We start from the raw sequence: 61,166 nt of genomic DNA on the forward strand, positions 1-61,166 counted from the left end.
TATGTGGATAAGCGCACAAGTTGTAATGTCTCCCATGAATTGCCATCGGACCGAGAATAGGCAAGTTTGATATTGGCCATAACCGTCCCCCTCCATGGCCAGGATGACGGTTTAAGCAGTGGCGCTGTCAGGATGCTGAAGCGACCGTATGCAAGTTTCTCTCTTTAACCTCTCGTCAAACGGTACTCGGGACGCTGGGTATCATAGGGCATCACTGGTATATAGTGTGGTGCGTCAAATATTTTTCAGATATAAATTTCAAATTCCAAAGTTTTAAAGTTGTATTTAAATTAAATATTTAATTTGTTTTATCACCTATTTCCAATTAGTATTTTCTAAAAGATATTTATTCATATTTTATGTCAATTATTTTAAATCAATGTTTTTAAAATGCATCTTGCCATATTTTTATTATATAGATTGATTGAATATTTCAAAATGAATTTTATAATATTTTTACCACTTATTTTACATGGTTTATTTGTAATTATTTAAATTCTGTTATTGACTCTATTTATATTGAATTATTAAATCAAATTTTATGAATTATATATTGAATTTCACTTTTATGTTACATTTCTCTAATGCAAGTATTTTAAATTTATTTTATTGTATTTTATTTGTATTTGGATTATTTAATTATTTATTTAATTAATTATTCCATGATTTTTGGGGCATAAAATATTCAGTTTTGTGAAAATGTTTTAAAAGGGAAATCTTTCCAACAAAGTGAATGGTGAGAGTTTTGAGGGAAAATATTATTTTCAATTATTTATTTATTTATTTATTCTTAACTAATCAAGTGTACTATAATTATTATTACTATTATAATTGTATAATAGATAGGGCCACTCACTGAGATGATTAGCATATCATATTTTTAAATATGTTCCCCTAGGTACAAGGATTGCTAGACGTTCGTCCGGAACGAGCTTGACTTTCGTTGCTGTCGTGTTTCGAGGAGTTCTCTTTCTTTTCATTTATTTCTATTTGTAATATTTCTTTCCATCCTTTGTTGTATAACTTTCATATTTAATCGTATCATGGTAAAGCTCTGTATACTGTCTTGGATGTTTATTATTAATTACGCACTGATTTCTTGTTATTCAATTGAAGTGCTACAAATTTGTGGAATTAAATTGTAGTAAGGTGGGAGGAATAAGGTAGTGTATATAGAAGTGTGTTTTCAGTACAGAGAATTTGTAGTAAGTCCAACCCTTAGGGGAGATTTTACTGGATTTTCCGTTAGAGGGTCTAATAGGGTTTCTCTGGGATTAGGATTTGTCTAGGGTTCCAACGAAGGATCTTAGACGGGTCCTGACATTAATTTTTATAGATAGTTCAGAAATCTTTGTACCTTCTTTGCAATCTTTTTTGCTTTTTAGTTAACTGTTGGACTTGAGAGTTTAGCCATAACTTCACAGGAGATGTACTATTTTAAGTTAAAAAAGAAAGGAAAAGAAAACCTTTCCTCGTTCTCTGTAATCCAATAAAAACCTTTACTTGAAGTAAAAACCTTTACTTGAAATGGATTAAGGTTGGCACTTGGCATAAAAAATTTACTATGTAACTTTGCCTTATTTATTTATATCCACAAGGTACTATGAAAGAAACCTGCTTCTGTTTACAAGAGAGAAACCTACTACGATCTAAAAAACTATAATATATAGTAAAAAATCATCAATAACTCATAAGCTCCAGTTTAAATTTTTTAAAATGGAATATGGAAATAAATTGAACGACCTCACATTAAATGGATTACAACTATAGGTAATGTTTCAGAGAACCACAATTTTCTGTCTCAAAATATCTAACATGAAAATAACCCACATGGTGGCTTTTATTTGACAATAAAGTTTTGCATTGCAAGTAGAAACGGGTAATGCAAAAACTTGGAACTTCCATGACCTTGTAATCTCTTATCCTTTACTAGTCCACCTACCAGACCTCCTAACTGTCGATATTCAGAATGGTCAACCAAATTAATTTTGCTGATAATAAAAGCTAAACATTAGTTTCTTCACCAAAAATAAATAAATAAATAGAGAAAAGGCTAGCCATTAGTTTGATACTTACGGCTGCAACAGAAATTAAGTTCCAAGTCTTGAATGATTCCTGATTCAGCAGTCGAGAAATATCCTACCTGCATTTAGCACAATTACAATGTACTTGTTCATAATCTCTGAACCTTTTCTTGGTATTGAACTTAATATGATATATCCGCATACTTCCATTAATCTTTATTAGTTAATTATGTGATCCAAGGTAAGAGTAAAGTGTACTTGGTCCTAGTAACACTAACAAGAATAACAACGATAATAAAGTCTTATGACATATAATACCCTGTGTGTAGATTAGAAACAATATAATTCAAATATTTGTTACAGGTAAAAGATTAAAGGCTTACACAATCATTTTCCAATTTTACTACGTCTAATACCAAAGAATTGACTAAAAAGATTGTCATACTCATACCTTTGATTTTCTGCTAATAGTTTTGACTGGAGTAGATGAGATTCAACCTTGGTTGTTCAGCCATAGCTTTCTTGTGGCAGCATTAATGTCACCCTCTACTAACTGTTGCATTGGGTAAGAAATGAATTCTTCATCGTCAAAATGCAATTCTCTATCATCAATGTCACCCTTCATAAGTTCATCATAAAAATCTTCATAGCCTTCATCTTCATCTCCATCTTCCTTTATAGATAGTATTAATTTCTTCAGTTTTGGAGTGCTAATATTTCCTTCACAAAAACTGACCATCTGAGGGCAATTTTTGAAAATTAACCGTTTCAAATTTGGAAATCTCCTTACACAATTCCCTGAATAGAAACTCCTGAGATTCTGTAGATTACCAAGTATCAACTCTTCCAGCCGATCAAAAACAATTTCAGTACGCTCCTCTGTTTCACTTCCATTATAAGCTGCTATTATTTGAATCATCCTTTCACATTTTTCTATCACCATCTTTCTCAGCTGAGTCAGACTTTTAGCTGCCGATGGTGTTAAACAAATATTCCATTCCATGGCATTTTGGCCGACACCACACCAGCGCCCCAAAAGCCATCATGCATGGTATTTAGTTTTTTTTTTTTTTTTTTTTATAATTTTTTAATTTTTTTTATTTATTTGTAAGCTTCATAAAGTTCATCAATAGTGAAGGAGAATGCGTGATTTTTTATTATTGATTTTTGCACCAACATATATATATATATATATAACATATAAATGCAATATTATTTTGTTTTATTTTAGATAGTTAATTAAAGTACATACCAAGTTATTCCCCAAAAAAAAAAAAAAAATGTTAGAGTAGCCACAAAACCAAGCAAGTAGGTTAAAAGTATTTTTAATTTTTCTACAAAAAATGGAAAAATATGGTTTTATATTCACAATAAATTAAGTACAAATTGTTTTTTTAAAAAAAAAAAAAAAACTCTTTGACGCAAAAGAGAAAATTGTATATATTTTGTTTTTAGTTAGGAATTAATCACCACAAGAATTTAAAATTTACAAAAAAAAATATTAAATGTATTGATGTTTAAGTTATATTTTTTTTTTCTTTTGCTATTAACCAATTGTCCTAATATTATAGATGTAGATAAATATATGTTAAAAAATAACAATTAATTAACTATTTTATTACTTTGGATTTTTAGATAAGTGTTATATTTATATAAAATAATTTTAATTGGAGATAAGTGGTAGATAAATCAATATATATATATATATATATAGATGAGTCGAAAAAAAAAAGTATTAAAATCAACAAAAGAAACGAAAAGGGGAAAAAAAATAATTCAAAATTGGGGTGGGGGGCACAATTGTAGATTTCTGTTCTACTCCATCAAGGTCAAAAAGCATAATTCAACCAGAAAAAGAAAAGTCAAAAAGCAAAAAAATACGACATAGAATATTAATAAAAGAAATGGGAGGGCACTTCGCCCTCCAGTGGGCCCGCTGGTGCGCTTTTCCATTACGTGGAGCCGATAGTTTTACGATTAAGAGTTGTTTTTATTAAGATTTGTTTTTTCAACGTTTACAGATTGAAATTAAAAAATTTATCTTATTTAAAAATAATTTTAATATACTATTAAATTTATGATATTTAATAATTAATTTTTAATTTTTTAATATGATTTAATAGTTAATTATAAAAAATTTGATAAGATAGTTAATTGAAATAAAAGCATCAGTTGAAATATTGGTTGCCATATTAATATAATTAAGATAATTTTTTAATTTTAGTTTTATAAATGACTCATAAAGTTAATACAGAAATCATGCAACCACCAACCCTCAAGTTATTTTATTAATCATTGTCCTTTTGGTACAACCTAAATGGCTATAATTTCAGACTAACCTAAATTTTAGCTGTTGATCATATTTAATAGGTGCTAATATTCTCCTTCCTTCCAAAAAGTTATTAATCATGCAACCCTTAGCCAACCCACTAAGGTGAGCTATTAATTTCCTTTATTCAAAAAGCAGGAAAAAAAAAGAAAAAAAAAAATATATATATATATATAGATATCAAATGTAGTTGGCAAAATTCTATAAATTGATATAAACTAAGTACAAATAAATAAACCTTAAAAGAATAAAAATATATATTCAAATACAAACGCATAAAATAACCACATCATCTCACAGGATTAATAAATACAAAGTTATATATATATATATATTTTTTTTTGGGGGGGGGGGGGGGGGATGATAAATAGAAAGTTGGTCAAACAACTTTGTTCTTGAAGAACATCAATTTCAAATTTTAATTACTTTGCTGTCATGCGAGTGTTAAGGACAAAAGTGATAATTACATAATACTTCCTGAACTTTCACCCAAATTTCAATTTCCTCGCCAAACTTTTTTTTTTTTTTTTTTCAGCAATGCCCTCCTCCATTTTGACATAATATCAATTTGCTCCATGTTTTAATTTTATTAGAATCTAACCAAATTCATTGGCTAATATTGAAATTGCATGTTTATATTAATAAAAGTTGTCTAAACAAAATTTCTTTTGAACAAAGTTTCTTTAAAAAAAAAAAAAAAAAAAAAAAAAAAAAAAAAAAAAACCAAAACCAAAACCAATATGCTCCGAGTATTATCTTCTTCTTTTTTTTTCTTTTTTATCAAATTTAATCAAAATAAAATTTTATTTAGACATATTTTATTTATCAAATCTTGCAATTTCAACATTATCCAATCAATTTTACCGAATTCTAACTAAAAAAAAGGGAACAAATTGACATTCTATCAATATTTGCACCAAAAAATAAATAAATAAATAAATAAAATTCAGGGAATAAATTCAAACTTTAGTCAAAGTTTAGGGTGGTGTTATGTATTTTTCCCAAGGCAAAATCCACCAATTCCAGATCTTGTTGTGCACCGCACAATCTGAACAACCAAAAGAAAGTAATTGATGATAATCCTAGCCTATACAGTATATTACTAATTCCAGGCTCACCAAAACCATGGGGAATACATGCTAATTTTCTGTAAAAGCCAATAAAAATTATAGAACGAAAACCAAATCATGACAGCATAGCAAATGAAAAACATGTACAAGAAAGGGAATTGATTAAGTACCTGAACAGATATTGGTTGTGACTTGTGAATAGAAATGAAGCTAAGAAGTACTACTTCTAGTAGCTAGCTTCGTGTGCAGTTTCTATACTCTATAAATATATATATATATATATATATGGGGGGGATTTTTGTTTGGAATACTTTGGGAAGTAGAAGACGAAATTAACCAAAAGCGATATGCAGACAGGTTTAAATCAAACAAAGGAAACGGAGGAAAACCAGGAAGTATCAAAGTAAATAGAGTATTGACTAGCTCCAAATCAGAATGACAAAAAGGAAACAATAGGAAATGAAAGTGCAGGAATATCAAACATAACAACCTCAGGGTTAAAGAAAGGCTAGGTATACGTACTCAGCAAGAAAGGCACAAAATGATATATTACAAGGCAGAAGATGAAACTAAACAAAAAAATATTTGAGATAATGTCAAATAAAATAAGGGAACAAAGAGAAGCCAGAAAATATCAAACTGAAGGGGGGATTGAATAGCTCCAAATCAGAATGACAGATATTGGTAACAAGAAAATGGAAGTGCAAGCATGAATATCAAACAACAACCTTAAGGTTGTGAAGAGGTGTGTATGACCATTAGATATTGAGTATGAGAATGTGCAAAGCTATACATCTATGGAAGAAAAACACAAATGGCTATTTTTATTGTTTACCGTAAAGAAAAAGGGCATTTGTTTGTTTAAATTTACATACATATGCTTTACCATTGTCATAATCCAACTGTGCTTTTGGCTATTTAACTATAAAAACACTGATAAAGTCTGCTGCTTTATTTATTGTAATACATATTTGCTTTATTTATTGTAATATATACTTGCTAATCAAGTCCTCGAGGATGCCCCCACAGAAACAAAGCAAAGAATTGAGTATGAACAACTACTATTAACTAATACTAAATTAATTAAAGCATTAAAGGGTAATTTGAAATGAAAAAATCATCCCAGAAGCGCTTTGTTCCTTGCTTACAAGATTCAGTTACAAAAACCGACTAGAAGAGGTAATGGGGTTCTCTTATGGAAAAGGTTTCCAGGTTAAGCACCTATTGTGGTCCTCCTCAAACAATCATTGAATATGTGATTTTTGGAAAACAAAATCAGAAAAAGTAGTTCCATCTTAACCAAAAAGTACCATAAGCGTTTATATCATCTTTGGACACTTTAGAATTACTTCCAAACAAGCACCAAAGTGAGTGTCATAAGAAGAAGAAAACTAGAAATTTTGGTGATTATGGGGGGAAAAAAATGAAAATGCTTATACATACAAAGACTAAAAAATTTAGGAACAGAAATACACCCACAAGCCGCATGAATTGTTTTTTTTTTTTTTTTTTGTTTCCTTTTTTGAAGTGTAAAATCAGTAAGTGATATTCAAATCTAATTGTATTTGAAAAGTTGATCGAATTCAATCCAAAACTAAAATGGATTAGATTGATATGGATATTATCAATTTCATTACTTTAATTAAAACTTTGAATACCCTGGACCAAATGGTATAGGTATATTTAAATTTTTTTACATTGATTTTTGTAATGACAGTAAAAGAAAGTTTGATACAGAAAGCATGCAATCAAGGTAAGTCGTTAATCACAGAAAAAGGGAAAGTCTAATACACAAATCATGCCACCCATTAAGGTAAGTAAATAATCTCGTGAATTCGAAGAGCAGAACAAAATTTAAAAAACTAAATTCACTCTACCCCCACATTTTTGCTTCCTGTTAAAAGACCAAAAAAAGTAATTTGAGAATGGGGTTGAGAATAAGCATCAGTGCCTGGTTGGCTGCTCAAGTTTGGATGGTTCTAGGTGAATGGCTTTCAGTGTGTTTTTTTCTGGCTTATGATATTGCCTTGTCTTTGAGGAGTGAAGATTTTAATTTTGATTGATTTTTTATTTAATTTTCCCACAGCTTCCTTCAACGTTTGAATTGGTTTTTACTTCTTTTTTTTTTTTTTTTTTCCCTGTTAACTTCCATGTATGTTTTTTTTTTTTTTTCTTTTTTTCTTTTTTTTTGGGTTATGGTGGAATCAATATGTTTTTGAGTAAGATATTATAGCATTTGTCATTCAGATTGATTTACATATTGACGAACAAATACGATTGCTTCTTTTTTTTTTTCTTTTTCTTTTTTTCAATAGAAGAATTTTAAATTCAGATTGTAATTACAACCTATATTATGTTATGGAAAACATTATTTAACATTAAAAAAATTCTTTTCTAAATTTTACCACATTGGGCTGTATTTTTCAGCATTTAGGCTTCACTGACATGGATCTTCTCCATTTCTCTATCATTTTTGGAATGGAGGACTAAAGTTTGGATTAACCAATATTCATCTCTTTTTTTTTTTTTTTTTTTACCTTTTTATCAATATTAAATTTATGACAATTTAGGAGGAGAAAGTTCCATCCAAATAAAAGTTCGGACCTAAAATTTGAAGATATATTCTTCTTGATTTTTACCATTGAGCTAAATCCAAAAGCTACAACAGTGTTCATGTCATCATTATTAAATTGGAAATATTTCTATTAGCCATTAACGAGGATTAATTTGTTTTTTATGATTTTAGAATTAAAAATAAATTAATAAAAATATGATATGAGAGAATAAAATATTAGAATAAATTAATAAAATACGATTGCTAAGTGAATTATATAATTTAGATAAAATAAAATAAAATAAATGAAGCGTTTGACCATGAGATATTTAAGGATTAAAAAAACAAAAAAAGAACATTGGATAGATTAATTTAATGGCCGACATTATGTCATGAAAAAATCACACACATAAGATATCTAAAGGTTTCTTGGGGAAAAAAAATATAAATATATATATATATATATATATATATCTGCCCCATTGGATTAGATTAATTTAATGGCCTAGAAGTTATAAAACGCCACACTTCTAAAACGTAACAGATAACACTATACACTGTTGGGGTGAGAAAGTTATGATCAAGAGCAAGCTAACTTGAAGTGTTAGCAACAAGCAAGCTTTTGGTGATGCTCTTGGAAATAGTTGTGTGTGAGTTGTGTTTTTAGGTTTTGGTTATAGTGTTTTCTGGTTTTTAGGGTTTCTAAAGTGTTCTAAGGTGTTGAAGAAGAGATAAGAAGAAGGGGACCACGTTGGCTTTTGAAAATAAGGCTTAGATGTGTAGCCATTTCATTCATTTTACAATATAAGCTTGAAATTACAACTAGTTCACACATGCCAAGCATGTGAGCTTACAAAATGAGTAAAGTATTTGAAATTTAAAAAGTAAAATGGTCAACACCTAACTTTTCATACACAAAAGAGGTAAAAACCAGCTGCAACATGTCTATTCCAAATATAGTAAAAAGTGGCACATGGTTTGAACTAAGTTCCTATTGTTTAACTAGTTTGTGTAAACAACCAAACTAGCTTCACCTACTTAGTTTCCCTTTGTATCTGCTTATGAAACTTGGTTTGAAGCATCCTTGGTCATCAATAAATATTGTTCCAAGAGCTAGGAAAGTTCTGGAATCGGATCATGGGCCAAACAGCTCCAAAACTGACCCATACTCTGCATACTGGGCCTATCAGATACAGCAACCTGTTTGGAATAGAAAATGGACTTTCCCATGTCATTTTAACCTGAAATTTGAACCATAGTCTTTTATATATGTTTTTAGACATCCATTAAAATTTCAGCCCAAAAATCCATTTGCAACCTGAGATATAAGATAAATAGTGGAACTATGTTGCTGGAAATTATGAATCCAGTACCATAGGCATTTCAAGCATAACATTCCTACTCTTTTGTGCATAATTTTGCCTATACTTTTGCATACATAACTTAGGCACAAAACATTATCAAAATATACCTTGCATCAATTAAAAACATACAAAAAATATAAACTCATAAAAGGAAAGGATTTGATACCAAGGTGTGCATGCTAGCCGATGACATGCACCATCAAGTGGCAAAATTGCCACACTTCAACACTCCTCCTTGGCAATTTTGTATGAGACATTGAGAAGTACTCTCAATATCTCAAATCTCTTCTTTCCCAATGGCTTGGTGAAAATATCCACCAAGTTCTCCTCGGAAGTCACATACTCCAACTTCACTTCACCACTTGCTTCAAATTCCCTTAAGGAATGATACTTGACCGGTATGTGCTTGGTCCTCCCATGTTGGACTGGATTTTGTGCAATTGCTATTGCTGAAGTATTGTCACACAATATTACCATGGCTTCCTCTTGCTTCAAGCTCAAGTCCTCCAATAATTTTCTAAGCCAAATACCTTGATTAGCACAACTTGAGCAAGCAATATAATCGACTTCCACGGTGCTTTGTGCAACGGTTTGTTGCTTCTTGGAATTCCATGAGAAAGTACCATTTCCAAGAGTATAAATGTAGCTCGATGTGCTCTTGCTATCATCCAAAGAACCAGCCCAATTACTATCACTATAACTAAGCAAAGCTTCATTCATGCCATCCTTGTACAATATACCCAAATCACTAGTACGTTTCAAATACCTTAGGATTCGTTTTGCATAACTAAGATGATTTTGTGATGGACTATGCATAAATCTTGACAAAACAACCACACTAAATATGATATCCGGTCTAGTAGAGTATACATATAAAAGGCTACCAATTAAACTTGTATAGATGGAAGGATTTACCTTTGGAGAATCATCATCCTTCACCAACTTGGTGCCTTCATTCATAGGTGTGGCAACGCTATTACAATCCTCCATGTCAAACTTCTTGAGTAACTCCTTCACATAGCTTTACAACTTCAATTCCAAGAAAGTATTTCATCTTTCCAAGGCTAGACATCTCAAAATTCAATTCTAGCTCACTTTTGAAATTGCTCACTTCTTTCTCATTACCACCGGTCACTAAGAGGTCATCAACATAAAGAGATACCAACACCATGCAACCATGAATCCTAATATACAATGTAGGCTCATTAGGACTCCTGCTAAATTCATGCTTTGTCAAAAAACCATCTATCTTGGCATACCATGCCCTATGAGCTTGTTTAAGGCCATACAAGGCCTTGTGTAGCTTGTATACCTTCTCTTCACTTTCTTTCTTCACAAAACCTTCAAGTTGCATAATATAGACCTCCTCCTTCAATATTCCATTCAAGAAGGCTGACTTCACATCAAGGTGATATACTTTCCAATACTTTTGTGCCGAAATTGCAAAAAGAAATCTTATGGTTTCCATCCTTGCAACCGGTGCAAAAGTCTCTCCATAATCCACACCGACTTGTTGTGTATATCCTTTGACAACAAGCCTTGTCTTGTGCTTATTTATGGACCCATCCGGATTGTACTTGGTCCTAAAGATCCACTTCACCCCAATAGCATTCTTTCCCTTCGGTTTTGTTACCAAGCTCCAAGTGTCATTCTTGTTTATCACATCGATTTCATCTTGCATGGCTTGTCTCCACTATTTTCTTGCCACAGCCTCATGGATATTGATTGGATCACTCAATGCCACATTACACCTTTCATAAATCTCATTAAGAGGTCTTGTGCCTCTCACATCATCACCAATCTCCAAATCAACCCCTATGGAGATTTCTAGCTCATTCTCATCATATTCATCATCATGGGCAGCACTTTCATCATTTCCTTGTTCCTCATCGTTATCATGAGCTTCAAGCCGATTGTCTTCGTCCATACTAGCCAACTCCTCCTTACTACAAACCCATTTAGCTTCCTCATCAACTTTCACATCTCTACTTATCACAAGTTTCTTGGTTTCCAAGTTATACACTCTATATCCCTTGGTTACATCACTATAGCCAACCAAGACACCAACTTGTGACCTTTCATCAAGCTTTCCTCTTTTCTCTTGTGGTACTAGGATGTAACAAATGCTTCCAAATACCCTTAGATGATCAAGAGAAGGCTTATATCCAAACCAAAGCTCAAATGGGGTTTTACTCCTCAAAGACCTGGAGTAAAGCCTATTTTGGATGTAGATGGATGTATTAACTCCTTCGGCCCAAAACTTCTTTGGCAAGCCACTTTCAAACAATAAACATCTAGCCATCCCCATGATGGTACGGTTCTTCCTTTCACATACACCATTTTGTTGTGGTGTGTATGGTGTAGTGAATTGATGAACTATACCATGATCCTTACAAAGTTGTTTGAAAGCCTCACTTGTGTATTCCCCACCATTGTCCGTCCTTAACACCTTTATAGTGCAACCAGATTGATTTTACACTAACTTCATAAATTCTACAAACTTCTCCAAAGCTTGTGATTTTCTTTCAAGGAAATACACCCAACACATTCTTGAGTAATCATCAATGAAAATTATGAAATACTTGCTGCCATTTAAGGATGGAACACTCATAGGATCACAAATATCCAAATGTATAAGTCCTAGCTTCTCCTTTGATCTCTAAGAACAAGATTGAAATGCTAGCCTAGTATACTTTCCCTTTTGACACACTTCACACACATGTTCTTACTTCTCCACCAATGGCATGTCTCTAACAAGTTCATATGTGCCTACCAATGACTTAAAGCTAGCATGGCCTAGTCTTTTATGCCAAAGTTGAGAGGTGTTCTCCACTTTGGTGTTCAATGCAACCGATGCACCATTTTCATCCATATTCAACCTAAAATTCTTGTTCTTCATTCCAACACACATTAATTCATTTCCATGTGGATCAACTATAGTGCATGTCATGTTTGAGAAGTGTAATGCATATTTGTTCTCAAGCATTTGACCTACACTAAGTAAGTTCTCACATAAAGAAGGTACATAGAGAACATCATGGATAGTTTTGATACCTTTGGTGGTGTGTATCACCACATCTCCTTTGCCTTTCACTTCCATCAAGGCTCCATTTCCAATTTTAACTTTGTTATGGCTGCTCCTATTCAAGTTTGTGAACCACTCATGCTTGTGAGACATATGGTGTGTTGCTCCACTATCAATGATCCATCCTTCATCATTCTTCATGCTAGTAAAACAAGTAGCAACAAACAACTCTTCGGATTCATTATCACTTGCATTATCTTTAGCACAAATGTAGCCTCTATTGATTCTTCATGTCTACTCTTCATCCTTTGCTCCGTAGCTTGCAAGGCATTCACCAACTCGGTCAAGGAAATTTCATTTAGGTTCCTTGACTCCTCCAATGAAGATATCTTAGCTTCAAACCTCTCGGGCAAGGAGACCAACACCTTCTCCACAATCCTTTGGTCACTTAATCTTTCACCTAGCACCCTAATTTGATTCACCACATTAAGAAGCCTTGTGGTGAACTCTTTAACCGTTTCTTTGTCTTTCATCTTGATAGTCTCAAACTCCCTCCTTAGGTTAAAAATTTGCATTTGCCTTGTCCTTACACTCCTTTAGAACTCATCTTGAAGTTTGTCCCAAGCTTCTTTGGCACTCTCACATGCCATTATCCTTGTGAAAATGGTATCACTAATACAAGAATGAATGGCAGTGAGAGCCTTGAAACCTTTAGCCAATTCCTCCTCATGGTACTTGATTTGGTTGACCGTTGCCCCTTGTCTCAAAGGCTTGGGTTCTTGGGGATTTATGGTGACCTCCCAAAGACCATAAGCCTTCAAGTAGGCTTGCATCTTAATACTCCAAATATTGTAGTTCTCCCCATTGAAGATAGGAGGAGAAGGAGTTGAAAAACTTGAAGAAGCCATGTGAATGTTGCTTTCGAGTATGAAGGAATATGAAAATATATTTGTGCTTTCAAGTATCTCTTCACTCTTAAGGAAAAAACCAACCCAAAAACCTCACAAATCTCACAAAAATGTGCCTTGCTCTGATACCACTTTGTTGGGGTGAGAAGGTTATGACCAAGAGCAAGCTAGCTTGAAGAGTTAGCAAGCTTTTGGTGATGCTCTTGGGAATGGTTGTGTGTGAGTTATGTTTTTAGGTTTTGGTTATAGTGTTTTCTGGTTTTTAGGGTTCCTAAAGTGTTCTAAGGTGTTGAAGAAGAGATAAGAAGAAGGGGACCACGTTGGCTTTTGAAAATAAGGCTTAGATGTGTAGCCATTTCATTCATTTTACAATATAAGCTTGAAATTACATCTAGTTCACACATGCCAAGCATGTGAGCTTACAAAATGAGTAAAGTATTTGAAATTTAAAAAGTAAAATGGTCAACACCTAACTTTTCATACATAAAAGAGGTAAAAACCAGCTGCAACATGTCTATTCCAAATATAGTAAAAAGTGGCACATGGTTTGAACTAAGTTCCTATTGTTTAACTAGTTTGTGTAAACAACCAAACTAGCTTCACCTACTTAGTTTCCCTTTGTATCTGCTTATGAAACTTGGTTTAAAGCATCCTTGGTCATCAATAAATATTTTTCCAAGAGTTAGGAAAGTTCTGGAACCGGATCATGGGCCAAACAGCTCCAAAACTGACCCATACTCTGCATACTGGGCCCATCAAATACAACAATTTGTTTGGAATAGAAAATGGACTTTCCCATGTCATTTTGACCTGAAATTTGAACCATAATCTTATATATGTCTGTAGATATCCATCAAAATTTCAGCCCAAAACTCCATTTGCAACCTGAGATATAAGATAAATAGTGGAACTATGTTGCTGGAAATTATGAATCCAGCACCATAGGCATTTCAAGCATAACATTCCTACTCTTTTGTACATAATTTTGCCTATACTTTTGCATACATAACTTAAGCACAAAACATTATCAAAATATACCTTGCATCAATTAAAAACATACAAAAAATATAAACTCATAAAAGGAAAAGATTTGATACCAAGGTGTGCATGCTAGCCGGTGACATGCACCATCAAGTGGCAAAATTACCACACTTCAACATACACCTAATTCTTTTACAAAGTTATTTTACCAATTAATGTGGCATTATTCCATTAGAGAAAAATGATATAAATTAAATATGAATAATCAAACCTTTAAAATGATAAATGAAAATATGAATAATCAAACCTTAAAAATGATAAAAGAAAATCAATACAAACAAATAAAATAGCATCACGTTATTTGCTAAATCAATTGACATATAATTGTGTACACAGCTTCGTGCTCATTGCAATATAGTTCTTGCATAAATGATTACTTTCAAATTTAAATCTGTTGTTGTCTTAAAACCAAAATTCACCATCTCCAATACTAGTCCCAAGTGACACAACAAAACCAAAAGAACTAAATTGATGATAATCCCTATTTAGAATACAAAATCCTAGACTATACTAATTCCACGCTCACCAAAAGTATACTCAATAAGTCACTATGCCAAATACATACAACTACAGCTAAGTGTAAACAAAAATTTGTAGATGTACATTGATAAAAGTTGCAGATTGAGAAAATTTCCTATTTTGGCCATGGCTGGCAGCCCCTATGATTGCAGTTAATTCTCTATTGAGGTAGCTGACCGTGAGGCGGTCCTGGCGGCGGAGGTTGTGGCATCCCAGATTGATTAGTGGACTACAATAAACAAGAAAACAATGCATGAAATTTTGATGATGTAACAAAGGAAATTAGAGATTTGACTTTTAAAGGCACCCAAATTCCCTCTAAAAAGCAATGCAAGAGCCAAATCAAACTCATGTTAGCAGGCAGCCAACCTTGATTCTGACCCATGTTAAATTTATCATGAGTTGTGTCTCCTGGCCTATATCTGCACCAAAACTTTGTTGTGTGATCATTGCTACCACTGCAGAAGAACCACACAAGATTACCAAATGAAGGGATCAAATTACTTGAACATTGATATAGCAATGATACTCACTTGTAAACATGAAAATATATAATAGCTGTATAGAGTCTTAACATTTTGATATTACCTGGGTTTCTGACAAACCTAAGAGAATGTTTGCATTTACATTAACATTCAAGCTACTTAAAAATCTCTTGCATCAGGTTAAGTTTTGGGATTTTAACTACAAATCTTATTATGAGAGTTGGAAATTTTATTGGAATAGGTCTTATGTAGAATAATTTTGGATGAAATTTCTTGACATCAGACACTCGTATCACTTTTTGAATTGTTTTACTTGGTCACTAATTCACTGTTAGCGGTGTTATTTGCTTTTGCAAACATGCATCTTTTTAAAGCTTTTACCATATTGATATGACTCAAAATTATGTTGATAGAATGATTGATTGTTATTTTGGTTTCTTGTGCTCCATAAATATATATTCTGTTTTTTCTCCTCTATTTGATAAGATTCTAATCATACTCTACCGAAGCAGGCTAATGAGGTCTGCAACTGCTATAGTTATGATGCTAGAAAGATGGATGAAGCAAAGTGTGTATATAAGGATCATGTTTCTGCAGTGTAAGTTGGGAAACCATTATTTATCAAGTATATATATATATATATATTTACATCTTGTAATGTCCATCTGTTTGGAAGTAATATGGAAACTTACTGTGACAAATTTCCTTCATTTTCAGGATGGATATTGATTATTCACCAACTGATCGAACAGTGATTTCCCTGTTGCTAATGAATATAGTCCCTTTCATCATTGAATTGTAGTCTTCAAAAACTAGATAATAGTTTTTGGAAGATGCTAAATTTTAGTCATTGATGATTTCATCCCTTTACTAATTTCTTTAGTTTAAAATCCTTTTTGCTTTTCAAAAGTTGAACCATTTGTTGCATTGCACTACAGCTTCTTCCAAGAGAACAGAAGAGACATGAGTATCATGATTCTGTTAAGAACCGGTACAAGCACTTCCTGAAGTGAAGCGCATTGTGAGGTGAGATAGAGCAAGCAATTGTGCTTCCTAAACGACTTTACTTGTTTCTAGTCTATGTAATCAGTTATAAAGATCCGATTCATATTTGTATATTCTATAAAAAATGAATGGTGATTGCAGACATAGGCATCTACCAAAACCAATATTCAAGGCAGCTGCTCTCAGACGAACCATGACTGAAGCTCAGAGAAGAAAGGAAGAAAAGAGGAAAAAACACAGTGCCCCAGGTAGTATTGCCACTGTGCCACTACCTAAAAGGAGAATCCTAAAAGTAGTTGAGTGAGTTATGGACAGATTCTTTTTGGGGAGGGGTTGTGCGTTTTGTTTTTGTTACTACAATTATGTATTTCTAATTTTAATTGATAGTTCAATGGAAATAGGCATCAAAGATTTAAATTTTATTGACAGTTCGGAAATTCTTGTACTATTTTTGTAATCTTTGTTTCATTTTACTTGACCTTACCACTTACGAGTTTAGCCATAATTTCACAGCATATGTGCTATGTTCTAACAGAAAAGAAAGAAAACCTTTCCTCTCTCTGTTCCCAGAAAAACCTCCTTTACTAAGAGTGAATTAGTTTTGGCACATGGCATAAAAATTTTAAAGAGTGAATTAGTGTTGGCGAATGGCATAAAAAATTTACTATGAACTTTACCAGATTTATTTTTATGTCCAAGGTACTATGACAGAAATCTGCTTCTATTAATACATAGGAGAGAAATATACTATCATCTAAAACTACAAAATTGGCAGTATGTAAGAAGGAAGTTCCCATCAATCGGAAGGCATACTTTGAAAGCTCCAATTTAAACCTTTACAAATCAAGAAATGGATATAAATTGAAAAATTCCACATGAATGGATTACAGCTAATGGTGAATGTTTCAGAGTACCATATTTCTCTCTTCTTCTTTTTATATATATATATATATATATAATTTCAAAATACTTAAAAACTTCTATGACCTACCAGTCTTGCCAACTGTCAGTATTAAATAAGTAAATAAAATTTCCAGATAATAAAGGCTAACCGCTAGTTTCTTTACCCAAAAAGAAAAAAATGGATAGCCATTAGTTTAGTACTTACAGCGGCAACAGAAATTAATGTAGAGCAACAGTAATTATTGTTTCTTACAATCTTTGACAGTCTTCATTTATGGTTGACAGAGCTTTGGCTTCTTTTTACTGAGGGACTGGTGGCTGATTCGCTATGGTAAAAAACCAGTGACAAACAGGGACTATCTCAGTGTTAGTGTATACTATCTTGCCATTCATATGCAGTTCATTATGTGAAACTTACTGTGGATTATTTACAATTCAGAACTATACATTTCTGAAACAATCTTGGTTGTTCATCTCACAGGGTAATTTTCAACACGCTTTTTGGCCTTAGTTTAAACTTTTGGATGACCATTGTTAGAAGAGTTTCTTCTTGGAAGCTTGAATGGTTTACTTGGGCCAATCAAGGTACCGTAGTGTTCTGTAATCATAATTGATGGTTCCTCTACTGCTTCTCCTCTCTAGATTATTATTATTATTATTATTTTTTTTTTTTTTGAGTTTGTGTAATTGCTGAAGTGCTTCTAAGATTTTACAATTAAGGGAAATAGCAAACCAACATATTCCATAGTGAAAAACATAAAATAGTTAAACTTTTCTAAAAGTTTTCACACTTTGAAAGAATTTCCCCAATATTGTTTGTGTATATCTCTCTCTTCCCTTTTTATGGTTGCAAGTATTAGTTTGATGTTTCTGGACAATTGTTATTCAGCCAGCAGAGAAGTATCCAAATATGTTTGGAAAAAAGTTCATAGTTTGGAAGGTAAGTTTTGTTTTGGCATTTCTTCCAATAATGGATATACCATTGTATTTTCTAAACACACCTTAAGTTTCTAACATCTTATCAAAATTCCAGGTGGCTTCTTGCCTTCAAAGTTTGCTCCATCCGCTTGTGGAAATGATGATTGGTGACATGGTGGCTGCTCTGCTCTCATTGCAGGGTGGAGCTGCTTGTAGCATCTGTATATTTCCTATTACTCTTGTAATGCTTCTTTGCTGATTTTAGGTTAACTTTTCATGTACAGATTTTATCTATACTTTTGGTGGCAAGCTACCCCCATATGACTTGATAATTAGTACCGAGTCTACCCAACTTTGATATCATGACTTGAAAACTATTTTTCCTTTTTCTTTTACGAGTGTATAGATTTTTGGTTTATATAGTTTGCAGTCAACAGATAATAGTTTTTGGAAGATGTTGAATAATTTCATCCCTTTGTTAATTTCTTTAATTCAAAATCCTTTTTTCTGTAATTACATGCTAATGCATCCTGTTCGAAACGTGAAACATTTGTTGCATTACAGCTTCTTCCAAGAGAAAAGAAGAGACATGAGTATCATGAGGCTGTCAAGAATCGATACAATCACCTTCCTGAAGTCAAGCGCATTAAAAGGCAAGATAGAGCAAGCAACTGCGCTTCCTAAACAGCTTCACTTGTTTCTAGCATAATTAGTTACAAAGGTCCTGTCCATATTTGCATCTTCTGTAAAAAAAAAAAAAATGAATGGTGATTGCAGGCATAGGCATTTACCAAAATCAATATTCAAGGTGGCTGCTCTCAGACGAACCATGACTGAAGCTCAGAGAAGAAAAGAAGAAAGGAGGAAAAAACACAGCACCCCAGGTAGTATTACCATAAAGCCACTACGTAAAATGAGAATCCTAAAAGTAGTTGAGTGATTTGTGAAATAACGGTGCTTCTTGGTTGGCAGGAAAACTAAAGAATTGTTTGGAAATCAAGAAAATCAGAAAGAAAAGTAAAGAGAGCTCAAGAGCGTTTCCATTTCATTAATCATAATAGACGAATTACACCAACTGTCTTGTATTTATACAGAAAACGAACTAATAACAAAATATATGCAACTGTCATATGATTGGCCAGCATTGAGTTTCACGGATTGATGAGTTGGCAAGACTGCTAGCTGTCAACCTTTTATCAATAAGAAGATGAGCTGTCATAACTGCATGCATGACTTAGTTGAGCCACTTGTAAGAGACAGTTAAGCTGAAACAGGCCTCTAGAAGAATCTCAAACAGTTATGGACGTATTCATGAGGGGTTGTGCATTTTGTATTTGTTACCACAATTATGTATTTCTAATTTTTATTGATAGTTCAATGGAATAGGCTTCATAGGTTTAATTTTTATTGACAGTTCAGAAATCTTTATACCTTTTTTGCAATCTTTTTTGCTTTTTAGTTAACCGTTGGACTTGACTGTTTAGCCATAACTTCACAGTAGATATACTATTTTAAGTTATTAAAGAACGGAAAAGAAAACCTTTCCTCTTTCTCTATAATCCAGAAAAAACCTTTACTTGAAGTGGATTAGCATTGGCACTTGGCATAAAAAATTTACCATGAACTTTACCTTATTTATGTATATCTGCAGGGTATATCAACGAAACCTGCTTCTGTTTACAAGAGAGAAATCTGCTATGATCTAAAAAACTATAATATATACTAAAAAGTTCATCAATAACTCATAAGCTTCAATTTAAATTTTTACAAATGAAATATGGAAATAAATTGAACGACCTCACATTAAATGGATTACAACTATAGGTAATATTTCAGAGAACCACATTTTTCTGTCTCAAAATATCTAACAGGAAAATAACCCACATGGTGGTTTTTATTTGAAAACAAACTTTTGCATTAGAGGTAGAAATGGGTAATGCACAAACTTAGAACTTCTATGACCTTGTTATCTCTTATCCCTTACTAGTCCACCTACCAGACCTCCTAACTGTCGATATTCAGAATGGTCAACCAAATTAATTTTCCTGATAATAAAAGCTAACCATTAGTTTCTTCACCAAAAATAAATAAATAGATAAAGAAAAGGCTAACCACTAGTTTGATACTGACGGCTGCAACAGAAATTAAGGTCCAAGTTTTGAATGATTCCAGTCAAGGAATATCCTACCTGCACTTAACACAATTACAATGTACTTGCTCATAATCTCTGAACCTTTTCTTGGTATTGAACTTCATATGATGTATCTGCATACTTCCATTGGTCTTTATTAGTTAATTATGTGATATAAGGTAAGAGTAAAGTGTATTTGGTCCTAGTAACAATAACAAGAATAACATCGATAATAAAGTCTTATGACATATAATCCCCATTGTGCAGATTAGAAACAATATGATACAAAAATTTGTGACAAATAAAAGATTAAAGGCTTTCACGATCATTTCCCAAATTTACTACGTCTAATACGAAAGAATCGACTAAAAAGTTTGTCATACTCATACCTTTGATTTTCTGCTAATAGTTTTGACTGTAGTGTATGAGATTCATCCTTGGTTGTTCAGCCATAGCTTCCTTGTGGCAGCATTAATGTCACCCTCTACTAACTTTTGCATAGGGTAAGAACTGAATTCATCGTTGTCAAAATGTAATTCTCTATCATCATCTAAATCAATGTCATTCTCCATAATTTCAGTAGAAATCTCTTCATGAGCTTTATCTTCATCTTCATCTTCACCTCCATCTTCCTTTATAGATAGTATTAATTTCTTCAATTTTGGAGCGCTTATATTTCCCTCACAAAAACTGACCATCTGAGGGCAATATTTGAAAATTAACCTTTGCAAATTTGGAAATCTCATTACACAATTCCCTGAATAGAAACTACCGAGGTTTTGTAGATTACTAAGTCTCAACTCTTCCAGCCGATCAAAAACAATTTCAGTACCCTCCTCTGTTTCACTTCCATTATAATCTGCTATTATTTGAATCATCCTTTCGCATTTTCCTATCATCATTTCTCTCAGTTGAGTCAGACTTTTAACTGCTGATGGTGTGAACAAATATTCCATTCCATGGCATTCTGACACTACCAGACACCTTAAAGCTTGGAAAGATATTGAGGCTGGGACTAGATTCTTTAACGTATGGCATTTGACTACAAATAAATGTTTCAAATTCTGGAAGGCTCTTCCTGCAGGATGGTAATTTTTCTTCCATGAATCCATCAAACGATCAGTCAGCTCAATTAGAATTAGTAATTTCAAACAGGGAAACATTCCGGCTTGTTCTTGATCATCCTCATTTAGACCTTCATGATCAATTTCATATTGACAGTTCCACATTGCTTCCTGGGCAACCATAATCCGCTTCAAGATCAATATATTCAACCGAGGCAGCTTCCTAATAGAATCTTCAATTTTAAGTTTTGGACAATTAGTTATCCTCAGTCTAGCCAAGGATGAAAACTCCGCCCAACTTTTGGAGCAAAATCGTTTCAAGTTTGGGAGATCATCAAGCACTAAGAACTTAAGATTGGGAAGCAGTTCTTCTTTTACCATCCTCTCTTTGTCATTTATGGCTAGTACATCTTCCATAACACTGCATCCACGTACCTCGAGGTGCTGAAGCCTTACAATGTTTCTGGCCATATCAAAAGACAGGAGATACTTCAAACTATTGCAACCATGTATCTTCAAGTTTGTTAGATTCTGCATGTTAAAGTTTTCTGGAGGATGGTCTGGCAATAACTTTTCGGAGTTCAGGGTGGACAACTCCAAATCCTTCAAGCTAGGCAATGCAACCTGTAGGGAATAATTATTCATCAATATCTCGACTAGCTAGTAAAAATGCTATTCAATATTCATCACCAACTATGTGGCAGCTGATGTGGGTGGTGGATCACATACAAGTGCTATATATGAGGTGCTTTTCTCATAATAACCGACATGTCAGCTGCCATGCGACTGGTATTTATCACTATATTATGATGTATTCTTCAATTGTACCTTTATATAGCTAGATCTAATATGATTTCAGTTAAGGTCTAAAAACAAATGGCTAATTAAATTTCGATTTAATTTTTTGAATAACAGAAACAAATATATATCATGCATGTGAAGATAACTATATAGTACTAGCAAGAGTACGTTAACCTGCTTCAAAATTGAATAATCAAGAATTCAGAATTTTAATTAAATTAACAACAAGAAGTCAGAAATTTAGAGAATCAATCGTACCATAGGATAAAAAAAAGGCAGGGGGCGATTCACATCTAACAACGGCTCCTCCTCTTTCCTGTGACCAGTGAAAGTAGCTTCCAATTTTGAAAAAGGGAAATGAGCAAGATTCGGAGAAGATTTTAATATCAAGGAACGTAAATGAGGAAACTCAATCTTCGCCAAGATTCTGTAGGGATGATCATCTTCCATTCCATAAGTAGCTATCTCACTCATCATCTTACAATTAATAACTTTGATTTCCTCAATGTCTCTGACACTGGATGATGACAAGAGATTATTCAATCTTTCACAATCTTTCACTCTTGCAACTCTTAATTTGCCAAAAGAATTTATTAAGAGTTCACCATGCCATATCCTTTCCAATTTCTTTAGATTTTCAAGATGTAATGACTCCAAACTTGGAAAGAAAGCATTCTGAGAATGATATCTCTGATCCATGGAATTAATGATGTATTGCATTTCATCATTATTCACAATTTTTAGATGCTTCAACTCTGGAAAACCCTCTCTGTCTAATTCGTGTATAACATTGTTCAGACCGGTAGATCCATACAGATTCAAAACTTCTGACCTTTTCAGTAAGGCTTCAAGACCATGACATTCTGGAAGTCTGCTTATATTGAGCTCAATTAGTTCCAATTTTCTCGAAGTTGGCCTTCTGCTATCAAAGGAATAGTCCAAGTATCTTGGTCCTTCTCCTATTAATATGTCGTATCTCTTCAAGTTCACAGTAAACAAGCCTTTTGGCATAACATGGACATCCGGTATGTGTAAATGTAAAGTGGTCAGCCTAGATAAATTCTTTAACTCCACAAGACTAGCATTTCTTCTTCCAGAGTGGTCTCCTTGAATATCCCATCTTGTAAAGCTCCCGAGCATATACAGTTCTTCTAAATGTACTAAATTTGATATGACATTGCATTCAATCACCTCAAGCATGGAACAGCAGCTCAAATTTAATAATTGCAGACGAGTCAATTGTCCTATTTGTCCCGGAAAATTACTAATTTTGGAATATGCAAGGTCAAGAATTTTTAGATTCCTTAATTCTCCAATTAAAGCCACATCTTCTATCTCACAGGAATTCAAAAACAGAGTATGGAGATTTTTAAGGAATTCAAAGGATGAAGGTAACGGTTTTAGACATACAGAAGTCAAATCTAAAACTTTAAGCTCCTTCATTGCTTCAAAAAAATGGTTTGGGATTTGTAAGTTTGGATTCTTGTGGAAAGATCGATTGTGGACATAAAAAAACTCAAGTTGCGGACACTCTAAGCTTTTTGGAAGTTGATGAGCATCATCCTCAAAATTCGGAAGTGAAATTGCAGTTGCAACTTTGAGTTTTTTACTGTTTTCCAGCTCAGCGGCATTTCGAAGACAAAGCATATTGTGTTTTTCAGATCCAATTAAGATGACAACATCACGAACTACGTCATGCATTTTGACTCTGCGCACCGAATCAGCATTCAACAACAAAGAAGAAGCCTTCAATTTATCAATCAGTGTAAGTACCTTATTTCTTCCATCTTCCAAGTTTGTGATGCTCTGGAATGGTTCCAGCCCCATAGCACATCTCAACAAGTCCTCAATTTCTAATCCCGAATCTCCAGAATATATACCAAGAATCAAGAGTAATGACTTTGCTTCATTACTTTCCAAAAAGTCATAACTCAACTTTATACTCGAATAAACTTTTTTGTTCATGCCTTGGATGTTAGTTGGGGCAGATGTTCTTAGCTCTTGCAAGGCATTACTCCAAATAGGGTAGGCTTTCTTTTTCAACGCACTTGCAACCGTCGCAATGGCAATTGGTAAACCTCCACATTCTTTGACAATCTCAGTCGCCAAAGCCTGTATATCTTTGTTTTGGATTGATTTATCACCAACTATTTTGTCAAACATAGCTTTTGCTTCATCCGAGGGTAAATCATCAATGGGGAAATTCATAGCAGCATCCATATCATTACATACCACATCTAGAGATCTAGAGGTGAGAAGAATCTTAGAGTCATTTTTACTATCATTTCCAAAAGCTATCCCAACTTCATACAACTCCAATTTCTCCCAGATGTCATCTATGACTAGTAACATCTTCTCTTCTCGCCCCAGTTGCTGACGTAGTCGTTTTGCTCTTACATTTTTGTCGTCCTCATTATCACCAAACTTTAGACCTAGCTGATCTGCAATTTCTTTTTGGATCTTGTGGGGGTCCGGAGTTTGAGACACAGCGACTATAACTACCTTTTTGAATAGCTTGTCATCCTCAACAGCTTTTCTGGCAACTTCTTTAGCAAGCATGGTTTTGCCAACACCGCCCATACCATAAACTCCAATCATCTTGACATCAGGATTCCTTAATGCCTCCATAATTCTGTTGAAGGTGGAGGTTCTTGATTGGAAAATCATGTAGCCTCCTTTGGTCATATCAATGGCAGCCGACTGTGGTGCGACGCGATAAGAAACCTTTTGGAATAATGTGTTTGCTCGTTGCATTTCAGTACCAGCAGCTTCTGCCAAGGAGTTTGCTATCTTGCTGAGCCGCCTTCGTGATACCAAATTCGGAAACAACTTGCTTGAACACAGAGGCTTTGCGTAATCTTCATCTCTAAAAAATTCATCATTAGCCTTTTCAATGATCCCAGTTACTCCATTCATCCACTCCTCCACAGCACCTTCGATTTCTTCGCCATTTTTTCCAGCCTCGTCAACAGAGTGCTGCAGCCTTTCATTTTCACCTTTCAAACGCAGAATTTGAGACTTGAGGTTGTTTACATTTCTTTTGTAGTGATAGATATTGCTGAATTCACTGGCAACTGGAGCAAATGTACCCTCGCTAATTTTTGTAACAATGGCAACGAGACACTCCATTGCTGATTTTCTGTAAAAACCAAACCAAACCAAACCAAACCAAATCATCACAGCAAATGGAAGCATGTACAATAGAGAATTAGTTGTCATGTCTGTCAGTCACAAGAATTATACGTTTTAAGCTATATTATTTTGCTTATTATTTGCTAAATACATATATGTTTAAAAGTGTGGAATTATATGCAGTTCTTATGATTTCTTACTTTTAGGTAAAAATTGAGGAACTATAGAATTTCAACTCAAATAGACATCATTTGGAGCCTAAATCCTAGTCGATTCAAAGGATATTTGAAGTCGAAAAGAGAAGAAAGGAAGCTTCTGTTTGGTTTTAATATCCTACCTAGTTGTGGAGAAATGGCGAGTAGATAAAGGAGGAACTTTCCTCAATTAAATGATGATCAAATTAAAACCTAGATTAGAGAAAGGAGAGTTATTTTCCTTGGTGAATAATTAGACTTAAATGGCAGCAAGCATGAGAGAAGGAAAGTTTAAATTTAAGTGCTGTATCCAATGAGGGTTTAGCGAAAGCAAAGTGCAGCACATGCACTCTTTGGCTTTTCAACATGATTTTAGGCAACTCAAGGCGAAATTGGGTTGTAAGCCACTTCTCCCTACCCTATATATATATATATATATATATATGCGCCAGTTCGGCCGCACTATAAAAGAAACACATTATTTTCTACACACAGCACACAGATTTTAAGAGAAAGTTTGGGAGCAAAATTTAGGGTCTTTAGCATTGAGAAATGGCAGCAGAAGAAGGAGACAGCAGCAAGGATTGGCCATCTCCTGTTTTCTTCTTCAATTTTTTCTCTTCTTTTTCTTTAATAATTTATCTTTAATTTTAGGGTTAACTGCTGTTTAGTACTATCAAGTTTTAGGATTATGCAAATTCAACCTCAAAGTTTAGAATTGTTTGGAATGAATCATAAAGTTTCAAATTTGTTACAAAATCAATCTCATTTATCTGTTAGATGACATCAGCATATTGATATCATACTAACATAATAATTCATTTTTCAACAAAAAAATTATTTTTCAACAAAAATAAATTTTTTATTTTTCAATTTTATATTTATGGTTTTTTATTTGAACAATTGTATCTGTTCCTATTTTATTTGAATTACAATTTCAAAGAAATTAAATATTTTCGAACTTAAAATTTAACCGAAAAAAAAATAAAAATAAAATTGGAATTTTCAGTCTAACAAAAAATTGTTATTAAACCAAAAATTAAATAAAATAATTTTACTAGACTAAAATATAGTAATAATTTTTATGCCTAAATCATAAAAAAAAAGGACCAAAATTACAAATATAAATAATAGACCAAAATTATACAAAAATAAAAATAAAAATAAAACTATAATTTTTGCTCTAGAAAAAATATTTCTATTAGACCAAAAATTTATAATAATTTTTAAAACCGAAACCATTAAAAAAACAAAAATTAAAAATTAAAATTAAAATAAATTTTTGTGCTTTTTTTTTTGTCTAATATAAATAATAAAAATAAATACATTATCATTCATTTTATTTTTATCATTTTTATTTTTATTTGGTCTAATAATTTATCTTTATTATTTTAAGATCCTTATCTTTTTAAGCAAATATGATTGCTCATTTTTGCTTGTAGAATCAGGTAATTTATTTTCATTCTAATTATGATATTTCTATGGTTGTTCATTCCTTGTAGAATCAAGTAATTTGCAAGTTAGTATCGCCTTTTTTTTTTCTTTTCTTTTTGAAGCAAAATATAAAAAAAAATCATAAAATTAAAATTTTTTTTTAAATTTTGGATTAGTTTTTTTATGGCCTACGTGTAACAAATTATTATTAATTTTTGGTCTAATAAAAATATTTTTATTGGACCAAGATTTCAATTTTATTTAAAATTTTTATCTTTGGTTTAATTTTAGATCCAAAAATATTTGATTTCTTTGAAATTTCAATTTAAATAAAATAGGACTGCATACAATTTTTCAAAAAACCAGAAATATAAAATGGAAAAATAAGAATTTTTTTTTTTTTTTGGTTGAAAACAAATTATTGCAACACCCTGATCTAAGAAAATACTTCGAATTTGAAGTTTTGATCAAGTTTGACCGAATTGACCAAGTGCGTCTCATAATTGACTTTTTGCTATGAGAGTAATTTCACTTTGACCAAGGCACCATAATGAAGTACGTGCTAACCTGAATCTATAGACTAGTAGCACGCCAAAATTGAAGCTAAAATTAGAAAGTTATGGTCATAACAAATTACAATCAAGACTGATCAAGCGAGCCTGAGGTTGACTTTTTATTTCTATAGATTTTGATTTTGATTTTGATTTATGTACCATCATATAGTATTCATCAATACGAATTCATAGACTATTAGCATATGTGATATGGACCTATGGTTGAAAGTTACGGATCTGTAAAGTTATATATATTTTTTGAAGACTAACTTTAATTGGTAATTTTATTGAAAAGCATGTAAAGGGATATTTGAAAACCTTCCAGATGGGTTTTATGTGTCACCCATCCACAGGTGAGACATGGCCACACTCCTTTCTTTTTCTTTTTCTTTCCCTTTTTCTCCCTCCTCTACCACGAAGGAAAACTCTCTCTCTCTCTCTCTCTCTCCCCTTTCTCTCTCTTGGGTTTGTCAAAATTGACTATTTTTCGACCACCCATTGATAACATGGGTTGGCCATTGATGAAGCCCAATCTCGAGAGGCCTCAACAATCAAGTTTCACAGCCAATCAATTGGCAAGGTACCCAAATCGGGCTACTAAAGCCAGCATTGGCCTATTTTGTTTTTCTAGTGAAATGACCATTTTCTGACCTACCCACTCTAATCCATACCTATCTCCCCTACTTTGGACCCCTAATTTCAAATGTGGCCTTTTTCTTTCTAAATTCCAAGTCGTTTGAGAGACACATAGGTTTGAAGTTTGACCAAAATTTTTCAACCATTTTTTGGTCATTGAGGGCGAGTTTGGTTCGTTGAAGTTAAGTATCCTTAATCCTTGATTTACAGGCTTGCATTTGGTATATGGTTTGCTAATTATGGTTAGGTATTTAAAATTTTATTATTTTTTAGCTAATTTAGAAATTGGTATAAAAATTGGAATGTGTTGAAAGTCCCACCTAAGAAAATTGTTGCATATAAGTTCATAGGGGCTAATAGAGATTAATAGATACTCAATTTCATAAAACTAATTTCATAAAACTGAGTGTAATTAGGAGAAACCCCAAATCTAGAGCAATAGACCAATCAGGGCTATTGTATTGGGAACCCAAAGCAGTGGAAGAGAATTTTAAATCATTTAGTGTATTTCAAAACCCTTGAAAAACATATGTAATTTTTAAATAATGTTTCTGGTGCGTGTTAGGCATCCAACGAAAAATGCGGTGGACCCTACAATGGAGCAAGGATGGATAAATGTCATAAAATTCCAAAAGGGTTAGATGCTGATGTTTAATTAAAATCATTTTGTTTATTGAGTTATTGTTTTAATCGCTGATCTATGATTTTGAAAGTTTTAAATTATTGGTAGTTGTAAAATTAAAAAGATATTAGTTTACATAGTTTCTCTCTTACTGCTTTTTCGAATTGCAAACTTTTATATCCCTAATTTTAGTTTTGATAAAATAATCGTATTAGTGAAACATGTTTAATTACGGGTGTATATATATATGTATGCATGTGTGTGTGTGTGTGTGTGTGTGTGTGTGCTTAATTAAGTAAATGTACATGATTTTGCAATGTTACTTGATTGCCTATTTTATTTATTTATTTATACATTGATTTATAAGTTTAGAAAACCTAATTTTGGTAATAACTATTTTTGTGTTTTGAAAAGACAATTCTTCATTTATGGTTCTTTAAATAGATATAAGAAAACCAAATATTTAATATATCTATATATATTTATATATTTATGCATATGTATATCTGTGTATATAATTAAATATACACATATATATTTATATATTTATATATTTATATATATGATTTTGGTATTATTATTTATTTATTTATTTATGCATTTACTTATTAATTTAAATGTTTATTTTTATTTTTTAAAGAATAAAAAGTTACAAAGGTATTTAATATTAAGATGATTTCAATATGTTCTACTTTCTTAAAACATTATATTTGGGTATTTCAAATTTATTTATTTTTGGTTACTGATTTTTGGATAATAATTAAATAGTTAGAATTACGTTTGATTTTATGGAAATTGTAAGATTATTCATTAATTATATTAAAATATTATTATTTTTCTTATTTTAAATTTATTGGTTTATTATTTAATTATTCATCTATCTATTTGTTTATTTGTTTATTTATCCAATCATCTAGTCAAAACATTTAATTGCCGTTTTTAAAATACAATTACGAGGAGTCATTTTCTTGTAAATGTGTATGTTTACATGTGATTAGTTAGTATATAAATAAACCATATAGTATTGATGTTCTGTATTGTTATGTTTATTAATTAACATACAGGTTATATTTAATCATCATTTGTGAGCTGTGATAAGTAAAGATAAGCATGTAATTTGTAGTGATAGTATTAGCCACACTCCCATGGTAGAAGGATAGTAGGTTTAATCATTCCTATGGGCGTTAAGGTGAGCAAGAATAGGCAGATATTTTTATTGTGATGACATTAGTCATCTCCCTTGGTTGTAGGATGGTAGGTTATTTAGCATTGGCACCGTTAAGATACTAATGGGATCATGTGCATGTTCTCCTCTCCCTTCCCCATCTATCAAGTAGTATTTGGGACACTAAACATCAATTAGCAGCACTAGTATATAGTATGGTGCATCAGCTATCTTTTCGATATATGCTTATATATATATATATATATATATTATGTTATGCGTTAGGTATACCATACCAAACTGGAGCAACAACTGGGTTAAACTTAAGAGTCGGTTAGTATTGTATTTCTGCTGCCTACGAGATCAGGAGGTTGGATGGCCATCATTGGCAACCACCCCTGACTGTATTGCTAGTAGTATATCTATGATCAACTGATATTATGGGGTTATTCCTTAGTATGTCATATGGTATATTAGATGTATTAGCCTTCCGACAAGTATTGGAGTCTTCAAATAGATATATTAGGCTTTGAATAGGCATTGCAGCATTCGGGCAAGAGTATTAGCCTTCGGATAGGTACTTCACTCCTTAGGCATGTATTATGGCCTTCAGACAGACATTGTAGTTTTTGGATAGAAGTATTAACTTTCGACTAGGTACTTCAACCTTTGGATAGGTACCATAGCTTTTGAGTAGGTGTATTAGCTTTCGTGCAGGCATTATAACCTTCGTATAAGAGTACTATAGCCTTTAACTAGGTACTTCAAATTTCGAGCAAGTATCATAGTCTTTTGGCAAATGTGTTAGCCTTTGGGCATGTGTGTTAGCCTACGGACAGATTATTCAAGTCCTTCGAAAGATTGTATACATAATTATATTTATGTAGAAGATATATATATATATATATATATATATATATATTTACGTTGGTTTTGGATAATGGTTATGTTATTGGAGTTACTGTTAAGATCTCAACTGATTAATTTAAAGTACTATTTCTTCATGTGTATTACAAATGTAAGTTATTTTATTAAAAGTTATCTGACAATTTATTGATTATTAACGGTACAATTTGTATCTATATATTTCCTATATGTAAAAAGGTAGACTATATGATTTAGGGTCTAGAACCTAGGTTGTTTTTATCTTTCATTATTATTATTATTATTATTATTATCATTATCATCATCATCATCATTTTTTTATCTGCATTTGTGTGTTGAGTATAGTTATCAAGTAATGTAAAAGTGTGAGATTGCAGTAAGTGGGTGATGTTGGTGGCCATGAGTTTTAAAAGTATGTATTTTTTGTGCTGCATAAAAACGTGGGAAGAATCGGGACCATCTTAAGGTCCAGGTAGTAAGCTTTGGAAGGGATCCCGACACATATAAAGGTATTTATGATTTATTAACTATTACTCATATTTGTATTCCTATGCTATTCTTATCGAAGTCCTACAAATTTGTGAAAATTTATAGTAAAGTGGGGAGGAATAAGGCAGATGCATGGGCAAGGAATATTTGGGAAAGTTTAGTTTATAGGGGAGATGCTGTTGGGTTTTTCTGTAGAATTTAGTTGGGGTTTCCCTTAGCCGGAGCCATTCTAGGGTTGCCGATAGGTAACTCTGGGAGTGTCCTGACAATTATGACATCAGCATACTAACATCATCTAATAATAAAATTAACAACGTAAATCAATTGGATTGATTTGCAACAAATTTGAAATTTCAGGATTCAATTTAAGCAATTCCAATTTTCAAGGTTCAATTCAACCAACCTTGAAACTTCAGGGCACTAATTATGTAGCAAGGATTCGTTATGATGTTTAAGGTATTTTCCTTAATATAGTTATGAACTAGCTTCATAATTAGGGCTATGATATAACTTTAGCTATAACGATTTAGTTGTTTTGTATTGGATCCTATTTGGTTATTTTTGTATTGGATTCTAATTGGTCATTTATTCAATGTTAAGAATTTATTATTGCACTTCATCCTTGTATGTTTCTAGCTAACTCATAAATCTTTACAAATACTAGAGTATGCTTGAAATAGAATATATGGTAATAGATCTATAATGTATTCCATATTAGTGTAATTGGTTGAAAGATAATTATATTAATATTTACGTTCATAACTTAATCGTAAAGCTTAATGAATTCTCACTTAGAACCATGATTGAAATCTATATGTGAATGTTATCAATTGTGTGTAAAAGCAACTTTTGATAAATCTAGGATTAAGTATGGTTAAAAAAGTGAGCAGCTAAATAGGTTTCCATGCGAATAGGATTAAATTGGAGCAGGTAATGGTCAGGTCACGTGCCCTAGTGTTATCATTATTGAACCTCTCTACTTTCCTAGTTTCTATTTTCTTGAGTTTATTAGTGTTTAATCTTATTATTAATCATTCAAGTTTTTGTTTCTCAATAGCATAAAAATTAAGTTTGACTAGCTTTTGTTATTTAATTCCGAACAAAAGCCGTGTGACTATAACTCTAATTTTTACCTCTTTACTACATGCTAACAATTTATATACTTGTGAATTGACAACGGTGTTGAGTCCAGTGTGTAAAATGTACTCTGCTAAGAGAATTAAGTACGCACCTGCAGCTGCAGATTGGTTGCGAATATAAATGGAGCTTTCTAGGGAGTATAGTAGCTTCCTTCAACTGCAGTCCTGTGCCCTTTTTTTTTTTTCTTTTTTTTTTTTGAGGGGTTGGGGGGCTGTTGTGTTTGAAATAAATATTAAAGTACTGAGTAGATGAAATTAAACAAAGAGTTAAAAACAAATTCTTGTAAATCAATAAAGAAAACAAAAGAAAATCAGAAAATATCAAATTAAACGAGGATTGACTAGCTTCATATCGGAATATTAACAAATGGAAACAAGGAAAATATGGAAGTGCGATGCATGAATAACAAATTATAACATACCTTAAACAATAAAATGTGAAGAAAATGTATGAGTTCCAGAAACAGAGTGGGAGAACATAATATATATATATATATATATATATATGCATATATACGATATAATGGAACTACTATGGTGTGGGAAGATGCTCACCATTTGGTGGGTGAACAATCCATATCTTTTTAATAATATGCGAGTTAACTCATTTAAGAATACGCACTGGGACTCACCAAGTGATGAGCACATTCTCAGATGGGCTGATAAATTTGATATGTTAGCCAGTAGTACTAAGGAAGAAAAGCATAAATGCCTACCTACTTTTACTGTTCATCTAAAGAAAAAGTGCCTTTGTTTGGATGCCATTGTCCTAATTAAAGTATGAAAGCATCAAAGGAAAAGTAATGAACAATAATAATTCTAAAAGCATATTGTTCTTTGCTTAAAAAATTCTGAAACAAAAACCGAATAGCAGTGGTAAAAGCGGTTCTCTTTGAGGAAATGCTTTACACGTTGAGCACCTATTAGGCGCTTCATACTCAAAATCATTAAAATATGTGATTTTCTAAAGACAAGATCATCAATAAAAATATATTCCATCTCTGTTAACGAAATACTACAGAAAACATACTTTATCCTCTTAAAATGCTTTTCTTAGACATTTTAGAATCACGCCCAAAAAGAAAAAAACGCTATGCATAGCATCTGGTGACTTGAGAGAGAGATAGAAGAACCAATCAAACCCGCAAGCACACATGACACGAAATTTTTGTAACTGATAATTTTTTTTTTTTTTTTTTCTGAAATGCAGCTTCAGTAAGCGATCCGATTAATTTAATTCAATCCGAAACAAAACTGGATTAGATTGATTTAGATGTATATCAATTTCACTACTACTAAGTTAAAATTTTGAACACCCTGGATATATGGACCAACTGTTATTGGGAATGACTGAAAAGGGAAGTGTAATACAGAAAGAATTGCTTTCTTCGATCTGGAAAAACCTTTACTTGGAGTGAATTAGTGTTGGCACTTGTCATAACAAATTTACTATCAACTTTACCATATATATTAATATCTGCAATGTACTATGACAGAAATCTGCTTCTATTGATATGTAGGAGAGAAAAATGCTATGATCTAAAATTTACCATAACTCCTATTACTCTTGTAATGCTTCTTTGCTGATTTTAGGAAAACTTTTCATACACAGGTTTTATCAATACTTTTGTTGACAAGTATAGCATTTTTGTCAGGTTTCACTTTTTCCCTGTTCATAAATTTGGCATTTCTAACAAAAAATGTCTTATCTGTAAACATACATACAATTTAAAGATCTGTATTGTTCATTGTGTGTTTTCTTAGCTTGGTAAAAAGAATTTACTGGGGGTAACTTATCTAGAAAGGATAAGCAAAAAAAAAAAATATCTTCGTTTTCAACATGAAAGTATCCTTATGATTTAGATGCCTAAATTTGTAGAACTGCATTCTCTATGTTTCTAACTTATTTATGTATTTATTTATTGGTAATTGGACCTCCATTATCACTGGTTTGTTCCTCCTGCAAAACAGAGCTGTGGTAAAGTTTATTATCTCTGTTTGTTTTATTTCTGTTTTGCTACGGTTCCTGATATTAATAAGTCTTTACTAAAAAATGTCTATTAATTCAACTAGACCAGGATAAAGATCAAACAGGTGCTGCTAATGGCAATGAAATGACTGAGATGTCTATGTTCAAAGCTGTTAGTCCAGCTGGAGGCGATGCAATGCATATTTACCCTGGAAGGCCAAAGTATCAGAACATGCTTCCATTGCTGACCAGTGTTAAAATATGACTTCCTTATCTGTTACTGCCAGGTCTACCCAACTTTGATAGGACTCGGTAACCACTTTTTTTTTTTTTTATGTTTTATAATTTTTATTGATAGTTCAATGAAATAGCATCAAAAGTTTAATTTTTTTGACAGTTCAGAAATACCATTTTTTTTTTTTTTGGTTAATTTCATAGGAGATTGTACTACTTTAAGTTATAACAGAAATATAAAGAAAAACTTTCCTTTCTCTGATCCTGAAAAACCTTAACTGCCGTATTTGATTAATTTTGATTCTTAGAAGACCAGAGCCTCCTTTCTTTTTTCTTCTTTCCTTCTCTCCCATCTGGTTTTCATTCATCAACTGAAAGTCAACAAAGTAAAAAGGTCCAAAGTTTCGATAAAAAAAAAAAAAAATTCCATTCATTTTTGTTTCTCGACAACAAAATGGCTAAAAGAATGTAAACAAGATGATGAAAAATTCCATGGAAACCAAACTTTTCCAGTATGAGGCATTTTGATGAGCCGTCAATGGGACTTGGCAAAAAAAAAAAAATATATATATATATATATATCATGTGCGAGCTGAAGCCAGAGTGGATAATATCATACTAACATTTTTTTTTTTTTCCATCTTTTTCACCATAAAAAAAATAAATAAATAAATAAATCTTTCTTTGTAAAAATAATTCTTTTTATATAAATATTTATTTATCAAATTGAACATAAAACCTCCTGGTTCTCAATATCAAGCCATCGAAAAGTGCTTAGATCTTCACAGCAGCCACCTCCAAAAGGATGTGAACGCTACGTCATCCAACATTTCTACCTTGATTGCCTTGGGAGATTTACAAGTGTGACTAGAGATAAAATCAATATGTGGTTCAATTCAATAAGTGCAAAAAATTCATACAGAAGATAGATATTTCTATTGAAGTTCATTATATGATTGGTAATGTGTGTAGAACTCCTATCTTACCAAAGGATGTACTCCCCAATACAAGAGATTTCATATATAACCACCATAAAATTGAATGGTGTAAAGATCCAGCTAAGAAGTATAATAAAACTGTCTTCTTTGAGGCATATAGCTCTAAAAAATCCCAGCTTCAAAGACAGGGTGTCATATCTAAATCTGAATCAAAAAAATAAAAAGGTAGCTGTTTTAAATATAAAGAAGTCAAATCTAAAACTCTAAGCTCCTTCATTTCTTCGAAAAAATGGTTTGAGATTTGTTGGGACTGATTGTTCAAGAAAATTGGTTTATCATAAGGAAAAACACAAGTTGTGGACACTCTAACCTTTCAGGAAGCGGATGAGAATCATGTTTGACACTCAAAAGTGAAATTGCAGTTGCACTTTTGCGTTTCTTATTGTCTTCGAGCTCATCAACATTTCTAAGATTATACATATGGTGTTCTTCAGATCCAATGAAGACAACAACATCACGAATTACATCTTGCATTCTGACTTTGTCCCTGCAATCAACATTCAGCAACAAAGAAGAAGCCTTGAGATTATCAACCAGTGCAAATACTCTGTTTCTTGCCTTTTCTAAGCTCGTGATGCTTTGAAATGATTCCAGCCCCATAGCATATCCGAGCGAGCCCTCGATATCTGTTTCCATATTTTCAGGAAATAAACAAAAAAGCAAGAGTAATGACTTTGCTTCATTACTTTCTAAAAAGTCATAAGTCAACTTTATGCTGGAATACACATTTTTATACATGCCTTTGATGTTAGTTGGGGCAGATCTTCGTAGCTCTTGCAAGGCATTACTCCAGATGGGATAGGCTTTCTTTTTCAAAGCACTTGCAACTGTCGTGATCGCAATTGGTAAGCCTACGCATTCTTTGACAATCTCAATTACCAAAGCTTGTATATCTGGGCTTTTGGTTGATTGAACACCCACTATTTTGTCAAACAAAGCTTTTGCTTCATCAAGGGGTAACTCTTTAACAGAGAAATTTATATCAGCATCCATATCATTACATACCACATCTTGAGATCTAGAGGTGAGAAAAATTCTACAATCATTCTTATCATTCCCAAAAGCTATCCCAACTTCATACAACGCCAATTTCTCCCAGATGTCATCCAGAACTAGTAACATCTTCTCTTCTCCCAATCCCTGATGTAGTCCTTTCGCTCTTACATATTTATCTTCCTCAGAATCATCAAACTTTAGGCCTAGCTGACCTGCAATTGCTTTTTGAATCTTTTGAAGGTCTGGAGTTTGTGATACAGTGACCATAACTACCTTTTTGAATAACTTCTCATCCTCAACAGATTGTCTAGCAACTTCTTTAGCAAGCATGGTTTTGCCAACGCCGCCCATACCATAAACTCCAATCATCTTGCCATCAGGATTTCTTAATGCCTCCATAATTCTGTTGAAGGTGAAGATTCTTGATTGGAAAATCATGTAGCCTCCTCTAATCATATCAATGGCAGCTGACTGTGGTGGGACGCTGTAAGAAACCTTTTGGAATGTGTTTGCTTGTTGTATTTCAGCAACAGCAGTCTCTGCCAAGGTGTTTGCCTTCTTGCTGAGCTGAATCCGTGACACCAAGTTCAGAAACAACTTGCTAGAACACATGGGCTTTCAAGAGTCCTCCATCTTTCAAAAATTCATTATCCGTTTTCAGTAATCCTTGTTACTGTTTTCAGCCAATCCTCAATATCAGCTTCAATTTCTTCGCCACTTCTTCTAGCCTCATCAATAGAGTGTTGCAGCCTGTCTTTCACACCTTCCAGGTGCTGAATTTGGGTCTTGAGGTTGTCTACATTTCTCTTGTCAACTGTATACTCCCTAATTTTTGCACCAACGGAGATAAGAAACTCCATGCCAATTTTCTGTAAAAATGAATAAAAATCTATACAAAGAAAAAACTGAACCAAATCATGACCGAATATAAAATGTAAAAACTTGTAGAATAAGGAATTAAGTTCCTGCAGATGATTGATTTGTGAATGCAAATTGAGCTAGGGAGCAGTACATTCCGTCTGCACTATTTTTCTTTTCTCTTTTTTTTTATTTTTTGGTTATAGTTTGGAATATATTGCAAAGCAAAAGATGAAATCAAACAAAATAATATTTGAGATAATGTCAAATCAAATAAAGAAACAAAGTAAAACCAGAAAATATCAAACTGAAGGAGGGATTGAATCGCTCCAAATTAGAATGACAGATATTGGTAACAAGAAAATGGAAGTGCAAGCATGAATATCAAACAACAACCTTAAGGTAATGAGGAGGATGTGTATGACCATTAGAAATTGGGTATGAGAATGTGCAAAGCTATACTTCTATGGAAGAAAAGCATAAATGACTATGAAAGTGCAAGCATGAATATCAAACAACAACCTTAAGGTAATGAGGAGGATGTGTATGACCATTAGAAATTGGGTATGAGAATGTGCAAAGCTATACTTCTATGGAAGAAAAGCATAAATGACTATTTTTATTGTTTAATGTAAAGAAAAAGTGCATCTGTTTATTTAAATTTACACACATATGCTTTGTCATTGTCATAATCCAACCATGTTTTTGGCTAATTAATTAAAAAAACACTAATAAAGTCTGCTGCTTTATGTGTTGTAATATATACTTGCTAATCAAATCCTAGAGGATGCCCCTACAGAAACAAAGCAAAGAATATTGAGTATGAACAACTACTACTAACTAATACTAAATTAATAAAAGCATTAAAGGGTAATTAAAAAAACAAAATCATCCCAGAAGTGCTTTGTTCCTTGCTTACAAGATTCAGACACAAAAACAGAGTAGCAGAGGTAAAGGGGTACCCTTATGGAAAAGGTTTCCAAGTTAAGCACCTATTGTGGTCCTTCTCAAACAATCATTGAATATGTGATTTTTCTGAACAACAAAATCAGTAACCAAACACTACCATAAGCGTTTATATCCTCTTTAAAGTCGTTTTGGATGTTTTAGAATTACTCCCAAACAAACACCAAAGTGAGTGTCATAGGAAGAAGAAAACAAGAAATTTTGGTGATTAGAGAACAAAAGAAAAAATTGCTTATACATACAAAGATTTTAAATAATTTAGAAACAGAATTACACCCACAAGCACCGCATGACATTTCTTTTTGTTTTTTATCTTTTTTGACGTGTAAAATCAGTAAGTGATATTCAAATCTATTTATATTTGAAAAGTTGAATCAAATTCAGTCAAAAACTAAAATGGATTAGATTGATATGGATATTACCAATTTCATTACTTTAATTAAAATTTTGAATACCCTGGACCAAATGGTATTGGCATATTTAAATATTTTTACATTGATTTTTGTAATGACAAAAAAAGAAAGTTTGATACAGAAAGCATGCAATCAAGGTAAGTCATTAATCACAGAAAAAGGAAAAGTCTAATATACAAATCATGCCACCCATTAAGGTAAGTAAAGAATCTCCTGAATTCAAAGAGCAGAACAAAAATTAAAAAAAATAAATTCACTCTACCCCCCACATTTTTGTTTCTTGTTAAAAGACCAAAAAAAGTTACTGATTTTTTTTTTTTTTTTTTTTTTGAGGAGAAACAGATAGAGCATAAGGAGAAGAGTTTGAGAATGGGGTTGAGAATAAGCATCACTACCTGGTTGGCTGCTCAAGTTTGGATGGTTCTAGGTGAATGGCTTTCGGAGTGCTTTTTTCTGGCTTATGATATTGCTTCTTCTTTGAGGAGTGAAGATTTTAATTTTGATTGATTTTTTATTGAATTTTCCCACAGATTCCGTCAATGTTTGTATCGGGTTTTACTTTTCTATTTTTCTGTTTTTCTTTTTTTTCTTTTTTCTCTGTTGACTTCCATTTATGTTAATTTTTCTTTTTTTTTTTGGTTGTTGTTGTTGTTGTTGTTGTTGTTGTTGTTAGGTTATGGTGGAATCAATGAGTTTTTGAGTAAGATATTATAGCATTAGTTGGTATATACGATTGCTTCTGTTTTTTTTTTTTTTTTTTCTCAATAGAAGAATTTTAAATTTAGATGGTAATTAAAACCTATTTGTCAATATTCATATATTATGTTATGGAAAACATTATTCAAGATTAAAAAAAATTCTTTTCTAAATTTTACCCCACTGGGCTGTATTTTTCAGCAGTTTTAGGCTTCACTGACATGGATCTTCTCCATTTGTCTATCATTTATGGAATGAAGGACTAAAGTTTGGATTAACCAAGTTGTGCAATGTCAATAATTGAATCAAAAAGTTTTTTTTTCCCCTTTTTATCAATATTAAATTTATGATAATTTAGGAGGAGAAAGTTCCATCCAAATCAAATTTTGGAGCTAAAATTTGAAGATATATTCTTAATGATTTTTACCATTGAGCTAAATCCAAAAGCTATAATTGTGTTCATGTCTCATTATTAAATTGGGAATATTTCTATTAGCCATCAATTAGGATTAACTTGCTTTTACGATTTTAGAAATAAAAATAAATTTAAAAAATATGATGAGAGAATCAAATACGAGAATAAATTAAAAGAAATCGTTTGTTTAGTGAATTATTTAATTTAGATAATAAAAAAAAATGAAGTGTTTGACTATGAGATATTTAAAGATTAAAAGAAAAAAAAAAAAGCAACATTGGATAGATTAATTTAATGGCCGACATTATGTCATGAAAAAATCACACATATATAACATATCTAAGGGTTTTCTTGCAAAAAAAAAAAAAGAAAAAGAAAAAAAATCTGCCCCGTTGGATTAGATTGATTTAATGGCCTAGATCATGTCGTATAACATCACACTTCTAAAAAGTAATAGATAACACCATATACCAAATTCTATTATAAAGCTATTTTACCAATTAATGTGGCATTATTTTATCAGTGAAAAATGATATAAATTGAATATGAATAATCGAACCTTTAAAATGATAAAAGAAAATCAATATAAACAAATAAAATAGCATCACGTTATTTGCTAAATCAATTGCTAAATAGTTTTGTATACCGCTTCATGCCTATACCTGGCAATTCGGGTTGGTGGGTCGTGTTCGTGTCAACCCGTTTAATAATCGTGTCAAAAATGCCTAACCCGAACACGACCCATTTATTAATCGTGTCAGGTACCTAAAACACTAACCCGACCTGTTTATAAACAGGTCAACACGACACGACCCGTTTAACACGATTATTTTAACGGGTCATGTTGACCTATTAACCCGTTAACCTGAAATTGACCTATTAACCCGAAAACTAACATATTAACCCGTTAACCCGAAAATTAACCTATTAACCCGAATTTTTTTTTATTTTTTTTATTTTTATGTTTTTGTTTTATTAAAGATGTATTTTTTGTTTTTAAAAAATTAGTAATAGAAAATTATTGTTATAAAATTTTTAATTTATAATATTTTTTAGTTATTAAATATTATATTAGTGATAAAATATTAATTTAAAATTAAATTTAAATGGGTTGTAATAGGTATATAATCGTATCGGGTTGAAACTGACACGTTTAATAAATGGGTCATAACGGGTCAATTTCGAGTTAAACAGATCAACCCGAAAATGACACGATTAATAATCGTGTTAAACGGGTTGACCCGATTATGACCCGAACCCATTTATAATAAACCCAAACCCATTTATTCCGTGTCGTTTTCGAGTCGTGTCGCCGTGTCATGATCCAAATTGCCAGGTCTATTCATGCCCCTAGCAATATAGTTCTTGCATAAATGATCACTTTCAAAGTTACTTTCCCTGAGCATAGGCATAGGCATAGCATCTACCAAAACCGATATTCAAGGCAGCTGCTCTCAGACGAACCATGACTGAAGCTCAGAGAAGAAAGGAAGAAAAGAGGAAAATACAGAGTGCCCCAGGTAGGATTGCCACTGTGCCACTACGTAAAAGGAGAATCCTAAAAGTAGTTGAGTGAGTTATAGATAGATTCTTTTTGGGGAGGGGTTGTGCGTTTTGTTTTTGTTACCACAATTATGTATTTCTAATTTTAATCGATAGTTCAACGGAAATAAGCATCCAAGTTTTAAATTTTATTTGACAGTTCGGCAGTTCTTGTACCATTTTTGTAATCTTTGTTTCATTTTACTTGACCTTAACGCTTACGAGTTTAGCCATAATTTCACAGCATATGTACTATTTTCTAACAGAAAAGAAAGAAAACCTGTCCTCTCTCTGTTCCCAGAAAAACCACCTTTACTAAGAGTGAATTAGTTTTGGCACATGACATAAAAATTTTAAAGAGTGAATTAGTGTTGGCGAATGGCATAAAAAATTTACTGTGAACTTTACCAGATTTATTTTTATGTCCAAGGTACTATGACAGAAATCTGCTTCTATTGATACATAGGAGAGAAATATGCCATCATCTAAAACTACAAAATTGGCAGTATGTAAGAAGGAAGTTCCCATCAATCGGAAGGCATACTTTGAAAGCTCCAATTTAAACCTTTACAAATCAAAAAATAGATATAAATTGAACAATTCCACATAAATGGATTACAGCTAATGGTGAATGTTTCAGAGTACCACATTTCTCTGTTTTTTTTTTCTATTTTTTTTTTAACTTCAAAATACTTTAAAACTTCTATGACCTACCAGTCTTCCCAACTGTCAATATTCAAGAAGTAAATGAAATTTCCAGATAATAAAAGCTAACCGCTAGTTTCTTTACCCAAAAAGAAAAAAATGGATAGCCATTAGTTTAGTACTTACAGCGGCAACAGAAATTAATGTACAAGTCTTGAATGGTTCCAGATTCAGCAGTTGATAAATATTCCACCTGCATTTAACGCAATCACAATGTACTTGTTCGTAATCTGTGAATCTTTTCCTTGGTATTGAACAGGAAATCTGTTTTTATTATGTTATACTATATTTGCATACATCAATTGATATGGCATCCACGATAATGGTTTACCTACAAATAAAGGGGAGCCAACTACTCAAAATCACTTCTAAAATTGCAATATTTGTCCCTTAAAATATTATTTTTTGTGTCAACTTAAATACAATTTATAACCTATGATCCAGAGAGGGAAAAAAAAAATGTCCAATTGATCACCAAGTTAAAGGATAGTGTCACATGTCCTTTACAATAATGTAAATTTTGCCTCCTTTAGCCATTGGGTGAATGTATTCCCCTTGTATATTGTTACCTATTTGGACTGAAGTGATGAAAAAGAAAAAAAAAAAAAAAAACATATTTTAAGGGGCAATATGATGATTTTTAAAATGTAGGTGTCAAAGTGCTAAAAATATGAAAGTTCACTAAAATAAAGTGCATTTGGTCCTGATAATAATAACAATAATAACAAAGTAAAGTTTTACCGACATAAAATTCTCTATGTATATATTATAAGATACAACAAAATTCAAAATTTTGGACAGATAAAAGATTGTCTATATAGATTAGGCAAATTTAACTTGCATTCACACACACAAACAAAATATTTATATATATATATATATATATATATATATATATATATATATATATATATATATTTTTTTTTTTTTTTATAACTACAATTTATCAATCTTATATTTTAATTGTTTTTTTATTAATGAATTCAATTATTTTATGTCAACAAAGCAAAATTTTTTTAGGTGTTAATATTCGTAATTGAATAATTAAAAATAATTTATCAAAATAATAATAATAATAATAATAATAATATTATTATTATTATTATTAAGATTCCAATATAATAGTTTTCAATATATATATAACACTGACGGCTCCTTTTTTTTTTTTTCTTTTTTTCTTTTTTTTGGTATTAAAAAAAAAAAAAAAAAAAACCCACAACGGTCTCAAAATCACTTCGTTTTATTTTTATTTCTTGAGCTGATCTATATGCAAAAATGAAAGAATGCACTAGCTTCGCTTCGTCTGTGAACCAACTCGATTCAAAGTGTTTTTCTAAATCAACTCTGCTTAGCCAAAAGTGTTTTTCCCGAAAATCAATCCCATCATGTACAGAAAGATTTAAGCAGTATTATTTTCCTTGCTATTTTTGTGTTAAATATATTTAATGTAAGTACATTCCCTTTTTGTTTTTTCTAGTTTTCTGTACAGTGCTACTTTGGGATGGATACAATTAAGATTTCAGAAGATAATCATATTATACTTATTTGCCTTTTGTTCTGCTTTATTCTTTTACCTTGAATACTTTGTCAAGTATAAGACTTTTGCAACCCATTGAACTCTTAACAGCTAATCAATAGTATCCTTAAAAATGAACTATTTTCTTTGATTACTGTTTTGCAGATTAGGGTTTTTAAAATAGCAGAAAAAGAGGAAGATATTAGTTTCTATGGTGGTTTTGTAGGTAAGATTATCTTTTCGTAATTACCTTTATTGTTTCTTACAAACTTTGAAGGTCTTCGTTTATGGTTGGCAGAGCTTGGCTTCTGTTTTCTGGGGGATTGGTGGCTGATTCGCTATGTTAAAAAACCGGTGACAAACAGAGACTATCTCAGTGTTAGTGTATACTATTTTGCCACTCAGATGCAGTTCATTATGTGAAACTTTACTGTGGATTATTTACAATTCAGAACTATACATTTCTGAAACAATCTTGGTTGTTCATATCTCAGGGTAATTTTCAACACCCTTTTTGGCCTTAGTGTAAACTTTTGGATGACCATTTTTAGGAGGGCTTCTTCTTGGAAGCTTGAATAGTTTTCTTGGGCCAATCAGGGTACCATAGTGTTCTGTAATCATAATTGATGGTTCCTCTACTGTTTCTCTTCTCTAGATTTCCATTTTCTCTTTTGTTTTGAGTTTGTGTAATTGCTGAAGTGCTTCTAAGATTTTACGGTTAAGGGAAATAGCAAACCAACATATTCCATAGTGAAAAACATAAAATAGTTAAACTTTTCTAAAACTTTTCACACTTTGAAAGAACTTCCCGAATATTGTTTGTGTGTGAATCTCTCTCTTCCTTTTTCATGTTTGCAAGTATTAGTTTGATATTTCTGGACAATCTTGTTATTCAGCCAGCAGAGACGTATCCAAATATGTTTTGAAAAAAGTTCATCGTATGGAAGGTAAGGTTTATTTTGGCATTCTTCCAATAATAGATATACCATTGAATTTTCTACACGCACCTTAAGTTTCTAGAATCTTATCAAAGTTCCAGGCGGCTTCTTGTCTTCCAAAGTCTGCTCTATCCGCTTGTGGAATGATGATTGGTGACATGTTGGCTGCTCTGCTTTCATTGCAGGGTGGAGCTGCTTGTAGCATCTGTATATTTCCCATTACTCTTGTAATGCTTCTTTGCTGATTTTAGGTTAACTTTTCATATACATGTTTTATCTATACTTTTGGTAACAAGCTACCCCCATATGACTTGATAATTACTGCCTATTCTACCCAACTTTGATATCATGACTTAAAAACTATTTTTCCTTTTTCTTTTACGAAGTGTATAGATTTTTGGCTTATATAGTTTGCAGTCATCAAAAAACATGATTATTATAGGTTTCAAAAACTAGATAATAGTTTTTGGAAGATGTTGAATAATTTCATCCCTTTGTTAATTTATTTAATTCAAAATCCTTTTTTCTGTCATTACATGCTAATGCATCCTGTTCGAAACTTGAAACATTTGTTGCACTACAGCTTCTTCCAAGAGAAAAGAAGAGACATGAGTATCATGAGGCTGTCAAGAATCGATACAATCACCTTCCTGAAGTCAAGCGCATTAGAAGGCAAGATAGAGCAAGCAACTGTGCTTCCTAAATAGCTTCACTTGTTTGTAGCATAATTAGTTACAAAGATACTGTCCATTTTTGTATCTTCTGTAAAAAAAATGAATGGTGATAGCAGGCATAGGCATTTACCAAAATCAATAGTCAAGGTGGCTGCTCTCAGACGAACCATGACTGAAGCTCAGAGAAGAAAAGAATAAAGGAGGAAAAAACACAGCACCCCAGGTAGTATTACCATAGAGTCACTACGTAAAATGAGAATCCTAAAAGTAGTTGAGTGAGTTATGGACGGATTCATGAGGGGCTGTGCATTTTGTATTTGTTACCACAATTGTGTATTTCTAATTTTTATTGATAGTTCAATGAAATAGGCTTCATAGGTTTAATTTTTAGTGACAGTTCAGAAATCTTTGTACCTTTTTTGCAATTTTTTTTTGCTTTTTACTTAACCGTTGGCCTTGAGAGTTTAGCCATAATTTCACAGTAGATGTATTATTTTAAGTTATAAAAGAAAGGAAAAGAAAACCTTTCCTCTTTCTCTGTAATCCAGTAAAAACCTTTACTTGAAGTGGATTAGCTTTGGCACTTGGCATAAAAAATTTACTACGAACTTTACCTTATTTATTTATATCTGCAAGTTATATAAAAGAAACCTGCTTCTGTTTGCAAGAGAGAAATCTGCTATGATCTGAAAAACTATGATATGTACTAAAAAGTTCATCAATAACCCATGACCTCCAGTTTAAATTTTTACAAATGAAATATGGAAATAAATTGAACGACCTCACATTAAATGGATTACAACTATAGGTAATGTTTCAGAGAACCACATTTTTCTGTCTCAAAATATCTAACAGGAAAATAACCCACATGGTGGTTTTTATTTCAAAACAAAATTTTGCATTAGAGGTAGAAATGGATAATGCAAAAACTTAGAACTTCTATGACCTCGTTATCTCTTATCCTTTACTAGTCCACCTACCAGACCTAACTGTCGATATCCAGAATGGTCAAACAATTTAATTTTCCTGATAATAAAAGCTAACCATTAGTTTCTTCACCAAAAATAAATAAATAAAGAAAGAAAAGGCTAGCCACTAGTTTGATACTTATGGCTCAACAGAAATTAAGGTCCAAGTCGTGAATGATTCCAGATTCAGCAGTCGAGGAATATCCTACCTGCATTTAACACAATTATAATGTACTTGTTCATAATCTCTGAACCTTTTCTTGGTATTAAACTTAATATGTTATATTTGCATACTTCCATTAGTCATTGTTAATTAATTATGTGATCCAAGGTAAGAGTAAAGTGTATTTGGTCCTAGTAACCATAACAAGAATAACAACGATGATAAAGTTTTATGACATATAATACCCAATGTGTAGATTAGAAACAATATAATTCAAAAACTTGTGACAGATAGAAGATTAATGGTTTTCACGATCATTTTCAAATTCACTACGTCTAATACCAAAGAATTGACTAAAAAGTTTGTCATACTCATACCTTTGATTTTCTGCTAATAGTTTTGACTGTAGTAGATGAGATTCAACCTTGGTTGTTTAGCCATAGCTTTCTTCTGGCAGCATTAATGTCACCCTCTTCTAACTGTTGCATTGGGAAAGAACTGAAGTCGTAATCGTCAAATAGCAGTACTCCATCTTCATCAAAGTCTAACTCCATAACTTTATCAAAAACTAAATCAACTCCACCTTCGCCTATAGATAGTATTAATTTCTTCAGATTTGGGGTGCTAATATTTCCCTCACAAAAACTCACCATCTGAGGGCAATATTGGAAAATTAACCGTTTCAAATTTGGAAATTTCATTACACAATTCCCTGAATAAAAACTCCTGACGTTTTGTAGATTACGAAGTGCCAACTCTTCCAGCCGATCAAAAACAATTTCAGTACCCTCCTCTGTTTCACTTCCATTATAATCTGCTATTATTTGAATCATCCTTTCGCATTTTTCTATCAACGTCGTTCTCAGTTGAGTCAGACTTTTAGCGGTTGATGGTGTTAACAAATATTCCATTCCATGGCATTTTGACACTACCAGAAACCTCAAAGCTTGGAAGACTGGGACTAGATTCTTTAACGTATGGCATCGGAGTACACCTAAATATTTCAAATTCTGGAAGGCTCTTCCTGCAGGATGGTTATTCTTCTTCCATGAATCCATCAAACGATCAGCCACCTCGTCTAGAACTAGGAATTTCAAGCAGGGAAATATTCCGGCATGTTCTTGATCATCCTCATTTAGACCTTCATGATCAATTTCATATTGACGGTTCCACCTTGCTTCCTGGGCAACAATAATCCGATTCAAGATCAATATTTCCAACTGAGGCAGCTTCCAAATAGAATCTTCAATTTCCAGTCTTGGACAATTATTTATCCTCAGTCTAGCCAAGGATGAAAACCCCGCCCAACTTTTGGAGCAAAATCTTTCCAAGTTAGGGAGATCCTCAAGCACTAAGAACTTACGATTGGGAAGGAGTTTGTTTTTCACCATCCTTTCTTTGTCATTTATGGCTAGTGCATCTTCCATAACACTGCATCCACGTACCTCTAGGTGCTCAAGCTGTGCAATGTTTCTGGCCATAGCAAAAGACAAGAGATAGTTCAAACTATTGCAACCATGAATCTTCAAGTTTGTTAGATTCTGCATGTTAAACTTTTCTGGAGGACGGTCTGGCAATAACTTGTCGGAGCTCAGGGTGGACAACTCCAAATCCTTCAAGCTAGGCAATGCAACCTGTTGGGAATAATCATTCATCAAGGTCTCGACTAGCTAGTAAAAATGCTATTCAATATTCATCACCAACAATGTGGCAGTTGATGTGGTGGTGGATCCCGTAGAAGTGCTATATATGAGGTGCTTTTCTCGTAATAATCACCATTGTTTATCACTATAATAATCACCAGTGTTTATCACTATATATGAGATTAGGTCCGCCATGGCTTATTGCAGAACGAACAAAGCTTGGGAATCTTTTTGTTGATTCTCATCAAGCTCCTTCTTTTGATTATCATCAAGAATGGTAATATCGACAGGAATAGTGTAGCCCTCACTGACAATATCCCATAATTTTTGGGATCTAAAATAACTGGTCATTTTTATGGACCAAAAATCATAGTTTTCACCACTAAAGACTGGAACTGGAATTGTGTGGAAGGTGTTTTCAATCGTGGTGAATGAAAATAACTATGCCTAGTTTATGAACTAACCAGGCTCTGATACCACTAATGGAATTTATTGAAAGATATTTTCAGATACTCTCGAAAGGACAAAGGATAAGATAGAGCTACTTCTTTTTTTTAAATGTAATTGTTATATATGTTGTGGAAGCAATAGCTTTCTATTTATACAAGTACAATGTGAGTTCTTTGGCCAACTAAACCATTTATGAATGTTCTAGGTTCTAGGAGGCAAAATTTAACTTAAACACTTATACACATGAGGAAGTCAAATTAAACTTAAACTTTTACACACATGAATATCCTAGGACGCCAAGTTCAATTTGAACAGAGGAAATCAAGTTAAACTTAAACTCTTACTTGCCACCTAAATATTTCTAGAATTCTCTTTAGAAATGTGCAGCATTAATTGCAACAGTTGGATTTGAGATGTTAGCCGTAACTTCACAGTAGATATACTATTTTAAGTTATAAAAGAAAGGAAAAGGAAACCTTTCCTCTTTCTCTATAATCCAGAAAAACCTTTACTTGAAGTGTATTAGCATTGGCACTTGGCATAAAAATTTACAATGAACTTTACCTTGTTTATTTATATCTGCAAGGTACTATGAAAGAAGCCTGCTTTACAGAGAGAAATTTGCTACGATCTAAAAAACCATAATATGTAGTAAAAAGTTCATCAATAACTCACCAGCTCCAGATTAAATTTTTACAAATGAAATATGGAAATAAATTGAACGACCTCACATTAAATGGATTACAACTACAGGTAATGTTTCAGAGAACCACATTTTTCTGTCTCAAAATATCTAACAGGAAAATAACCCACATGGTGGTTTTTATTAATTTGACAATACAGTTTTGCATTACAGGTAGAAATGGTTAATGCGAAAACTCGGAACTTCTATGACCTTATTATCTCTTATCCTTTACTAGTCCACCTACCCGACCTCCTAACTGTCGATATTCAGAATGGTCAACCAAATTAATTTTCCTGATGATAAAAGCTAAACATTAGTTTCTTCACCAAAAATAAATAAATAAATAAAGAAAAGGCTAGCCACTAGTTTGATACTTACGGCCGCAGCAGAAATTAAGGTCCAAGTCTTGAATGATTCCAGATTCTGCAGTCGTGGAATATCCTACCTGCATTTAACACAATTACAATGTACTTGTTCATAATCTCTGAACCTTTTCTTGGTATTCAATTTAATATGTTATATCTGCATAGTTAATTATGTGATCCAAGGTAAGGGTAAAGTGTATTTGTTCCCAGTAACAATAACAAGAATAAAAACGATAATAAAGTTTTGTGACATATAATCCCCAATGTGTAGATTAGAAACAACATAATTCAAAAACTTGTGACAGATAAAAGATTAAAGGTTTTCAGGATCATTTTCCAAATTTACTACGCTAATACCAAAGAATTGACTAAAAAGTTGGTCATACTCATACCTTTGATTTTCTGCTAACAGATTTGACTGTAGTGGATGAGATTCAACCTTGGTTGTTCAGCCATAGCTTTCTTGTGGCAGCATTAATGTCACCCTCTTCTAACTGTTGCATTGGGTAAGAACTGAAGTTGTCCTCGTCGAAATGGATTTTATAATCTTCTTCTACATCAAATTTACACTTCATAATATCATCAAAGACTTCTGCAAGATCTTCATCTTCATCTCTATATCCGTTTGTACATAGTATTAATTTCTTCAGTCTAGGAATGCTAATATTTCCTTCACAAAATCTCACCATCTGAGGGCAATATTCGAAAATTATTCCTTTCAAATTTGGAAATCTCATTACACAATTCCCTGAATAGAAACTCTTGAGGTTCTTTAGATTACCAAGTGTCAACTCTTCCAGCCAATCAAAAACAATTTCAGTACGCTCCTCTGTTTCACTTCCATTATAATCTGCTATTATTTGAATCATCCTTTCGCATTTTTCTATCATCGTACTTCTCAGTTGAGTCAGACTTTTAGCTGTGGATGGTGTTAACAAATATTCCATTTCATGGCAATTTGACACTACCAGAAGCCTCAAAGCTTGAAAGACTGGGACTAGATTCTTTAACGTATGGCATCGGAGTACACCTAAATATTTCAAATTCTGGAAGGCTCTTCCTACAGGATGGTTATTCTTCTTCCATGAATCCATCAAACCATCAGCCACCTCATCTAGAACTAGGAATTTCAAACAGGGAAATATTCCGGCATGTTCTTGATCATCCTCATTTAGACCTTCATGATCAATTTCATATTGACAGTTCCACCTTGCTTCCTGGGCAGCAATAATCCGATTCAAGATCAATATTTCCAACTGAGGCAGCTTCCAAATAGAACCTTCAATTTCCAGTCTTGGACAATTATCTATCCTCAGTCTAGCCAAGGATGAAAACTCGGCCCAACTTTTGGAGCAAAATCTTTCCAAGTTCGGGAGATCCATAAGCACCAAGGACTTAAGATTGGGAAGCAATTCCTTTTTCACCATCCTTTCTTTGTCGTTTATGGCTAGTACATCTTCCATAAAACTGCATCCACGTACATCTAGGTGCTCAATCTGTGCAATATTTCTGGCCATATAAAAAGACAAGAGATAGTTCAAACTATTGCAACCATGAATCTTCAAGTTTGTTAGATTCTGCATGTTAAAGTTTTCTGGAGGATGGTCTGGAAATAACTTTTCGGAGTTCAGGTTGGAAAAGAAGAGACATGAGTATCATGAGGCTGTCAAGAATCGATACAATCACCTTCCTGAAGTCAAGCGCATTAGAAGGCAAGATAGAGCAAGCAACTGTGCTTCCTAAATAGCTTCACTTGTTTGTAGCATAATTAGTTACAAAGATACTGTCCATTTTTGTATCTTCTGTAAAAAAAATGAATGGTGATAGCAGGCATAGGCATTTACCAAAATCAATAGTCAAGGTGGCTGCTCTCAGACGAACCATGACTGAAGCTCAGAGAAGAAAAGAATAAAGGAGGAAAAAACACAGCACCCCAGGTAGTATTACCATAGAGTCACTACGTAAAATGAGAATCCTAAAAGTAGTTGAGTGAGTTATGGACGGATTCATGAGGGGCTGTGCATTTTGTATTTGTTACCACAATTGTGTATTTCTAATTTTTATTGATAGTTCAATGAAATAGGCTTCATAGGTTTAATTTTTAGTGACAGTTCAGAAATCTTTGTACCTTTTTTGCAATTTTTTTTTGCTTTTTACTTAACCGTTGGCCTTGAGAGTTTAGCCATAATTTCACAGTAGATGTATTATTTTAAGTTATAAAAGAAAGGAAAAGAAAACCTTTCCTCTTTCTCTGTAATCCAGTAAAAACCTTTACTTGAAGTGGATTAGCTTTGGCACTTGGCATAAAAAATTTACTACGAACTTTACCTTATTTATTTATATCTGCAAGTTATATAAAAGAAACCTGCTTCTGTTTGCAAGAGAGAAATCTGCTATGATCTGAAAAACTATGATATGTACTAAAAAGTTCATCAATAACCCATGACCTCCAGTTTAAATTTTTACAAATGAAATATGGAAATAAATTGAACGACCTCACATTAAATGGATTACAACTATAGGTAATGTTTCAGAGAACCACATTTTTCTGTCTCAAAATATCTAACAGGAAAATAACCCACATGGTGGTTTTTATTTCAAAACAAACTTTTGCATTAGAGTTAGAAATGGGTAATGCAAAAAACTTAGAACTTCTATGACCTTGTTATCTCTTATCCTTTACTAGTCCATCTACCAGACCTCCTAGCTATCGATATTCAGAATGGTCAACCAGATTAATTTTCCTGATAATAAAAGCTAAACATTAGTTTCTTCACCAAAAATAAATAAATAAAGAAATAAAGAAAAGGCTAGCCACTAGTTTGATACTTACGGCCGCAACAGAAATTAAGATCCAAGTCTTGAATGATTCCGGATTCAGCAGTCGAGGAATATCCTACCTGCATTTAACACAATTATAATGTACTTGTTCATAATCTCTGAACCTTTTCTTGGTATTGAACTCAATATGATATATCTGCATACTTCCATTAACCTTTATTAGTTAATTATGTGATCCAAGGTAAGAGTAAAGTGTATTTGGTCCTAGTAACAATAACAAGAATAACAACGATAATAAAGTCTTATGACATATAATACCCATTGTGTAGATTAGAAACAATATAATTCAAACATTTGTGATAGATAAAAGATTAAAGGCTTTCACGATCATTTCCCAAATTTACTAAGTCTAATACCAAAGAATTGACTAAAAACTTTGTCATACCTTTGATTTTCTGCTAATAGTTTGGACGGTAGTACTGATGAGATTCAACCTTGGTTGTTCAGCCATAGCTTTCTTGTGGCAGCATTAATGTCACCCTCTTCTAACTGTTGCATTGGGAAAGAACTGAATTCGCAATCGTCAAAAAGCAGTACTCCATCTTTATCAAAGTCAAACTCCATAACGTTATCATAAACTATATCTCCATCTCCATCTGCGTCTATATATAGTATCAATTTCTTCAGTTTTGGGGTGCTAATATTTCCTTCACAAAAACTCACAATCTGAGGGCAATATTCGAAAATTAACCGTTTCAAATTTGGAAATCTCATTACACAATTCCCTGAATAGAAATTCCTGAGGTTTTGTAGATTAACAAGTGCCAACTCTTCCAGCCGATCAAAAACAATTTCAGTACCCTCCTCTGTTTGACTTCTATTATAATCTGCTATTATTTGAATCATCCTTTCGCATTTTTCTATCACCATCGTTCTCAGTTGAGTCAGACTTTTAGCTGTTGATGGTGTTAACAAATATTCCATTCCATGGCATTTTGACACTACCAGAAACCTCAAAGCTTGGAAGGCTGGGACAAGATTCTTTAACGTTTGGCCTTGGAATACAAATAAATATTTCAAATTCTGGAAGGCTCTTCCTGCAGAATGGTAATTCTTCTCCCTTGTATCCATCAAACGGTCAGTCAGCTCAACTAGAATTAGAAATTTCAAACAGGGAAATATTCCGGCATGTTCTTGATCATCCTCATTTAGACCTTCATGATCAATTTCATATTGACAGTTCCACATTGCTTTCTGGGCAACATTAATCCGCTTCAATATCAATCTTTGCAACTGAGGCAGCTTCCAAATAGAATCTTCAATTTCCAGTTTTGGACAATTATTTATCCTCAGTCTAGCCAAGGATGAAAACTCTCCCCAACTTCTTTTGGAGCAAAATCTTCCCAAGTTTGGGAGATTGTCAAGCACTAAGGACTTAAGATTGGGAAGCAGTTCCTTTTTCACCATCCTTTCTTTGTCATTTATGGCTAGTACATCTTCCATAACACTGCATTCACGTACCTCTAGGTGCTCGATCTGTACAATGTTTGTGGCCATAGAAAAAGACAAGAGATACTTTAAACTATTGCAACCATGAATCTTCAAGTTTGTTAGATTCTGCATGTTAAAGTTTTCTGGAGGATGGTCTGGCAATAACTTTTCAGAGTTCAGGTTGGACAACTTCAAATCCTTCAAGCTAGGCAATGCAACCTGTAGGGAATAATCATTCATCAAGATCTCGACTAGCTAGTAAAAATGCTATTCAATATTCATCAGCAACAATGTGGAAGCTGATGTGGTGGTGGATCCCATACTAGTGCTATATATGAGGTGGTTTTCTCATAATAACCGACATGTCAGCTGCCACGTCACCAGTGTTTATCACTATAGTATGATGTATTCTTCAATTCTACCTTTATGTAGCTAGATCTAATATGATTTCAGTTAAGGTCTAAAAACAAATGGCTAATCAATTTTGGAATTAAATTTTTGAACAACAAAAACAAATATATATCATGCATGTGAAAATAACTATGTAGTAACAGCTAGTGTACGTTACCCTGCTTCAAAATTGAATAATCAAGAATTAACTTTAAAAGTAACAACAAGAAGTCAGAAATTTAGACAATCAAACCTACCATTGGATAAAAAAAAGGCAGGGGGCTATTCACATCTAACAACGGCTCCTCCTCTTTCCTGTGACCACTGAAAGTAGCTTCTAATTTGGAAAAAGGGAAATGAGCAAGATTCGGAGAAGATTTTAATATCAAGGAACGTAAATGAGGAAACTCAATCTTCGCCAAGATTATGTGGGGATGAACATCTTCCCTTCCATAAGTAACTATTTCACTCATCATCTTACAATTAATAACTTCGATTTCCTCAATCCCTCTGACACTGGAGGATGACAAGAGATTCTTCAATCTTTCACAATCTTTCACTTTTACAACTCTTAATCGAACAAAAGAATTTGTTAAGAGTTCACCATGCCATATCTTTTCTAATTTCTTTACATTTTCAAGCTGCAATGTCTCCAAACTTGGAAAGAAAGCATTCTGAGAATGATATCTTTGATCCATGGAATTAATGATGTATTGCATTTCATCATTGTTCACAATACTAAGATGCATCAACTCTGGAAAACAATCTCCGTTTAACTCATGAATAACATTGTTCACACCAGTTGATCCATAAAGATTCAAAACTACTGACCTTTTCAGTAAGGCTTCAAGACCACGACGTTCTGGAACTCTGCTTATATTGAGCTCAGTTAGTTCCAGTTTTCTTGAAGCTTGCTTTGTGTGAGCAAAGGAATCGTCCAAGTATGTTGGTCCTTCTCCTATTAATATGTCGTATCTCTCCAGGTTCATAGTAAACGACTCTTTTGGCATAACATTGACATCCGGTATGTGTAAATGTAAAGTGGTCAGTCTAGATAAATCCTTTAACTCCATAAGACAAGCATTTCTTCTTCCAGAATTGCCTTCTTCAATGTCCCATCTTGTAAAGCTCCCAAACATATACAGCTCTTCTAGATGTACTAAGTTTGATATGACATTGCATTCAATCACTTCAAGTTTGGAACAATAGCTCAAATCTAATAATCGTAGACGAGTCAATTGTCCTATTTGTCCTGGCAAATTCCCAATTTTGGAATATGCAAGGTCAAGAATTTTCAGATTCCTTAACTCTCCAATTAAAGCCACATCTTCTATCTCACACCAATTCAAAAACAGAGTATGAAGATTTTCAAGGAATTCAAAAGATGAAGGTAGCGGTTTTAGACATACAGAAGTCAAATTTAAAACTTGAAGCTCCTTCGTTGCTTCAAAAAAATAGTTTGGGATTTGGAAGTTTGGAGCCTTCTGGAGAGATGGATTGCAGATATGAAAAAACATAAGTTGTGGAAACTCCAATTTTTTCGGAAGTTGATGAGCGTCATCCTCAAAATTTGGAAGTGAAATTGCAGTTGCAACTTTGAGTTTTTTATTGTCTTCCAGCTCAACAGCCTTTCTAAGACGAAACATATTGTGTTTTTCAGATCCAATGAAGATGACAACATCACGAACTACGTCATGCATTTTTGTTGTGTCCATGCGGGAATCAACATTCAACAATAAAGAAGAAGCCTTTAGAATATCAACCAGTGTGAGCACTCTATTTCTTGCCTCTTCTAAGTTTGTGATGCCTTGAAATAGTTCCGGCAGCCCCATAACATACTTCAACAATATCTCGGTTTCAATCTCTTTATCTTCAGGAAGTAAACTACAAATCAAGAGTAATGACTTTGCTTCCTCACTTCCTAAAAAGTCATAACTCAACTTCATGCTGCAATACACATTTTTTTTCATGCCTTCGATGTTGGTTGGGGCAGATCTTCTCAGCTCTTGCAAGGCATTACTCCAGATAGGATAGTCTTTCTTTTTCAATGCATTTGCAACTGTCTCGAGCGCAATTGGTAAGCCCGCACATTCTTTGACAATCTTAATTTCCAAAGCTTGAATTGCTGGGTTTTTAATTGATTGATCACCCACTATTTTGTCAAACAAATCTTTTGCTTCATCAAAGCATAAATCTTCAACGCAGAAATTCGGGTGGGCATCCATAGCATCACATACCACATTTCGAAATCTAGAGGTGAGAAGAATCTTACAATCATTCTCACCATTTCGAAAAGTTATCCCAGCTCCATACAAGTCCAATTTCTCCCAGATGTCATCTATGACAAGTAACATCTTCTTTTCTCGCCCCAGTTGCTGACTTAGTCGTTTTGCTCTTACATATTTGTCATCCACAGTTTCACCAAACTTTAGACCTAGCTGATTTGCAATTTCTTTTTGGATCTTGTGGAGGTCCGGAGTATGAGATACGGTGACAAAAACTGTCTTTTTGAACTCGTCATCCTCAACAGCTTTTCTGGCAACTTCTTTGGCAAGCATGGTTTTGCCAATGCCGCCCATACCATAAACTCCAATCATCTTGACATCAGGATTCCTTAATGCCTCCATAATTCCGTTGAAGATGGGGGTTCTTGATTGGAAAATCATGTAGCTTCCTTTGGTCATTTCAATGGCAGCCGACTGTAGTGGGACGCGGTAAGAAACCTTTTGTATTAATGTGTTTGCTCGTTGCATTTCATCACCAGCAGTTTCTGCCAAGGAGTTTGCTATCATGCTGAGCCGCCTTCGTGATACCAAATTCGGAAACATCTTGCTTGAACACAGAGGCATTGCATAATCTTCATCTCTAAAAAATTCATCATGAGCCTTTTCAATGGTCCAAGTTACTTCATTCATCCACTCCTCCACAGCACCTTCGATTTCCTCGCCATTTCGTCCAGCCTCCTCAATAGAGTGCTGCATCCTGGCTTTTTCACCTTCCAAACGCTGAATTTGAGACTTGAGGTTGTCCACATTTCTTTTGTAGTGATAGATATGGCCCAATTGACCGGCAACTGCATCAACTGTATACTCGCAAATTGTTGAACCAACCGCTATAAGAAAGTCCATGCTGATTTCCTGTAAAACCCAATAAAATTGTACAAAACAGAATTGCCAAATCATATTTGACAACAATTGAAAACATGTTCAATGAGGGAATTAAGTACCTGCCGATGATTGGTTGTGGATATAAATGAGCTCAAGCTGTACCTCAGGTGCAGTCTGTTCTTTTTTTTTTTTTTTTTTTTTTTTTAATGGCAAAGTAGTAGGTGATAGTAAACAAGATTAAATCAAATAGAGAAACAAAAAAGAACCAGAAAGTATCAAGTTGAAAGGAGGATTGACTCGCTCCAAATCAGACAAACCAGGAAAATGAAATGCAAGCATGAATATCAAATAATGGCACTTAAGAAGAGAATGTATGAGTACGAGAAATTGAGTGAAAGGAGGTGCAAAAATATTCATATAATGTCAGTACGGTTCTCATTAGATCAAAATTATGCATATCAACCAGTCTTTTATCCGGTACATTAAACTAAAATCTCTTATAACACTGGTTGAATTTCTTTAAATTGTTTGTAATATTATCATTTCATGCTTTTGGCTAATTAAGTATTAAAAGAAACTCAATGAAGCTTGTAGCTGTATTAGTTTTATGTGTGTGTATAGATATATATTGTGGGGAATATTTTATCATTCCATAAATAATTGGGTGACAAAGGAATGTACATCTAAACTGCCTAAAACAATTAGGATTTTGTGGCTCAATATAATTGGATTGTCTAAATTTAAATAGATTGAAGATTTTATTAAATAGTTTCTTTCCTTATATTTCATTAAAATAGTTTCTTTCTTTAAATGTCAGTTATGTATAGACATTTCAATATTTATATACAATCAACTTATATAACACATTTTTACAAAATTATGCTTTTAAAAACCCTCTCAAGAATTGTTTGACACTTACAGATGACTCCCGATGTTACCCAAAAAAAACCTTAAACTGTTAACGAGTCAAAGAAAAATTATACATTAAGACAAACTAGCCTTATAAAAAATATATAAAGATTTCAAAATGTAATGTTACTTAAATTCCATAATGAATAAATTCATTTAATTAATATTAATAACTTTTGGAAGAAAGAATTATCTTGAATCATTTTGGAAGAAAATATCATTGTAGAAATACTGTTTTGATGAAAATGTTATTTTTTAAATATTTTTAATGAAAAGAATATTTTTGATATTTAGATAATAAAAAATTTTGGATTAAATTATTTGAAAAATGGTATTATGGGTATGCCAACATGGTATTTTTGTCAAATTAAAATATTTTGAGCATTTAATTAGTTAAGAAGGGACAATGTGCAATACATAATCATAGTTGAGGGGTTTGTTTGTTATTTTAATAATTTAAGTCGGTTACTATGGTGTTTGTAAAAATCAAATAGTTTAGTGGGTTTTATGGAAAATGAAATATTTTAATTTCACATCTAGGAAACAAAAATTCAAAATATGCCCATTATAAAAGTTTATACATTAAATGTATATTATAAAGAAATTTGTCCCAAAAAAAAATGATAAAGAAATGAAAGGCGTATATTAAAAACAAAATACATTTAGGGCAACATTGAAAATAACAAGATCCCAAAAAAGAAAAGAAAAAATAAATAAATAAAATAACCATTTAACTACCTACTCATGAAACCACACTGAGAAAGGAAAATGAAACTAGGAAAATATAATGGATAAAATTGCATACCTAATGGTCAAAGTGAGGTTCTAAGTGAGCTTTAAAAATTGAATCACAGTAAAACAAAATGTCAATTTGCAGGAAGCTAAAGAAAGTAAACCATGTGCCTTTATGTCATATTACAGTAGTAATATCTTTTTCAATGCCGACTGGGTGGAGCTTCGGGAGAAGTACGTTTCTTTTTGTTTTTTGAAGAAGTAAAAGACAAGGTTTGTAAGAAATTAAAAACGTGTAGAACAGAAAAATCAAAACAACCGAGGAGACCGAACCGATAAATATATATTATAAAGAAAAAACAAACAAAAACTCACAAAACGACGCAACAGAGGAAACTGACTTTCCATACCGACAAAGAAACTACTTTTCTTTTCAAAAAATAATGAGAGAAAACAAGAACTATTATTATTATTATTATTAATTAAACAAAAAAAGAATGTACTTGGTTATTTTGATTTACTAAACCAAAATAAAAAGACTGTAAGATCTCATCCAAACCAAAATAGAAAAACAAAAACAAAATCAGCAGATGATCTCAAAAACCAACTATTAATAAAAACGAAAGTAGAAAAATGTAATGAATAGAACTGCATACCTTAATAAAGCTCGCACCAAATTAATGTAGTGTTAAGAGTGTGGAACGTTAAGAGGAATTCCTATAAAACCAAGCCATATAATGAATAACTATCCTATTTTTTAACCTAACTTTCAACCACTATCATTGTGCTCGTCATTGACTTGTTGTATCTTAAAATGACAAAACTAAATAAAGTAGCACCTACTGGTTTTGCATATACACCATTGTCGTTTTCAAATTACAAAAATATTCCACTACATTTCATTTTTTGATGCAATTTATCACCTTTTTTTTTTAATTATTATTGTATACATATTTTTTTTTTTTTAGTTTTAAATCTGTAAAATTGTCGTAATTCAATTCTATGGAAATACGGTCAATAAAACTTATAACTGACATTTAAATATTTATGTACAATCAACTTATATGACACATATATTTTTACAAAATTATTCTTTTAAAAAACCTATCATGAATTATAACTCCCGATGTTACCCAAAAAAACCTTAAACTGTTAATAAGTTAAAGAAAAATTATACATTAAAATAAACTAGGCTTATAAAAATATATAAAGATTTCAAAATGTAATGTTACGTAAATTCCATTATGAATAAATTCATTTAATCAATATTAATAATTTTTTGAAGAAAGTATTATTTTAATCATTTTGGAAGAAAATATCATTGTAAAAATATCATTTTGATGAAAATGTTATTTTTAAAATATTTTTAATGAAAATAATATTTATGATATTTGGATAATAAAAAAAATTGGATTAAATTATTTGGAAAATTGTATTATCGGTATGCCAACCGGGTATTTTTGTCAAATTAAAATATTTTTAGCATTTGATTAGTTAAAAAGGGGCAATGTGTTATACATAATCATAGTTTAGGGCTTTATTTTTTATTTTAATCATTTAAGTCGGTTACTATGGTATTTGTAAAAATCAAATAGTTTAGTGGGTAATGTACATTATAAAGAGAATTTTTCAAAAAAAAAGATAAAGAAATGAAAGGCATAGATTAAAAACAAAATATATTTAGAGCAACATTGAAAATAAGATCGCAAAAAAATAAATAAATAAAATAACCATTTAACTACCTATTCCTGAAACCACTGAAAAATGAAAAGGAAAGTAGGAAAATTTGATGGATAAAATTGCATACCTAATGGTCAAAGTGAGGTTCTAAGTTGGGAAGCTGTGGATAGGTAGATTTGAAAGGTTGTGGTTTCAAAATATTGAGATGAACGAAGGAAAATTACTGTAAATGATAAATAAAAAAATAAAAAATAAAAAATAAATTACGGACCTAATAAAGCTTACAGCCAATGGAGTGCCAGAGTATGGAAGGTGAAAATGAATTTCTACAAAGCCAGGACTTTCTATAATGGATAAGTTTCCTATTTTATCACCTGAACTTTCACCATTGACTTATAGTCATTAACTAAAAATGAGAAATTTAAATAAGCACCCTTTTATTTTACTAGTTTTGCATTGACATTAGTATTTACTACTAACGAGTTTATGTT

The 61,166-nt window shown here is 32.5% G+C and overlaps 4 protein-coding genes and 1 long non-coding RNA gene across 9 annotated transcripts; 1 reads left to right on the forward strand and 4 right to left on the reverse strand.

The window, feature by feature from the left end:
• Nucleotides 1-18,735: 18,735 nt before the first annotated feature.
• Nucleotides 18,736-32,995, reverse strand: LOC107412960 (disease resistance protein At4g27190). Of its 5 annotated transcripts, none has more exons than XR_009640510.1 (5): nt 32,484-32,994; nt 22,400-25,280; nt 20,666-21,964; nt 20,334-20,410; nt 18,736-18,888 (listed from the first exon to the last, which is right to left on the reverse strand). XR_009640510.1 is itself a non-coding variant. In XM_048470215.2 (5 exons), exons 3-4 carry the CDS (start codon nt 25,268-25,270, stop codon nt 20,708-20,710), a joined length of 4,128 nt encoding a protein of 1,375 aa, XP_048326172.2. In that variant the 5' UTR covers nt 25,271-25,280; nt 32,484-32,632; nt 32,814-32,994; the 3' UTR covers nt 19,924-20,410; nt 20,666-20,707. The 5 variants fall into 5 exon arrangements, 3 of the variants coding, with proteins under 3 accessions (XP_048326172.2, XP_048326173.2, XP_024927287.3); XR_007239673.2 differs by lacking the exon at nt 18,736-18,888 and adding an exon at nt 19,924-20,190; XM_048470215.2 differs by lacking the exon at nt 18,736-18,888 and having other exon boundaries at nt 19,924-20,410; nt 32,484-32,632; nt 32,814-32,994.
• Nucleotides 32,996-35,850: 2,855 nt separating this feature from the next.
• LOC125421346 (disease resistance protein At4g27190-like) lies at nt 35,851-37,200 on the reverse strand. The gene has a single exon (XM_048470049.2). It carries the CDS (start codon nt 37,198-37,200, stop codon nt 35,851-35,853), a length of 1,350 nt encoding a protein of 449 aa, XP_048326006.2.
• Nucleotides 37,201-43,731: 6,531 nt separating this feature from the next.
• Nucleotides 43,732-45,701, forward strand: LOC132805021 (uncharacterized). The gene is made up of 3 exons (XR_009640434.1): nt 43,732-43,925; nt 43,998-44,864; nt 45,221-45,701. It is a non-coding gene; the product is annotated as an uncharacterized LOC132805021 (long non-coding RNA).
• A 312-nt stretch (nt 45,702-46,013) lies between these two features.
• On the reverse strand, nt 46,014-48,499 carry LOC132805147 (uncharacterized). Its single transcript, XM_060820039.1, has 2 exons — nt 46,820-48,499; nt 46,014-46,488 (listed from the first exon to the last, which is right to left on the reverse strand). Exon 1 carries the CDS (start codon nt 48,095-48,097, stop codon nt 46,862-46,864), a length of 1,236 nt encoding a protein of 411 aa, XP_060676022.1. The 5' UTR covers nt 48,098-48,499; the 3' UTR covers nt 46,014-46,488; nt 46,820-46,861.
• Nucleotides 48,500-52,001: 3,502 nt separating this feature from the next.
• Nucleotides 52,002-57,533, reverse strand: LOC107412956 (probable disease resistance protein At4g27220). Its single transcript, XM_048470269.2, has 4 exons — nt 57,474-57,533; nt 54,505-57,384; nt 52,812-54,076; nt 52,002-52,485 (listed from the first exon to the last, which is right to left on the reverse strand). Exons 2-3 carry the CDS (start codon nt 57,373-57,375, stop codon nt 52,856-52,858), a joined length of 4,092 nt encoding a protein of 1,363 aa, XP_048326226.2. The 5' UTR covers nt 57,376-57,384; nt 57,474-57,533; the 3' UTR covers nt 52,002-52,485; nt 52,812-52,855.
• Nucleotides 57,534-61,166: the final 3,633 nt, after the last annotated feature.

Source organism: Ziziphus jujuba, chromosome 8 (assembly GCF_031755915.1).
Source record: "Ziziphus jujuba cultivar Dongzao chromosome 8, ASM3175591v1".
Classification (NCBI taxonomy): Eukaryota; Viridiplantae; Streptophyta; class Magnoliopsida; order Rosales; family Rhamnaceae; genus Ziziphus; species Ziziphus jujuba.

What these genes read in the sequence shown, in the direction of transcription:
- LOC107412956 (XM_048470269.2), bottom strand. Translation starts at nt 57,375, where the DNA reads ATGGACTTTCTTATAGCGGTTGGTTCAACAATTTGCGAGTATACAGTT. An exon ending in TGCCTTTTTTTTATCCAATG is followed by an intron (nt 54,077 to 54,504) that starts GTAGGTTTGATT and finishes TATTCCCTACAG; the next exon opens with GTTGCATTGCCTAGCTTGAA.
- LOC125421346 (XM_048470049.2), bottom strand. Translation starts at nt 37,200, where the DNA reads ATGTGTTCTAGCAAGTTGTTTCTGAACTTGGTGTCACGGATTCAGCTC.
- LOC132805147 (XM_060820039.1), bottom strand. Translation starts at nt 48,097, where the DNA reads ATGAATGATTATTCCCAACAGGTTGCATTGCCTAGCTTGAAGGATTTG.
- LOC107412960 (XM_048470216.2), bottom strand. Translation starts at nt 32,902, where the DNA reads ATGCATATATATATATATATATATATATATTATGTTCTCCCACTCTGT. An exon ending in CAACCAATCTGCAGCTGCAG is followed by an intron (nt 25,281 to 32,483) that starts GTGCGTACTTAA and finishes TGGTTTTTACAG; the next exon opens with AAAATCAGCAATGGAGTGTC. An exon ending in TGCCTTTTTTTTATCCTATG is followed by an intron (nt 21,965 to 22,399) that starts GTACGATTGATT and finishes TATTCCCTACAG; the next exon opens with GTTGCATTGCCTAGCTTGAA.